Source organism: Drosophila subpulchrella, unplaced genomic scaffold (genome assembly GCF_014743375.2).
Source record: "Drosophila subpulchrella strain 33 F10 #4 breed RU33 unplaced genomic scaffold, RU_Dsub_v1.1 Primary Assembly Seq42, whole genome shotgun sequence".
NCBI lineage: Eukaryota > Metazoa > Arthropoda > Insecta > Diptera > Drosophilidae > Drosophila > Drosophila subpulchrella.
Genome location: NW_023665635.1, coordinates 784,729 through 856,817, shown reverse-complemented (window position 1 = coordinate 856,817; position 72,089 = coordinate 784,729). Strand labels below are relative to the sequence as shown.

At 38.8% G+C, this 72,089-nt stretch overlaps 1 protein-coding gene and 1 pseudogene across 1 annotated transcript; one reads left to right on the top strand and one right to left on the bottom strand.

Annotated features, from left to right (window-relative positions):
* Positions 1-17,261: 17,261 nt before the first annotated feature.
* Positions 17,262-39,026, bottom strand: LOC119562304 (mitochondrial import inner membrane translocase subunit Tim23-like). The gene is given in 4 exon segments (XM_037875460.1): positions 17,262-17,267; positions 17,994-18,304; positions 18,307-18,405; positions 38,963-39,026. Coding segments are annotated over 4 exon segments (480 nt in total).
* A 2,441-nt stretch (positions 39,027-41,467) lies between these two features.
* On the top strand, positions 41,468-64,770 carry LOC119562303 (annotated as a pseudogene).
* The last annotated feature ends 7,319 nt before the right edge of the window (positions 64,771-72,089 follow it).

Here is a 72,089-nt window from a genome sequence, read left to right as displayed (position 1 = left end):
AAATAATAGGAAACAAATGATAGATTCGGTGTATTTCAACATATAACCTCCAACGCTTGGAAATAACATTTTTAATTAGTTCTGAATTTCGAATTTAATTTTATCAAAATCGGACGACTATATCATATAGCTGCCATAGGAACGATCGTAAAATTGGTGGGAAAATAATATGAAACAACTTATAGCTTCTGTGTTCCTTAACATATAACCTCCTACGCTTGGAAATAACATTTTTTTAATAGTTCTGAGTTTCGAATTTAATTTTATCAAGATCGGACGACTATATCATATAGCTGCCATAGGAACGATCGTAAAATCGGTGGGAAAATAATATGAAACAAATTATAACTTCGGTGTTTTTTAACATATAACCTCCTACGCTTGGAAATAACATTTTTATACCCTTGCAGAGGGTATATTGATTTCAGTCAGAAGTTTGCAACGCAGTGAAGGGGACGTTTCCGACCGCATAAAGTATATATATTCTTGATCAGCATGACTAGACGAGTCGATCTAGCCATGTCCGTCTGTCCGTCCGTTTCTACGTAAACTAGTCTCTCAGTTTTTAAGCTATTGGGCTGAAACTTTTCCAAAAGTCTTATATCTTTTGCAGGTAGTATATAAGTCGGAACCAACCGGATCGGACAACTATATCTTATAGCTCCCATAGGAATAATCGGAAAAAAAATTTTAAAAAATTATACCTTTGGTGTTTTTTAGCATATATGTAACCTCCTAAGCTTGGAAATAACATTTTTTAATAAGTTTTGGATTTTGAATTAAATTTGATCGAAATCGGACGACTATATCATATAGCTGCCATAGGAACGATCGGAAAATTGGTGGAAAAGTAATATGAAACAAATTATAGCTTCGGTGTTTTTCAACATATAACCTCCAACGCTTGGAAATAACATTGTTTGTGCCTAACCGAAGTAGACACCTGCAGGACGATCGCGTCGCGGCAATGGTAACTATGGGTACTGCAATGCCGGAGCACAGGCGATGCTGAACTGCGCTGAGGTTGAGCTAACGTGGTTAGCTGCTAGTTGAGATAGTGTAGTGAAAGTGAATCGCTAAACCTAAAATTAGCAAACGATGAATCCGGTCCAGTTGTCGGCAGTGGAAAAGTACTTCTAGAAAATTCGATCGTGACGACAAGCCTAGAAGAAACTCTTTACGTACCACAACTTCGGTCAAATTTAATGTTAGTGTCAAAAATTACAGATCACGGTCTTGAAGTCATTTTTCGTCGCGACGGTGCCGTCATATCTGACCCACAGACCGGTGAAAGGATCGCAACAGCACATCGTAAATCCAATCTGTACTTCATAAATCAATGCCGTGAAAAATGCAACACAGTGAGTACCGTATGCAAGGACAGTGATCTACAGAAATGGCATGAAGTATTGGGACACATAAACGAAGTTGACTTAAAAAGTGATTGGCATAAAACTGAATCTTAACGAGAACATGAAAAACTGTGAAATTTGCATTCAGGGGAAGCAATCGAAAAAACCATTCACGAAGTCGGACTCAAAATCAAGTGATCTACTAGAGTTAGTACACTCAGACGTTTGTGGACCAATGCGGGTCAAGTCGCACGGAAGTTCCAGATACTTCGTAACATTCATCGACGATAAAACCAGGTGGTGCGAAATATATTTTCTAAAACAGAAAAGCGAAGTCATAGAAAAGTTCAAAGAGTATATGCACCTCGTCGAAAATCAAACTGGCAGAAAATACGTAAATAACGAGTTTTCCACTTTTCTCAAAGAAAAGGGCATTAAGCATGAACTTACAAACGACTACACGCCGGAACAAAATGGAGTTGCCGAACGCAAAAACCGAACTTTAGTTGAGATGGGTCGGTGCATGATGCTTCAGAGCGGATTACCTCCAAGTTTCTGGGCAGAATCTATTCTAACTGCGAGCCACGTCAGAAATTAACACTCACATATCTAAAAGTATTTGGAACCGTAGCATATATGTTAGACAAGCAACCTGGAAGAGGTAAATTTTACCCAAAAAGCAAAAAATGTATATTTATAGGGTACGAGCCGCAAACAGAAGGATATCGACTTTGGTGTCCAGCTGAAAGGAAGACTTACAAAAGCCGAGATGTAAGGTTCCTTGACAAATTTGAAGAAGATAACCAATATGAGGATTTTGTTGAGCAAGAATGTGTTGAAAATCAAAAATCTAAATTAATCTTCTTCAAGTTCCACCTACAGCAGAACCAGAAACTCCCGCATCTCGCACGCAGCTTCCAGCACTAGTGACAACCCCAAGGAGAGGTCGAGGTCGCCCCAGGAAACGGCAAATAACTATGGAGGAGAGTGCTTCAGAGGATGTCCTAGGAGAAAACAGGGCATTTCTCAGTGAGCAGAGCGATCCAAAAGATGCAACAGGAGCACTCTCTTGCCCGGATAGTGAGGAATGGAAGGCAGCCATGCTTCAAGAATACCACGCTTTGAACAAGAACGAGATCGACCTACAAACGCGGAAATCATCAAGACGAAGTGGGTTCTGCGAACAAAACGACATGCTAACGGTCAAATCGAAAGGCGAAAGGCAAGACTTGTCGCCAAGGGATTTGCGCAGACACCCGGTGTAAGCTACGGCGAAACTTTCGCGCCCGTGGCACGCATGAGCTCCATTCGAATGCTCATGTCCCTATCAGTTGAGCTCGGAATACAAATCCAACAGTTGGATTTCATCAGTGCATACCTCAACGGCGAAATAACCGAAGATGTCTACGTAGAAATTCCAAAAGAATTGGAAGCGATCCAAAGTAACGACGACCTCAAAAAGTATGCTTTAAATAAAGTCTGCAAAATACGCAAGGCGCTGTATGGTCTCAAACAGTCTGGAAGGCAATGGTATCGAAAGCTTGACGAAAAGCTACAGAGCTTGGGACTACAGCCGCTAAGTTCTGATCCTTGTGTGTACTTCATAAGTAAAAACGACATGCTCGTTATCGTATTAATTTACGTAGATGACTTAATGGTGGCATCGAATGACGAAAGGGCACTTACAGCATTAAAATCAGAACTTGCAGGCATGTTCGATATGAAGGACATGGGATTGCTGAAGTATTGCCTTGGGAATGAGTTCGAACAGAACCTTGAAAAGCACGAAATCAAATTGCATCAGCAGTGTTATACAAAAGAGGTCATCAAACGGTTTGGCATGGACAACTCCAATACAGTGTCAACACCATTGACCGCAAATGAGAAATTATCAAAAGATATGACGTCGAGTGATCAAGAAGGATCTCCGGAAATCAAGGACCTACCGTATCAGAGTCTTATAGGCTCATTGATGTATCTGGCAGTATGCACTAGGCCAGACATTTCCCATGCAGTAAGTTTACTAAGCCAATTTAACTTTACTCAACAGCATTGGACAGCAGCAAAGAGGGTCCTCCGATATCTCAAGGCAAGTAAAAAAAGGGGACTCACATTCAAGAAGACTAGCAAGAATCTTTTTGGCTATGCGGATGCCGATTGGGGATCAAACATCGATGACAGACGATCATTCACAGGCTTTGCATTTATGTTTGCAAACGCAGCAGTAAGCTGGGAGTCCAGGAAACAGCGCACAGTGGCACTCTCAACGACCGAAGCCGAGTACATGGCTATATCCGATGCTGCGAAGGAAGCCGTCAATCTACAGTTGTTCCTGAAGGAAACTTTAGGTACGCAGGACGTTGTCGTGATCCTTAACGATAATCAAGGCGCAGGTGACCTGACCCGAAATCCAGTATTCCACAACCGTACAAAGCATGTGGATATTCGTCACCACTTCATAAGAGAGCTGGTTGAAAACAATGAAGTCATCGTAGAATACATCCCGACTGAGAAGATGCGTGCCGATGTATTGTCAAAAGGTTTATATTCATCAAAACACAACGAATGTAAAATTGGTTTGGGTATGACTACTATTTAAAATATGAAAATTGTTCAACATAAATTTGAGGGGAAGTGTTAAAATATAGCAAATTTAAGTATACATATATCGATAAGAACTCATTGTACTCATCCCTAATCGTGTAGTTCTCTAAGTCTTTGCCACCAGCGGTTGTGTCGCGCGTATTACTGAATAAAGTATATATATATTATATTCTTACTACTCGATTCCTCGTCGGATTTACATCAGTAACCAATATTGCTGAACAAACTTTTGGTCTAAAGTGGCGCTGGACCTTATTAAGTCTAGCTTAACTTAAGCGCTCCAGAGCGGAGCGGAGACTTAGGGGGGAGATGGAGATGAATAGCAGAGGGCAGTGCGAGCTGCTCCAGACTCCTGTGCTACGGATTGTACATTGAACAAAGTTTTAAGGTGACTGACTACCTGCAATCGCTTATTTTTGAAACGCTCAAGTAGGTTTTCCTGGCTGAGCGAAAGCCATCATCTCAAAACTATGGAATGAGCTTCACCACTTGTTATACCCGTTACTCGTAGAGTAAAAGGGTATACTAGATTCGTCGGAAAGTATGTAACAGGCAGAAGGAAGCGTTTTCTACCCCATAAAGTATTTATATTCTTGATCAGCATCACTAGACGAGTCAATTTAGCCATGTCCTTCTGTCCGTCCGTTTCTACGGAAACTAGTCTCTCAGTTTTAAAGCTATCAGGTTGAAACTTTTCCATAAGACTTATTTTTTTTGCAGGTAGTATTTAAGTCGGAACCAGCCGGATCGGACAACTATATATTATAGCTCCCATAGGAATAATCGAAAAAAAAATTTTAAAAAATTATATCTGTGGTGTTTTTTAACATATTACCTCCTTTCCTTGGAAATAACATTTTTTAATTAGTTTTGAATATCGAATTAAATTTTATCAAAATCGGAAGACTATATCATATAGCTGCCATTGGAACGATCGTAAAATTGGTGGGAAAATAATATGAAACAAATTATAGCTTCGGTGTTCCTTAACATATAACCCCTACGCTTGGAAATAACATTTCTTAATTAGTTCTGAATTTCGAATTTAATTTTATCAAAATCGGACGACTATATCATATAGCTGCCATAGGAACGATCGTAAAATCGGTGGGAAAATAATATGAAACAAATTATAACTTCGGTGTTTTTTAACATTAACCTCCTGCGCTTGGAAATAACATTTTTTAATTCATTCTGAATTTCGAATTTAATTTTATCAAAAGCGGACGACTATATCATATAGCTGCCAAAGGAACGATCGGAAAATTGGTGGGAAAATAATATGAAACAAATTGTAGCTTCAGTGTTTTTTTTAACATAAAACCTCTTAAGCTTGGAAATGACAATTTTTTAAATTAGTTTTGAATTTCGAATTAAGTTTTATCAAAATCGGACGACTACATAGTATAGCTGCTATAGGAACGATCGGAAAATTGGTGGGAAAATAATATAAAACAAATTATAGCTTCGGTGTTTTTATACCCTTGCAGAGGGTATAATGATTTAAGTCAGAAGCTTGCAACGCAGTAAAGGAGACGTTTCCGACCCCATAAAGTATATATATTCTTGATCAGCATCACTAGACTAGTCGATCTAGCCATGTCCGTCTGTCGGTCTGTCCGTCCGTTTCTACGCAAACTAGTCTCTCAGTTTTAAAGCTATCGGGCTGAAACTTTCCCAAAAGTCTTATATCTTTTGCAGGTAGTATACAAGTCGGAACCAGCTGGATCGGACAACTATATATTATAGCTCCCATAAGAATAATAGGAAAAAAAAAATGTTAAAAAATTATATCTTTGGTGTTTTTTAACATATTACCTCCTTTCCTTGGAAATAACATTATTTAATTAGTTTTGAATTTCGAATTAAATTTTATCAAAATCGGAAGACTATATCATATAGCTGCCATAGGAACGATCGTTAAATTGGTGGGAAAATAATATGAAACAAATTATAGCTTCGGTGTTCTTTAACATATAACCTCCTACGCTTGGAAATAACATTTTTTAATTAGTTCTGAGTTTCGAATTTAATCTTATCAAAATCGGACGACTATATCATATAGCTGCCATAGGGACGATCGGAAAATTGGTGGGAAAATAATATGAAACAAATTATAGCTTCAGAGTTTTTATACCCTTACAGAGGGTATAATGATTTCAGTCAGAAGTTTGCAACGCAGTGAAGGAGACGTTTCCGACCCTATAAGAATATATATTCTTGATCAGCATCACTAGACGAGTCGATCTAGCCATGTCCGTCTGTCCGTCTGTCCGTCCGTTTCTACGCAAACTAGTCTCTCAGTTTTAAAGCTATCGGGCTGAAACTTTGCCAAAAGTCTTATATCTTTTGCAGGTAGTATATAAGTTGGAACCAGCCGGATCGGACAACTATATATTATAGCTCCAATAGGAATAGTCGGAAAAATAAATGTTAACAAATTATATCTTTGGTGTTTTTAAACATATTACCTCCTTTCCTTGGAAATAACATTTTTTAATTAGTTTTGAATTTTGAATTAAATTTTATCAAAATCGGAAGACTATATCATATAGCTGCCAAAGGAACGATCGTTAAATTGGTGGGAAAATAATATGAAACAAATTATAGCTTCGGTGTTCTTTAACATATAACCTCCTACGCTTGGAAATAACATTTTTTAATTAGTTCTGAATTTCGAATTTAATTTTATCAAAATCGGACGACTATATCATATAGATGCCATAGGAACGATCGTAAAATCGGTGGGAAAATAATATGAAACAAATTATACCTTCGGTGTTTTTTAACATATAACCTCCTACGCTTGGAAATAACATTTTTTAACTCATTCTGAATTTCGAGTTTAATTTTATCAAAATCGGACGACTATATCATATAGCTGCCAAAGGAACGATCGTAAAATCGGTGGGAAAATAATATGAAACAAATTATAACTTCGGTGTTTTTTAACATTAACCTCCTGCGCTTGGAAATAACATTTTTTAATTCATTCTGAATTTCGAATTTAATTTTATCAAAAGCGGACGACTATATCATATAGCTGCCAAAGGAACGATCGGAAAATTGGTGGGAAAATAATATGAAACAAATTGTAGCTTCAGTGTTTTTTTTAACATAAAACCTCTTAAGCTTGGAAATGACAATTTTTTAAATTAGTTTTGAATTTCGAATTAAGTTTTATCAAAATCGGACGACTACATAGTATAGCTGCTATAGGAACGATCGGAAAATTGGTGGGAAAATAATATAAAACAAATTATAGCTTCGGTGTTTTTATACCCTTGCAGAGGGTATAATGATTTTAGTCAGAAGCTTGCAACGCAGTAAAGGAGACGTTTCCGACCCCATAAAGTATATATATTCTTGATCAGCATCACTAGACTAGTCGATCTAGCCATGTCCGTCTGTCGGTCTGTCCGTCCGTTTCTACGCAAACTAGTCTCTCAGTTTTAAAGCTATAGGGCTGAAACTTTCCCAAAAGTCTTATATCTTTTGCAGGTAGTATACAAGTCGGAACCAGCTGGATCGGACAACTATATATTATAGCTCCCATAAGAATAATAGGAAAAAAAAATGTTAAAAAATTATATCTTTGGTGTTTTTTAACATATTACCTCCTTTCCTTGGAAATAACATTTTTTAATTAGTTTTGAATTTCGAATTAAATTTTATCAAAATCGGAAGACTATATCATATAGCTGCCATAGGAACGATCGTTAAATTGGTGGGAAAATAGTATGAAACAAATTATAGCTTCGGTGTTCTTTAATATATAACCTCCTACGCTTGGAAATAACATTTTTTAATTAGTTCTGAGTTTCGAATTTAATCTTATCAAAATCGGACGACTATATCATATAGCTGCCATAGGGACGATCGGAAAATTGGTGGGAAAATAATATGAAACAAATTATAGCTTCGGTGTTTTTATACCCTTACAGAGGGTATAATGATTTCAGTCAGAAGTTTGCAACGCAGTGAAGGAGACGTTTCCGACCCTATAAGAATATATATTCTTGATCAGCATCACTAGACGAGTCGATCTAGCCATGTCCGTCTGTCCGTCTGTCCGTCCGTTTCTACGCAAACTAGTCTCTCAGTTTTAAAGCTATCGGGCTGAAACTTTCCCAAAAGTCTTATATCTTTTGCAGGTAGTATATAAGTTGGAACCAGCCGGATCGGACAACTATATATTATAGCTCCAATAGGAATAGTCGGAAAAATAAATTAATTCTTTAACATATAACCTCCTACGCTTGGAAATAACATTTTTTAATTAGTTCTGAATTTCGAATTTAATTTTATCAAAATCGGACGACTATATCATATAGCTGCCATAGGAACGATCGTAAAATCGGTGGGAAAATAATATGAAACAAATTATACCTTCGGTGTTTTTTAACATATAACCTCCTACGCTTGGAAATAACATTTTTTAACTCATTCTGAATTTCGAGTTTAATTTTATCAAAATCGGACGACTATATCATATAGCTGCCAAAGGAACGATCGTAAAATTGGTGGGAAAATAATATGAAACAAATTATAGCTTCGGTGTTTATTAACATATAACCTCCTACGCTTGGAAATAACATTTTTTAATTCATTCTGAATTTCGAATTTAATTTTATCAAAATCGGACGACTATATCATATAGCTGCCAAAGGAACGATCGTAAAATTGGTGGGAAAATAATATGAAACAAATTATAGCTTCGGTGTTTTTATACCCTTGCAGAGGGTATAATGATTTCCGACACCATAAAGTATATATATTCTTGATCAGCATCACTAGACGAGTCGATCTATCCATGTCCGTCTGTCCGTCCGTTTCTACGCAAACTAGTCTCTCAGTTTTAAAGCTATCGGGCTGAAACTATTCGAAAAGTCTTATATCTTTTGCAGGTAGTATATAAGTCGGAACCAGCCGGATCGGACAACTATATATTATGGCTCCCATAGGAATAATCGGAAAAAAAATGTTAAAAAATTATATCTTTGGTGTTTTTTAACATATTACCTCATTTCCTTGGAAATAACATTTTTTAATTAGTCTTGAATTTCGAATTAAATTTTATCAAAATCGGAAGACTATATCATATAGCTGCCGTAGGAACGATCGTTAAATTGGTGGGAAAATAATATGAAACAAATTATAGCTTCGGTGTTCTTTAACATATAACCTCCTACGCTTGGAAATAACATTTTTTAATTCATTCTGAATTTCGAATTTAATTTTATCAAAATCGGACGACTATATCATATAGCTGCAATGGGAACGATCGGAAAATTGGTGGAAAAATAATAGGAAACAAATTATAGATTCGGTGTTTTTCAACATATAACCTCCAACGCTTGGAAATAACATTTTTAATTAGTTCTGAATTTCGAATTTAATTTTATCAAAATCGGACGACTATATCATATAGCTGCCATAGGAACGATCGTAAAATTGGTGGGAAAATAATATGAAACAACTTATAGCTTCTGTGTTCCTTAACATATAACCTCCTACGCTTGGAAATAACATTTTTTTAATAGTTCTGAGTTTCGAATTTAATTTTATCAAGATCGGACGACTATATCATATAGCTGCCATTGGAACGATCGTAAAATCGGTGGGAAAATAATATGAAACAAATTATAACTTCGGTGTTTTTTAACATATAACCTCCTACGCTTGGAAATAACATTTTTATACCCTTGCAGAGGGTATATTGATTTCAGTCAGAAGTTTGCAACGCAGTGAAGGGGACGTTTCCGACCCCATAAAGTATATATATTCTTGATCAGCATGACTAGACGAGTCGATCTAGCCATGTCCGTCTGTCCGTCCGTTTCTACGTTAACTAGTCTCTCAGTTTTTAAGCTATTGGGCTGAAACTTTTCCAAAAGTCTTATATCTTTTGCAGGTAGTATATAAGTCGGAACCAACCGGATCGGACAACTATATCTTATAGCTCCCATAGGAATATTCGGAAAAAAAATTTTAAAAAATTATACCTTTGGTGTTTTTTAGCATATATGTAACCTCCTAAGCTTGGAAATAACATTTTTTAATAAGTTTTGGATTTTGAATTAAATTTGATCGAAATCGGACGACTATATCATATAGCTGCCATAGGAACGATCGGAAAATTGGTGGAAAAGTAATATGAAACAAATTATAGCTTCGGTGTTTTTCAACATATAACCTCCAACGCTTGGAAATAACATTGTTTGTGCCTAACCGAAGTAGACACCTGCAGGACGATCGCGTCGCGGCAATGGTAACTATGGGTACTGCAATGCCGGAGCACAGGCGATGCTGAACTGCGCTGAGGTTGAGCTAACGTGGTTAGCTGCTAGTTGAGATAGTGTATTACGAGCCCTATTCCTAGAGGTAGGAAGTAGAACCGCGGAGTTATGAGGTGTGTTGATAACTGATTTAATCTTCATTTGATACCTGCTTATATTCTACTTAGAACACGGACGCTTAGTGTAATGGTTAGTGAAAGAAGCTATATTCTAAAGTAGGTCAGGGAATTATGATTACGGTAGCAGTTGCGTAGTTGGCTCGGCTGACACCGCAAATGTGCTGACTGCATTGGCGGGTCAGCGTATCGTTGTAACGGTGAGATGGTGAGTTAGTGAGACATATGATATAATATGCTGATCAGCAATTCTCATCTGCAGTGAGTGCTACTGAGCGCCTGGTACTGTTCCCAATTTGGCTACTGCTTGATTTGTTGGGTGTGGTCATGTTGAGTACCTTTGGGTACGAACAAACATTTTTTAATTAGTTCTGAATTTCGGTTTTAATTTTATCAAAATCGGAAGACTATATCATATAGCTGCCATAGGAACGATCGGAAAATTGGTAGGAAAATAATATGAAACAAATTATAGCTTCGGTGTTTTTTGACATATTATCTTATACTATTGGGAATATCATTTTTTGTGTTTTTAAATTTAATAATTATAGCTGCAAGGGTATATAAGCTTCAGCTTGCCGAAGCTAACTTCCTTTCTTGTTTAATATTTAAAATGGTAAAAACATCTGAGCTGAGCACCAAAATTAGATTCGAAATTGTGAGCAAATATAACTTGGGTGTTTCCATACAAAACATCGCTAAGGAATATAATTTGTCTCGTCAGACCATTTATTATCAAATCAATAAATACAAAAAATGTAATGATGTGATCAATGTTCGTCGTAAAGGCAGAAATCGAAAGACAGGAGCTGAGGAAGATCGTCTTATCGTCCGTGCTTTTAAGAAGGACCCTCTAAAAACACCAAAGGCGGTGTCCTTGGAGTGGAATGAGACTGAACCTACTTCCATAAGTGAAAGAACAATACGCAGGCGTATGATTAAAGCAAATATGAAAACATATATTGCAAGGCCAATACCCTTTATCACCCCAAAAAATAAACTTATGCGTTTGGAGTTTGCAAAAAGGTACATTTCCGAGCCGGCTTCATTTTGGCGTAATGTGCTGTGGACGGATGAGAGTAGTTTTGAATGCATGCGTCTCAAAAGAAAGTTTTTGTACGAGTTAACAAGAATTATCGTAAAAAAATTGCTCCTGTGTGTCAAAGAGTAAGCCATGGGGGTGGAAGCGTTATCTTCTGGGGTTCAGTTTCCTATAATGGTGTGGGAGACTTGGTTCATATCGACGGATTTATGAACCAGATACGATATTTAGACACCTTAAACAATTATGCGTTTCCCTCCGGCGACAGATTATTAGGAAAGGAATTTATTTTCCAACAGGACAACGCTCCTTGCCATAAGGCCAAAATGATTACTGGGTTTTTAATGGATGTTGGGGTGGAAACCCTCGATTGGCCACCACAAAGTCCTGACTTAAACATTATTGAAAATGTGTGGTCGCTAATAAAGCGAAATGGAAGCACTGATCTGACCAGGACAAAATCAGAAACCATTACTGAGGTCACAATGATCTGGAAAGATATTCCTTTAAACTACCTTCAAATCTTGGTCGATTCCGTTCCAAATCGCCTCCAAAAGGTAATAGACACCAAAGGAGCGTATATTTTTTATTAATTTCCAGTTTATAATAAATTTCTAATACATTATAGTTAATTGAAACGAAAAAAAAATGTCAAAATACTTACGCCACCCTTGAAATTACTTTGCTTTAAGTTTTAATAAAATAAAAATCCTAAATCAATGTTAAAAAAGAAAAATTGTTATATATATAATTTAATACACTGTAACTAAATGAACTTTGTACAATCCATAAATATTTTTGTCCTTAAAATAAATACAAATTGAAAAAGAAAGTGAGGCATCGCCATGACAAAATATATATGCCGACCAGTGTACGTATGTATGTACAGTGAACATATGTGGGGCGTTGTCCATTTAGTCCAGGAACGCAGCTCTTGTATGTAGTCGGATGACCACCGACGCCAAAACTCCTTCTTAGCTGCGGTTACGGCATCATATCTTTCCAGTCGATGCGAACGTCGGCGAGTGCAGACGAGCATTTATTTCTCTTGTGGTCCGGAAGACAATCGTTGAAAAAAAACCCGATAAAAAATAAAAAGTCGCAAGTTACTATTATTTTGTGTTTTTAATTTGTGCTTCTAATACTAAAATACAACTAAAAGCAAAAAAAAAGAAGACAAATAAGGTGATGAACCCAAGCGAAGTTCGGGCGCAGCGCCAACGTAAGCAGACGAGCGTCGGCTCTCGCTGCAAAAGTGCAATGCATACTTCTCTTTCGTATCGACAGCCGAAGCAGCAACAACAAAAGCTTCTGCAGTAGTCGATCCACCGCGATCGTTAGCCCCAGCACCTTCCAACGAACTCAAGCCTATTCACAACAAAAGGGCGCGGTCTCTCTCTCCGTCTATGTCAGCGGCGTTGCAAAGCGAGGTAAGCGATAAATGCATTTCCCCTCTTCCTGGCCCTGCCGCACCCCAACTGCCCACATGCCTGGCCACGGTTACCAGCACAGTGACGTCATTAGCAACTGTAAATGCAATGACAACCACAACAACAACAGTTTCGTCTTTATGCCCGATACAGACGATCGATCTTCCTGCTGTGCCAGCGGACTTATCAACTGCAGCTAGCGCAGCACCGACAGATGCTTCAATTAAAAATCAAGGTTCGACCACACAGACTGGCATGGATCGCAACATAAACATTACAAGAAAACTAAGTCTACAGGACACGAAAATGGGTAACGTCGCAAAAATCAATCAGGCTTCCTCAAGCCAAGGAGCTGTGCAAAACTCTAATACTGCAAATAGATTTGATCTTTTGGCTGACACGTCCGACGAAATCCCTTCTGCAGTCTTGGATACGGACAAAAAGAAAGCGAGGCCGCCTCCGCTTTATACTCTTGAGAAAAACTTCAACAACCTTGTTAATATACTAATAATCGATCTGGTTGGTAAAGATAGCTTCCACGTAATCCCCTTGGCCAAGTCAAAAGCGAAGAAAGCTTTAGAAAATTGAAGGAGCTCCTAGACGCCAAGAAAAAGAACTACTATATGTACCTACCAGCTAAAAAGTAGTAAAGGTCAACAAGTTGTCAACCGCAACCTCTCTTTAAAGTGGAACTTGTACCTGACTCTAAGGCGCTCAAGAAAAACGAAGTCCATCTCATCTACAATCTCCAGTTTCTATTGCATCGCAGAATCACGGTTGAAGAGCCGCATAAACGCAATGGCCCAGTCCAGTGCGCAAGTTGCCAGGAATACGGACACACCAAATCTTACTGCACACTCCGCTCTGTATACGTCGCTGGCGGAGGGTTGCATACCTCTGCTAAGTGTGAATAAAAAAATTAGCCAAGTAGCAAAAAGTGTAGTAACTGCGGAGGAGACCACACAGCAAACTACAGAGGCTGTCCAGTATACAAGGAGTTAAAAAATCGGATCAACCAAAGAGTGTCAACAGCACGATCTCAACACACACCATTGATACCCTCCAAATCCACAACTGAAGTTTTCTTTTCGTCAGCAGCCCGATCTTCACTCGGCAGTTCCACTATAAACAAGCAAGCGTTATAAAATCGGGTCATGCGAGCCCTGCGTACAATGTGCAATCACCACCTACAGTCTCTTACCAACCTGCAGAGCACACAGAAAATAAAATGAAAACGATGATACTCAGATTGCAACACAGTATGGATGAATTAATTTCTTTAATGCGAACGACCATGCAAAGTATGTTGACAAATCAAAATATTTTGATTCAGATGCACCAAAACACCTTATCAAAATAATCAATGGTTCCCCTGCGCTTTGCACTCTGGAATGTCAACGTCGTTTCACGGCACAAACTTGAGCTAGCACAATTTATGAATGAGAATGAAATCGACGTAATGTTGCTTGCAGAAACCCACCTTACCAACAAATACAATTTCCAAATCCGAGGGTATATGTTTTACAATACCAATCATCCTGATGGAAAGGCCCATGAAGGCAATGGAATCCTGATTAAAAACCGCATCAAGCACCACTTCCACAACATGTTTGCTACTAACTACCTGCAAGCCACTTCTATCAATATACCGTTGGGTTGTCACAATCTAGCTCTATCAGCGGTATACTGCCCTCCTCGATTTACGATATCCGAAGCCCAGTTTATCGACAACTTCAACTCACTAGGCAAGTACTTTTTAGCAGCAGGAGACTATAACGCCAAGCATACTTACTGGGGATCTTGCCTCGTGACGCCGAGAGGTAGTCAACTGTATTACGCAATTATAAAACCTAGCAAAACACTTGACTGCGTTTCCCCTGGATCACCTACACACTGGCTTAGTGACCCCAGAAAACTGCCGGACTTGATTGACTTCGCAGTTACAAACAAGGAAGAACGCTATAGTCGAGTGGGAAATGTATTTTTGGTTCAATCGATAGGTATTGACGAGACCAATACATTTCAGTTAAAATTTTGTATCTAGCATGAAAGTTGTGGGCGCCACAGGCTTGGACGTCTTGTGGGCGTTAGAGTGGGCGTGGCATATTCGCGTAACAAACTTGCGCTGCGTACAAGGCTACGGAATCTAAATCTGAGAACCCAATTCTCTATATTTAATAGTTCCTGAGATATCCACGTTCATATTTACGATTTTTTGAAGTTTGTGGGAGGTTTTTGGGCGTTAAACTGGGCGAGGCAAAGTTTTTTTGGGGCAATTGTATTGATAAGAACAATACATTTCAGTTAAAATTTTTATTCTAGCATCAAAGCTGTATAAGCCACAGTTTTGGGCGGTTTTAGGGCGTTAGATTGAGCGTGGCAAATGCCGAAACAAACTTGCGCTGCGTAAGAAGTTCAGGAATCTACATGCCAAATCCCAATAGCGTAGCTCTTATAGTTTTCGAGATCTCAGCGTTCATCTGGATGGAAGAACAAAGGGACAGACGGACAGACGGACATGGCTAGATGGACTCGGCTAGTGATCCTGATCAAGAATGTATATACTTTATGGGGTCGGGAACGCTTCCTTCTAGATCTTACATACTTTCCGACGAATCTAGTATACCCTTACTCTACGAGTAACGGGTATAACAAAGAAGAGCGCTATATTCGAGGACCTCAACTATCAGATACCCGTTACTCAGCTAAAGGGACCAAAGGGAAATGGAGATATGCAAGCAGAAAAGCGAGATTGAAATACGCCACGATCTCAATATATGGATATGTGGGCGGTAGACAGATTTAAGCGTTATGGGCGTTATGTGTCTCAGGGACACATTTTCCCTTTATTGAGCAGAATATGCCTGCATGATCGTTAACCTCAAACCTGCAAATGTGAGGTTAATGATGAAAGTTGTGCCGGCCTTGGAGAGTATCGGATTATTTCTGGAGTTCAGCAGCACTAGGTGAAGTGCACCGTATCCCCATTAGTTTGGAGAGATCCCCAATTCGTGGCACAGGCAATTTCCGTTTGTCTCTTTTTAAATGAAAGCCTGTAGAAGGCAATCTAACAAAGTTATTGTCTCGCATATCAATAAAATTACGTACAATCTCTAGAACGTATTTTAAATCTAAACAATAAATGTTGTTATTTTTCTCAAACCGCTATTTCACAAATACCACACCTTAGGATCAAAAACTAAGTATGCTGATATGCTTATATACGTCTATAATACCAAAATTAAGGCCTGCAAAAAAACACTGTCGAGAAGTGAAATCAAAACCAAATGGCGTTTACACTTTTACAAAATGTGGGCGCTTGACAGATTTAGCTTAGCGTTATGATCGTTTGTTGGCATAAGAGTGGACGTGGAACTTTGCTGACAAAAAATTTCTGCTGTCTGAGAACCTAAAGAATCTGGATGCCAAATCCCAACTTTTTAGTTGAGATCTCAACGTTCATACGGACCGACAGACAGACGGACCGACAAACAGACGGACAGAAGGACAGACGGACACGGATAGATTGACTTGGCTAGTAATTCTGATCAATAATATATATTCTTCATAGGATCGGACGAATCTATTATACCCTTTTAAACTAGGGGTAATGGGTATAAATATTAGCAAAAGGCTTGGTCTGAGAAAATAAGAGTACCAATGCCAGCACGAGCACGGCCTCATCGGCCTCTTTCCCCGAAATAACCGAAGGCTGAGTCCTAATTAATTTTTTGAAAAAAACGTGTTTGAGGGTCTGAGAAATGGTTTCAAAGTTTATAACTCATACGCACTGTTGCCCTTGATCAAATATATTATTTTCATATGGATGGCCTTGACTTGGTTTTATTTCTCAAAATCGTTTGTCACCTTTCCGAACTATTTTGAAAGCTTTTAGAATTGAAAAAGTTTACTAGTTGCCAAGACCAGAATTTACATGGTCGTACAAGATCGAATTGGATTTAATTTTTGAAAATATTGACAATAAGATATTAAAATCCTCGATTTGCATAATAAGTCATTTAAAACATTTCGCAAATAATTGTATTTATTTTAAAAAATAACCGTTTCATAAATGGACCTTTTTTAAACACTTATATACCGAAATGAGGAAGGACAAAGAAGGCAATACTTAATTATATATGCTTATTTATTATTCAAAAACTGCCACCATGCCATGGCATGGTTGATATTAAAGCGTTCATTTAACATGATTCTATAACGGCTTTCCCTGTTTCGGTGAAGCTCTCCTTTTTAGTTAACTTTTTTTTTTAAGCAAAAAAAACTCTTTGTGAAGCCTCGATATGGATTTAATAATATGATGGTGAGGCCGGACTAGAATTCCCCTTTGAATCCAAATGGTAGCTCGCATATGTATGTGTTAGATCTTTGGCGCTTTGTAAGAATTTTTTCCGGAAAATCTAGTCCTATAGAGGACACTAGATAATACGGATCTCTTAGATGGTAAATCCGTTGTGTCAAATTCGGATTTTAGATGTCCAACCAAAAACATTTCGGAATTGTCAATTTTGTACTAATATTGACTGAGTTTAGAATGTTGACAAAGTTGGGGGACTTTTTGAGGACGATTCGCAAGGTCTAAGCCTCAACAAAATTTTTTTTTACTTTTGATTAAATTTTTTACAGACATTAATCTACCATGTAAAATGGTGAGAACTAGTTTTCATTTTTTGGACCACCCTAATGCACATATATTGAATATCTACTGTACCAAGAGTACTTGAAGCAAACACACTGTAACACTTTGTTGCAGTGTTTACATAAACAAAGGTCCGGTCAAAAACCTAAGTGGCCGAAACATGAGTCGATCGGCGCGCTCACAGAAAGTGCAAGTGTCAGCATTCTGTTACACACGCCGGTCGCTCAGCCAAACTCAAGTACATACATATACCCTCGCGCTCCAGCTAAAGAGAGCATAATTAAATACACTAATATATATAAGATATACATAGCCGTCTCTCTGCCGTCCAACTGTGGGCAGCGCAGCTACGAGACTTAGGCTTACTTAGAACCTAAGGAAAATTGTTAAATCAGAAACAACTTGACGTTGGAAGCGTCACTAATGCTGCTCCTGATTACAAATAAAGAATATTCAAAATATAAAAGGATCTGGACCTGGATCTGGAGCTCACACAGTATAAGCAATAGAGCGACGATATGCCTAACACAATAGCGCCGCCAAATGTACACCTCCGTAGGCCAGCTGTTGATTTGTATAGCAGTCCTGTGGCAGATCCTGCAATAACTGTGTTTATATAGTCATCCTCCCCACGGATGAACTGTAACAACACCCCACACGCCGAATAAAGTACCGCAAGTGTACCCAACGTGTTCGCCGTGCACGAACCTTGCTTCATAACGTGATTAATTAACTGCGTTCGTCGAAGTTTTCCAGTCTGTTTGGGCGCCTTGGTGACTTTGATACCAGTATAGACACCTGCCATCCGCCGATTCCGCCTCCAATCATCACAGAAGTGCCTATTTGTGAGAAGGCAAGCTCGAAACGCCCACGCTGTTTATTGGCACCCTCGGGAAATATGAATTCTTCCGGAGCCCCCACCAAAGAAGTAACAACCTGTGCAGCCAGCACCGGTGCCCCACCACAGAAGTACAGCCTGTGCAGCCAGCACCGGGCACACCAAGCCAGACCAAGGAAGAGTGAACCGACAGCGCTACCAAGAGCGCTGCACTGCGTTGCAAAATTTTTTTAATTGCACTGCGATGCATATTTTTTCATTTATTTCATAAAAACAAATGTTAAAATTGAGCGAATTGAAAACCATACACAAAATAGGCAGGAAATTATATGTCAAATATAATAATAAAAAAACAGTCAAATCAAAATTATTCAAATCAAACTAATTGTTAATGAATAACATTAACAAAATTTACGAATTAATTCAAAAATCTAAAATATTTGACAGACCAAGATATATATTAAGAATACCAACCCCAAAGATGGGTTTAATAGATACAAAAACAGTGGATTCCACTGCAAATGTTATTAATAAAGCAGAGTCAAATAACATTGACTTAGAATTAGTTCATACATTGTTAATAATAATTGTTGTTATAATGTGCGCAAATTGTTTCTATAAACTTTATAAATTGATAATAAATGTCTTAAGAAGAAATATATGAGCCAGGCAAATAATCTGGACAAAATTTAAAAAAACAAGAAAGGAAGTTAGCTTCGGCAAGCTGAAGCTTATATACCCTTGCAGCTATAGTAATTAAATTTAAAAACACAAAAAATGATATTCCCAATAGTTACTCTACGAGTAACGGGTATAATAAACTAGTCATTAGGTTATTATACCCGTTACTCGTAGAGTAAAAGGGTATACTAGATTCGTCGGAAAGTATGTAACAGGCAGAAGGAAGCGTTTCCGACCCCATAAAGTATATATATTCTTGATCAGGATCACTAGCCGAGTCGATCTAGCCATGTCCGTCTGTCCGTCTGTCCGTCTCTCCGGATGAACGCTGAGATCTTGGAAACTATGAGAGCTAGGCTATTGAGATTTGGCGTGCAGGTTCCTGAGCTTCTTACGCAGCGCAAGTTTGTTTCAGTAAAGTGCCACGCCCACTTTTACGCCCACAAGCCGCCCAAAACTGTGGCTCCTACAGTTTTGATGCTAGAATAAAAATTTAAACTGAAATGTATTGTTCTCATCAATACCTATCGATTGACCTAAAAAAAAGTTTGCCACACCCACTTTATCGCCCACAAACCGCACTCAAACTTCAAAAAATCGTAAATATGAACGTGGATATCTCGGAAACTATCAAAGATAGAGAATCAGGATTTCAGATTTAGATTCCGTAGCTTTGTACGCAGCGCAATTTTGTATCGCGAATATGCCACGCCCACTATAACGCCCACAAACCGCCCAAGCCTGTGGCGCCCACAACTTTCATGCTAGATACAAAATTTTAACTGAACTGTATCGGTCTCGTCAATACCTATCGATTGACCCAAAAAAAAAATTTGCCACGCCCACCCTAACGCCCATAACGCTTAAATCTGTCTACCGCCGGTAGGTGGCGCATTTCAGTCTTGCTTTGCTGCTTGCTTATTTCCATTTCCCTTTGGTCCCTTTAGCTGAGTAACGGGTATCTGATAGTCGAGGCACTCGACTATAGCGTTCTTTCTTGTTTGTGGTTCCTTTTATTTGCAAGATTGCTGAGAGCGTGGACTGAGAACGAGAGAGAGTGTCGACTCAGCCGAGTGTGGCGCGGTCATGGTCTAGGTCAAGGACTCTGAGAGAGAGAGAGAGAAGGACCAAAAAGGAATTGCAAATGAGAGAGAGAGAAAAGAAAGGAATTTGCAATTGGATGAGGCAATACCTTTTGACGTGTGTCAGAAGAAGCCGGCAGAAAGAAGCCGACTTCACTTTGCTTTTGATATCTAAACGGAGAAGACGTTGACTGCGACTCACTACGCAACTGCAGCAAAAATGCAAGAAGGAGACCAGCAAATGTCTCAGTCCCTGACATATACTTTATGGGGTCGGAAACGTCTCCTTCACTGCGTTGCAAACTTCTGACTGAAATCATTATACCCTCTGCAAGGGTATAAAAGCACCGAAGCTATAATTTGTTTCATATTATTTTCCCACCAATTTACCGATCGTCCCTATGGCAGCTATATGATACATATAGTCGTCCGATTTTGATAAAATTAAATTCGAAATTCAAAACTAATTAAAAATGTTATTTCCAAGCTTAGGAGGTTATATGTTAAACAAGGAAGAACGCTATAGTCGAGTACCTCGACTATCAGATACCCGTTACTCAGCTAAAGGGACCAAAGGAAAATGGAGATATGCAAGCAGCAAATGCGCCACCTACCGGCGGTAGACAGATTTAAGCGTTGTGGGCGTTAGAGTGGGCGTGGCAAAGTTTTTTTTAAATCAATCGATAGGTATTGACGAGACCAATACATTTCAGTTTAAATTTTTTATCTACCATGAAAATTGTGGGCGCCACAGACTTGGGCGGTTTGTGGGCGTTGGAGTGGGCGTGGCATATTCGCGTAATAAACTTGCGCTGCGCTCAAGCCTACGGAATCTAAATCTGAAATCTCGTTTCTCTATCTTTGATATTTTCCGAGATATCCGCGTTCATATTTACGATTTTTTGAAGTTTGTGGGCGGTTTGTGGGCGTTAAAGTGGGCGTGGCAAACTTTTTTTAGGTCAGTCGGTAGGTATTGATGAGAACAATACATTTCAGTTAAAATTTTTGTTCTAGCATCAAAACTGTAGGAGCCACAGCTTTGGGCGGTTTGTGGGCGTTAGAGTGGGCGTGGCACTCTTTTGAAACAAACTTGCGCTGCGCAGGAATCTCAGGAATCTGCATGCCTAATCTCAGTATTGTAGCTCTTATAGTTTCCAAGATCTCAGCGTTCATACGGACAGACGGACAGACGGACAGACGGACAGACGGACAGACGGACATGGCTAGATCGACTCGGCTAGTGATCCTGATCAAGAATATATATACTTTATGGGGTCGGAAACGCTTCCTTCTGCCTGTTACATACTTTCCGACGAATCTAGTATACCCTTTTACTCTACGAGTAACGGGTATAAAAACACCGAAGCTATAATTTATTTCATATTATTTCCCCACCAATTTTACGATCGTTCCTTTGGCAGCTATATGATATAGTCGTCCGATTTTGATAAGATTAAATTCGAAATTCAGAATGAATTAAAAAATGTTATTTCCATTATTTATAACCGAAGTTATAATTTGTTTCATATTATTTTCCCACCGATTTTACGATCGTTCCTGTGGCAGCTATATGATACAATACAAAAACACTTCTTAACGAGGTAAAAAGTAGTGGCGAACGCGCCTTTATTAAAAATTTCTGATATCAACAATTGTGACGAAAAATGATATTACATTCGATAAAATAAATAAACTATATTAAATTTATGATTTCGGTCCGCAACAGTAAATATTTATTTACCTACTAGTAAATTTTCTGTTTTAGCGTTCCGAATACATAAATTTAATAAAGTTTATTTATTTTATCGAATGTAATATCATTTTTCGTCACAATTGTTGATATCAGACATTTTTGTTAATGGCGCGTTCGCCACTACTTTTTACCTCGTTAAGAGGTTTTTTTGTATGATATCAGAAGTTTTTTTTGCTCAAGAGTTTAAGTACCCCAATATCATGACTAGGAGTCGTTCCCATCTGCTTGGCTATTGAAAAACCAAACACACAGATTCGACCCCTAATCTTAGCTGAACGCCACCTTGAATTAGGCACAACAAGTTTTATCGCTTCAATTAACTATTTTAATAGCTCCAATCATCACAGAAGTGCCTATTTGTGAGAAGGCAAGCTCGAAACGCCCACGCTGTTTATTGGCACCCTCGGGAAATATGAATTCTTCCGGAGCCCCCACCAAAGAAGTAACAACCTGTGCAGCCAGCACCGGTGCCCCACCACAGAAGTACAGCCTGTGCAGCCAGCACCGGGCACACCAAGCCAGACCAAGGAAGAGTGAACCGACAGCGCTACCAAGAGCGCTGCACTGCGTTGCAAAATTTTTTTAATTGCACTGCGATGCATATTTTTTCATTTATTTCATAAAAACAAATGTTAAAATTGAGCGAATTGAAAACCATACACAAAATAGGCAGGAAATTATATGTCAAATATAATAATAAAAAAACAGTCAAATCAAAATTATTCAAATCAAACTAATTGTTAATGAATAACATTAACAAAATTTACGAATTAATTCAAAAATCTAAAATATTTGACAGACCAAGATATATATTAAGAATACCAACCCCAAAGATGGGTTTAATAGATACAAAAACAGTGGATTCCACTGCAAATGTTATTAATAAAGCAGAGTCAAATAACATTGACTTAGAATTAGTTCATACATTGTTAATAATAATTGTTGTTATAATGTGCGCAAATTGTTTCTATAAACTTTATAAATTGATAATAAATGTCTTAAGAAGAAATATATGAGCCAGGCAAATAATCTGGACAAAATTTAAAAAAACAAGAAAGGAAGTTAGCTTCGGCAAGCTGAAGCTTATATACCCTTGCAGCTATAGTAATTAAATTTAAAAACACAAAAAATGATATTCCCAATAGTTACTCTACGAGTAACGGGTATAATAAACTAGTCATTAGGTTATTATACCCGTTACTCGTAGAGTAAAAGGGTATACTAGATTCGTCGGAAAGTATGTAACAGGCAGAAGGAAGCGTTTCCGACCCCATAAAGTATATATATTCTTGATCAGGATCACTAGCCGAGTCGATCTAGCCATGTCCGTCTGTCCGTCTGTCCGTCTCTCCGGATGAACGCTGAGATCTTGGAAACTATGAGAGCTAGGCTATTGAGATTTGGCGTGCAGGTTCCTGAGCTTCTTACGCAGCGCAAGTTTGTTTCAGTAAAGTGCCACGCCCACTTTTACGCCCACAAGCCGCCCAAAACTGTGGCTCCTACAGTTTTGATGCTAGAATAAAAATTTAAACTGAAATGTATTGTTCTCATCAATACCTATCGATTGACCTAAAAAAAAGTTTGCCACACCCACTTTATCGCCCACAAACCGCACTCAAACTTCAAAAAATCGTAAATATGAACGTGGATATCTCGGAAACTATCAAAGATAGAGAATCAGGATTTCAGATTTAGATTCCGTAGCTTTGTACGCAGCGCAATTTTGTATCGCGAATATGCCACGCCCACTATAACGCCCACAAACCGCCCAAGCCTGTGGCGCCCACAACTTTCATGCTAGATACAAAATTTTAACTGAACTGTATCGGTCTCGTCAATACCTATCGATTGACCCAAAAAAAAAATTTGCCACGCCCACCCTAACGCCCATAACGCTTAAATCTGTCTACCGCCGGTAGGTGGCGCATTTCAGTCTTGCTTTGCTGCTTGCTTATTTCCATTTCCCTTTGGTCCCTTTAGCTGAGTAACGGGTATCTGATAGTCGAGGCACTCGACTATAGCGTTCTTTCTTGTTTGTGGTTCCTTTTATTTGCACAATTGCTGAGAGCGTGGACTGAGAACGAGAGAGAGTGTCGACTCAGCCGAGTGTGGCGCGGTCATGGTCTAGGTCAAGGACTCTGAGAGAGAGAGAGAGAAGGACTAAAAAGGAATTGCAAATGAGAGAGAGAGAAAAGAAAGGAATTTGCAATTGGATGAGGCAATACCTTTTGACGTGTGTCAGAAGAAGCCGGCAGAAAGAAGCCGACTTCACTTTGCTTTTGATATCTAAACGGAGAAGACGTTGACTGCGACTCACTACGCAACTGCAGCAAAAATGCAAGAAGGAGACCAGCAAATGTCTCAGTCCCTGACATATACTTTATGGGGTCGGAAACGTCTCCTTCACTGCGTTGCAAACTTCTGACTGAAATATACCCTCTGCAAGGGTATAAAAGCACCGAAGCTATAATTTGTTTCATATTATTTTCCCACCAATTTACCGATCGTCCCTATGGCGCTATATGATACATATAGTCGTCCGATTTTGATAAAATTAAATTCGAAATTCAAAACTAATTAAAAATGTTATTTCCAAGCTTAGGAGGTTATATGTTAAACAAGGAAGAACGCTATAGTCGAGTACCTCGACTATCAGATACCCGTTACTCAGCTTAAGGGACCAAAGGAAAGTGGAGATATGCAAGCAGCAAATGCGCCACCTACCGGCGGTATACAGACTTAAGCGTTGTGGGCGTTAGAGTGGGCGTGGCAAACTTTTTTTTTTATCAATCGATAGGTATTGACGAGACCAATACACTTCAGTTAAAATTTTTTATCTAGCATGAAAATTGTGGGCGCCACAGATTTGGGCGGTTTGTGGGCGTTGGAGTGGGCGTGGCATATTCGCGTAACATACTTGCGCTGCGCTCAAGCCCACGGAATCTAAATCTGAAATCCCGTTTCTCTATCTTTGATATTTTCCGAGATATCCGCGTTCATATTTACGATTTTTTGAAGTTTGTGGGCGGTTTGTGGGCGTTACAGTGGGCGTGGCAAACTTTTTTTTTGGGTCAATCGGTAGGTATTGATGAGAACAATACATTTCAGTTAAAATTTTTGTTCTAGCATCAAAACTGTAGGAGCCACAGTTTTGGGCGGTTTGTGGGCGTTAGAGTGGGCGTGGCACTCTTCTGAAACAAACTTGCGCTGCGCAGGAATCTCAGGAATCTGCATGCCTAATCTCAGTATTGTAGCTCTTATAGTTTCCGAGATCTCAGCGTTCATACGGACAGACGGACAGACGGACATGGCTAGATCGACTCGGCTAGTGATCCTGATCAAGAATATATATACTTTATGGGGTCGGAAACGCTTCCTTCTGCCTGTTACATACTTTCCGACGAATCTAGTATACCCTTTTACTCTACGAGTAACGGGTATAAAAACACCGAAGCTATAATTTATTTCATATTATTTCCCCACCAATTTTACGATCGTTCCTTTGGCAGCTATATGATATAGTCGTCCGATTTTGATAAGATTAAATTCGAAATTCAGAATGAATTAAAAAATGTTATTTCCATTATTTATAACCGAAGTTATAATTTGTTTCATATTATTTTCCCACCGATTTTACGATCGTTCCTGTGGCAGCTATATGATACAATACAAAAACACTTCTTAACGAGGTAAAAAGTAGTGGCGAACGCGCCTTTATCAAAAATTTCTGATATCAACAATTGTGACGAAAAATGATATTACATTCGATAAAATAAATAAACTATATTAAATTTATGATTTCGGTCCGCAACAGTAAATATTTATTTACCTACTAGTAAATTTTCTGTTTTAGCGTTCCGAATACATAAATTTAATAAAGTTTATTTATTTTATCGAATGTAATATCATTTTTCGTCACAATTGTTGATATCAGACATTTTTGTTAAAGGCGCGTTCGCCACTACTTTTTACCTCGTTAATAGGTTTTTTTGTATGATATCAGAAGTTTTTTTTGCTCAAGAGTTTAAGTACCCCAATATCATGACTAGGAGTCGTCCCCATCTGCTTGGCTATTGAAAAACCAAACACACAGATTCGACCCCTAATCTTAGCTGAACGCCACCTTGAATTAGGCACAACAAGTTTTATCGCTTCAATTAACTATTTTAATAGCACAAGTTTGGAATCTCAAGGGCTGTATAGTTTCAGATTCCAAGAGAAATCTGTCGTTTCTTACATTTCCCGCCGAACTAGCGGGTTTTTCCAAAGTGGTAGAACAAATAGTTCAAGTTATCTATTTCGTTTAGCTTCATGCAAGTGAAGGACCCTAAAACCATAACAGATTTTCCGTTTGAAAAAATCTAATAAGAATATTTTTCATCAAATAGGTTTTTTTCTTGTTTATTCCAATAAGTTTGAAATATTTCGTATACGGAGCTGAAACGAGTTACACTTTTTATTGCTTAATATCTTACAAACGGTAATTTTTAGGGCAAAAAGTGTTATAGGTTAAAAGTCGAGGAATCTTAAGGGCTAAATGATTTAAAATTTAAAAAGAAATCGTTCGACTCAATTTTGAGAAAATGGTCAAAAAGTGGTTTTAAAAAATAGCTTTTTGTCATAACTCTAAATCTATTATATTCAGAAAATTTTACTTTATGAAGCGTATTTAGCAAATTAAATTATCTTTTCAGAGATATATAGCACGTTTCTGTAGCATTAGTTGTTTAGATGCTATAAGCATTTTAAATCTGCTTTTTTTTTGATTTCCGCTAAACTAGCGGGTTTTTCGTAGAACAAACGTTTTCTATTTCAAGCAAAACCCTAAAACTAAGATGGGATGCATACAAACCCACAAAAAAAGAGACAAACATTTTCATTTTGGGAAGAGGAATCTTGTTTTTTGAATTACTTTTGAACAGGACATCGGATTTCAAAAAATGAGGTGTCATTCGACGCGTATTCTCAGTAAGAATAAAGCTGGCTAAACAGCCGGGGGTTTTTATCCCCACAGTATCCAGTAGCTCCAATTTTCTAAATTTTTACTTTTACTATTTTGCTCCCAAACAAATCTATATTTCGAAGGTCTAAGTATGTTACCTTCTTAGTTTTTGCGATACCTTTCGATTGGTGTACCACTCGTTACGATCGGACCATAATGGCAGATTTTCAATTCTGCGGCTATATATGTATAGTAGTTGTCTTCGCACGCTCTCTTCGCGATCCGCCATTACGTGTATTGCCGTCCACAGAGATATGTAATTCTAAACAAGAAAGGAAGTTAGCTAGGCAAGCCGAAGCTTATATACCCTTGCAGCTATAATTATTAAATTTAAAAACACAAAAAATAATATTCCCAATAGTATAAGATAATATGTCAAAAAACACCGAAGCTATAATTTGTTTCATATTATTTTCCTACCAATTTTCCGATCGTTCCTATGGCAGCCATATGATATAGTCTTCCGATATTGATAAAATTAAATTCGAAATTCAGAACTAATTAAAAACTGTTATTTCCATGCGTTTGAGGTTATATGTTGAAAAACACCGAAGCTATAATTTGTTTCATATTATTTTTCCACCAATTTTCCGATCGTTCCTATGGCAGCTATATGATATAGTCGTCCGATTTCGATAAAATTTAATTCAAAATTCAAAACTAATTAAAAAATGTTATTTCCAAGCTTAGGAGGTTATATGCCAAAAAACACCAAAGATACAGTGGTCGGCATAAGTATTTTGACAAAACATAAGTGGAATATACTCATAATTTGAACTTACTTCTTGTAAACTTTGGCATCAATAGAAAGGTAATTTGAATGCCGTTTGAATGATACAATACATTTCTTAACCCATTCAGTACTTATTGAAAAGGACGAATTTGTGTAAACATCTACTTTTAAACTTTTTCCTCGACTTGAAAACTTAAATTTTTTGATGCAAAAAGTTTCTTCAAACAAAAATAATAGTAACTGCAAAAAGAATTTTTCAAAAATCATTTTATTTATTTTTTTTATGATTTTTTGAAGGTGACAATGTCCGAAAAAATTTGTATGAAAAATAAAAATAAAAATATGGCTGTTTTTAAGCATTTTCAAAAAATCATAAAAAATATAAGAAAAAGGATTTTTGAAAAATTCTTTTTGCAGTTACTATTATTTTTGTTTGAAAAAACTTTTTGCATCAAAAAAATTAAATTTTCAAGTCGAGGAAAAAAGTTTTAAAAAAAAATTTAAAAGTTCATTTACACAAATTTTTCTTTTCAATAAATACTGAATGGGTTAAGAAATGTATTGCATTATTCAAACGGCATTTAAATTACCTTTCCATTGATGCCTATAGTTTACAAGAAGTAAATTCAAGTTATGAGTATATTTAACTTTTGTTTTGTCAAAATACATATGCCGACCAGTGTATAATTAAAAAAAATTTTTTTTCCGATTATTCCTATGGGAGCTATAAGATATAGTTGTCCGATCCGGCTGGTTCCAACTTATATACTACCTGCAAAAGATATAAGACTTTTGGGAAAGTTTCAGCCCGATAGCTTTAAAACTGAGAGACTAGTTTGCGTAGAAACGGACGGACAGACGGACAGACGGACAGACGGACATGGCTAGATCGACTCGTCTAGTCATGCTGATCAAGAATATATATACTTTATGGGGTCGGAAACGTCTCCTTCACTGCGTTGCAAACTTCTGACTGAAATCAATATACCCTCTGCAAGGGTATAAAAATGTTATTTCCAAAGAAGGGAGGTAACATGTTAAAAAACACCAAAGAAATAATTTTCTAACATTTTTTTTCCGATTATTCCTATGGGAGCTATAATATATAGTTGTCCGATCCTGCTGGTTCCGACTTATATACTACCTGCAAAAAAAATAAGACTTTTGGAAAAGTTTCAGCCCGATAGCTTTAAAACTGAGAGACTAGTTTGCGTAGAAACGGACGGACAGACGGACATGGCTAGATCGACTTGTCTAGTGATGCTAATCAAGAATATATATACTTTATGGGGTCGGAAACGTCTCCTTCACTGCGTTGCAAACTTCTGACTGAAATCATTATACCCTCTGCAAGGGTATAAATATATAGCACAAACAACATTAAAAGAAAAATAATTCTGTAATCAAATTTTAAAATTTAAGAAAATGGAATAAAACAAAAATAAATAAATAAAAATATATTAACTAAAAATGGCTACACTTAAGGCAATTAGAGACACATATGATAGGAACGCTCATTTTAAAGAAAGAATTCTGCAATTAGTTTGAGCAACTTCAGTAAGCATTTATGAATTAGAAAATTTATATATTGAAACATTTAATTTAGATACTTCTCCACTAATTCATTGCACAAGCACCCAAAAGGGAATTGTATTATCTACCATTCCAGGTGTACAAGTTAGATCAGCAGTAGACGAAACCCCAATACTAGGTAGAGCAATAGTAATGATGGTTTTTAAGAAATAATTCATCTCCGCAATATAATAGAATGGAATGAATTATATAAGCAAATAAATAACATAAAAGTTGACTTTAATAAATCATATAAGTCACTTACTCAAAACAGGCCAATTCAAAAAAATACCTTTATAAAACATGTGGAAATTCTAGTAAAATGCTTTAATGAAGCACGAATACTAATACATGGCCAGAGGGAAAAATTAAATCAAGATCATTGGTCCCAAGTATCAAAATTCTTGATCAGACTACGATCTAATTTAATATCAATTAAACAAAAGTTCGGTTTAGACATATCAGTACCGACTATAACACTTCCCTAACAGTTGAAACTGGTGATGAACCGGAATCAACAAAATAAACTGACTGACCAAATAGAATCAGAAGACCTTACAGAAACAAATCCTAGAATAGAAAAGCAAGATTTAAATAATCTTACTATTCCAGCTGTTTTAATGTCAGATCTGGATAATTCTACAGATTCTGATGATAGTTCAAGCATAATAGAAAATAAATTAAGAAACAATATCACAATGGCACAATCTAATATTAATTTTATTAATACAGCATCCAAGCTTATACCAGTTTTCGATGGTAAAGCTGAAAACTTAACAAGTTTTATTGATGCATTACAAATAATAGAATCAATAAAAGGTGAGCACGAACAATTAGCAGTTTCCATAATAAAAACAAAGCTAAAAGGTGTCGCCAGAAATCTAATCGGAAATTAAACAACAATAACTGAAGTCATTTCCAGATTAAAAAGCAAAGTCAAAGGCGAAACTGTAGAAGTGTTGTCAACAAAACTGATGAACCTACAGCAACGCAATAAAACTGCTAACCAGTACGCACAAGAGGTTGAGCAGATGACAAAATCGTTAGAAGGTTCATATATAACAGATGGCTTACCCCTAGAGTTAGCCAGAAGTTATTCCACTCAGCATGCAGTCAAAGCAATGACTAAAAATTGTACAATCGATAAGGTTAAACTTATCATGCAAGCTGGTACCTTCAATACTATGAATGATGCCATATCAAAAGTTAAGCGTTATGGTCGTTAGAGTGAAGTAGAGACGAGACCAATACATTTCAGCTAAAATTTCTTGTTTAGCTGTTCAACGCGATGACAAGACTGGGCTGCTTCCCAAAGAGGTGGAAAAGTTAATCATCATAATGATACCAAAACCAGGAAAAGACCACACGCTCACCTCCTTATACAGACCGATAAGTTTACTTTCTTGTCTATCAAAACTCTTTGAAAATTGCCTGAATCATACCCTACTTCAGAAGACATAATAGTATCCCAGCACATCATTCGGCTTTCGCGAAAATCATGGAACTATCGAACAAGTGAACCGCATAACATCAGAAATTCGAAGTGCATTTGAAAATAGGGAATAATGCACTGCGGTATTTTTGGACGTCTCTCAAGCATTCGACAGAGTATGGCTTGACGGTCTAATGCATAAAATCAAAATAATACTCCCTAATAACACGCATAAACTCTTGAAGTCATGTCTTTACAACAGGATATTTGTTGTGAGATGCAATACTTCCATGTCAGCTGAACATAAAATCGAAGCTGGAGTTCCTCAAGGCAGCGTTCTCGGGCCAACTTTATACCTACTCAACACTTCTGATATTCCTACGAGCAGACAACTGACTATGTCTACGTTTGCCGACGACACCGCGATCCTCAGCCGATCTAAATGTCCACAACAAGCATCAGCGCAACTTGCGGCCCATCTAGGTGTAGTAGAGAAATGGCTCTCAGAATGGCGTAAAGTAAATTAGCAAAAATGTAAACAAGTAACCTTTACCTTAAATAGACGAAATTGCCCAAACTTTACACTAAACAACACCGTGCTTCCTCAGTCAGATGAAGTAACATATCTTGGCGTACATCTCGACAGACGGCTTACCTGGCGCATGCATGTTGAACTCACCTAAGGCTGAAGGCAAACAGTCTGCATTGGCTTATAAACTCCCGCTCTCCCCTTAGTCTGGACTACTAGGTCCTTCCTTACAACTCCGTTTTGAAACCAATCAGGACTTATGGCTCCCAGTTGTGGGGGAGCGCCAGCAACAGCAACGTAGAAATCGTGCAAAGAGCCCAAGGAAAAATCCTGAGAACTATCACCGGGGCACCGTGGTACGTTCGGAGTGGAAATATTAAGAGAGATTTAAGATTTTAACACATTTTGTTACTCTCGTAAGAGAAGATTCAAAATAAACAACCAAAGTAAAAACAAAAAAAAAAAACACTATAGTCGAGTACCTCGACTATCAGATACCCGTTACTCAGCTAAAGGGACCAAAGAGAAATGGAGATATGCACGCAGCAAAGCGAGATTGAAATGCGCCACCTACCGGCGGTAGACAGATTTAAACGTTATGGGCGTTAGAGTGGGCGTTTTTTGGATCAATCGATAGGTATTGACGAGACCAAAATATTTCAGTTACAATTTTTTATCTAGCATGAAAATTGTGGGCGCCACAGGTTTGGGCGGTTTGTTTGCGTTAGAGTGGGCGTGGCATATTCGCGTAACAAACTTGCGCTGCGCACAAAGCTACGGAATCTAAATCTGAGATCCCAATTCTCTATCTTTGATAGTTTTCGAGATATCCACGTTCATACTTACGATTTTTTGAAGTTTGTGGGCGGTTTGTGGGGCTTAAAGTGGGCGTGGCAAACTTTTTTTGGGTCAATAGGTATTAATGAGGACAATACATTTCAGTTAAAACTTTTATTCTAGCATCAAAACTGGAGGAGCCACAGTTTTGGGCGGCTTGTGGGCGTTAGAGTGGGCGTGGCACTCTGCTGAAACAAACTCGCGCTGCATAAGAAGCTCAGGAATCTGCACGCGAAATCTCAATAGCCTAGCTCTTATAGTTTCCGAGATCTCAGCGTTCATCCGGACGGACAGACGGAAATGTCTAGATCGACTCGGCTAGTGATCCTGATCAAGAATATATATACTTTATGGGGTCGGAAACGCTTCCTTCTGCCTGTTACATACTTTCCGACGAACATAGTATACCCTTTTACTCTATGAGTAACGGGTATAAAAATATCTTTCTGGGTTGGAGACATTTGTGGATGAGATGATTTTTTCTGGAAGCGCGCGAAGAGACGGAGTATGTGCTCCAAGGTCGTTGGGATCCGGAGATAACAGAGACAGCGGGCGCGAATTCAGCATCGCCTCGACTTCCGCAGTGATGGTACAAAGCTCTTGAAATGTGAGTCTTGAGTTCATTAGCGTTCTGTAAAGCAGACTCTTCGCGTTCTTTACCGGGGCCTCCCAAAGGCCTCCAACGTGCGCAGCTCTAGGAGGGATGAAATGGAATGTTATGAGATTGGTTGACGAATATGATGAAATAGCTTTTTGCGTAGCTTTGTCTTCCAAGAATTATTGTAGTTCACGGAGATGACTGGCAGCTCCGACAAAATTAGTTCCATTGTCGCATTACATATCCGACGGACTTGGTTTAAGTGCTGCGAGAAATGCCTTGGTTGACAAATCGGAGACGACTTCTATGTGCTCTGCCCTGGAGGCCAAAGAAATGAAGACGGCTAGATAGGACTTTGTGGGACCCCTTCCTCTGATGCGGAGGTACGTGTGGAACGGCCCGCAGAAGTCGACTCCACATTTCTGGAACGGTTGCTGTGGTTGCACTCGTTCTAGTGGCAGCGATCCCGTGAGTTGGTTCTCCAGTTTAGACTTAAACCGAACGCACGCCACAGAGGAACGCACCACTCGACTAGCGAGCTCTCTGGCATTAACGATCCGGTATTCCAGACGGATTAGCGCGACTAGAGCTGCCTGCATGACAATTCCGTAGACGCAAGTGCCGATGTTAGATCCAAGTGAAGTGCGCCTTGCTAGGAAGCAGAAGCAGGTGCCGTTCAGATTCAGGGATGTCGGCGTTCTGGAGTCGTCCTCCAACCCTGATGAGGGCATATCCTGCGGAGCTGTCGAGAAATGGAGTACAATATTTTAAATGACTTGTAAGCGGTTTAGCTTTCTGTAGCGAGCGAAAGTCTTCCAGAAACGATTGTTGCTGAATGTTGTAAACGATGCTGTACGGAGTTTGTCTGGGGTAAGCGATGCTTCGACAATTTTACCTCCCCGTGATATTGTTGCAAAGCAAAAGACGATGGTGCGGAGGCAACGAATGCAGGAACTAATGCGGGTGAAATGCTGGTGAACGTGATTGTTGTTCATAGTTTCACAGAATGCGCTCCTTCTTTGCTCTGCCTTGACAACTTCTAAGTTTATATCGATAGTTTCTGGAGACTTTGGTGGCCCAGTTGTGGTAGTCCCACGTGAGACAACGTCCGCCGGGTTGTTTCCACCGGGAACAAAGTTCCACTGGCCATCTGCAGTCCAATCTTGAATTTCTGATATGCGGTTACCGACGAAGAGTTACTGAGTGTTGATTTAGTCAATGGAGAACTATTTGTAAGTCCGTCCAAAAATATGCAGTGTACTTCATGTCCCCTAATAAGAGCTTTATATTTGCATACAGTAGGAGCTACTCTGGATTTGCCAGTCAGCAAATGAACTGCAATGTTTCTTGTCGATGTCTCCGATCGTAGATATAGTTGCAGAAACCATAAAGTTGAAGAGATCGAGGCTTGTGTTGGAGACAATCGACAAGGCCGACGCGATGGATAAAATTGTTCTTTTGGTAATAATCGTTGACTGGTTCCTTGGGGTGAATTTAACGAACAGTGTATTTTCATGTTGGTTCCAGTTAACATCGAGAGCGCTAGCTAATCCCTCACCACACGAACTGAGCTCCTTATAAGTGTGTACTTCCATGAATCCAGCGTTATTTGAGTGCCAGTTTGTAAGAGGCAAGTGCCCCCGACCTGGAGTGTTGGGCCAACGCATTGCAAGTCGTTCAGCGATGTTGAATTTGAAGTCCGACAAGAAGCGTCAAACACCACCCTGAGCTTGGTAAACCCACTAGTGGGTTTGAAAATGAAGTGGTATCCAACGAACTTCCCAGACGGCTTGGGTCATCCTTGAAGGGGAGTTTGACAATAATCCTACCGGCGCTGTCGAGACGCGTACCCATCCTGTACTGTTCCTCACAAATAGAATGCTCCGGCTTCTGAATATGCGGCGAATCGACAGCTTCCAGTTCCCAAAGACGTTTGAGATTGCGATCAATTGAACTTGCGTTGAGAGTTAAGCAAGTGGATAGTTCGTGACTTAGTCCAGTGATTCGATCCATTTTATTTTGGTCTGATGGTCGCACTTTTCCATGATCACGCAGATGAGCATTGCTTGTGATATTTGTGCATTAGATCCTAATGATAAGATTGAACTTTATGAGGCCGATGGAGGAGATGGTTAAATTTGTCTATGTTAGAGAGTTGCTCACGATTCACAAGTTGAAGAAAAGATTTGATAAAGTTCTTGTAATTCGTGTGATTTCTATCGAAGCGGGGGAATGCCAATGTTGGCAGTCGAGACGGCGTGCTGAAACTTGGTGCTGGGGTGTGGTCGAAGACCGTGCTGTGCAATTCCTCTCCGAGAAGGGTTTGAATTGTCAGCTTGGTGGTTACGTAACTGTCCTCCAAGTCTGCACGTCCATTCAATCTCCGACTGCACTAAAAGTTCTTGCTTAAAATATGACTCTAATATTCCCAAACGGCACTGAAGTTCATCTGTCGATTTTTTTTCGTCCTCTTCCTGGGTATTGACCATTCCTGTAATGCGAGTAATATTTCGCTTAATGCTTAATGTTTGCGAGCTGGCGCTTAAGAGTTTCCAATATATACGTTTACACTGTTGCGATGACGGTTTGCGAATGCGGAAACGAGTGCAAGTTGTGGTAAAAACGACGAACGAAGACGACGCGGTGAATGTGGCAAAGTGGCAACTCAGATCGGTAACTCCAAAGCGAAACGACGAAAGCTTAAAACTGTACCAGCAGCGGTAATTGGCGATGTGCAGGCAAACGAAGACAACAAATCGTTCGCAAAAGAGAGTGGCGAATAGGTCCCTTACTTTTGCGATTGGGTCGTTTGCCGTTAAGAAATTTGAGAATCGACTATTAATTTTTCGAATAGTTAATAACTTTTATGTTAAGGTATTTAACTTGCGATGTGCGTGACTGTGGAGTTGAAGTTCGATGGCGGTTATGACGACGTTGAGTTGTGATCGAGCGAATGATTTATCGGAGATGACTAGTTGCAATTGTTTATTAATTAATAATTTGTTAATTCATTGTTAATACAGTGTCCCACGTTGGGCGCCAAAAGGTTAAGTGCACAAAGCGATTTTTGTGCTGCATAAGATGATCAGGTTGGGGGCGCATAAACTAATACTCAAATATTAACCACAAGCGAAAAGAGAACCGTATTACTTTGATCTGGAACTGTAACTGAACCTTTATTAGCAGAAGAGTGATTACAGGGGTTGCTAACAGGGGACTACCAGAGTGCAAATATGTGGTCGATTATTAAATGAGATTATGTTTATATTATTGGGTACAAGAGAGACCAGCTGAGGTTAAGCTCGAGTTTGACCGAACAGTGAATACTTCGCTTATGTTTGTTTGTCGGTACGCTTGTTTGTCACCTTAACAATTTAATTTTAGACGATTTGCTAGAATAAATTTGTGGATATTGTAACGTTGCTTTTAATTTAGAAATATTCTAGCTGTAATTGTAGGTCGAGAAAAGAAGTTTAAATGGACTGTGAACTGTCTAAGAACGCTATAGTCGAGTACCTCGACTATCAGATACCTGTTACTCAGCTAAAGGGACCAAAGGGAAACGTAGATATATGCAAGCAGCAAAGCGAGATTAAAATGCGCCACCTACCCGTGATCTCAATATATGGTTATGTGGGCGTTTAAGTCAATCGATAGGTATTGACGAGGCCAACACATTTCAGTTAAAATGTATATTTAGCATCAAAATTGTGGGGGCCACAGGCCTGATGGGTTTGTGGGCGTTATAGTGGGCGTGGCATATTTCCGTAATAAACTTGCGCTGCTTACAAGGCTACGAAATCTAGATCTGAAATCCCAATTCTCTATCTTTGATAGTTTTCGAGATATCCGCGTTCATATTTATGATTTTTTTATGTTTGTAGACTGTTTAATTGTCACCATTTTACGCTTTGAGGTTGAATTCATAGTCAACTTTCTTGTGTTGTCGAAATCACGCTGGGTGGCACTCTGCTGAAACAAACTTGCGCTGCGTAAGAAGCTCAGGAATCTGCACGCCAAGTCTCAATAGCCTAGCTCTTATAGTTTCCGAGATCTCAGCGTTCATCCGGACGGGCAGACAGACGGACAGACGAACAGACGGAAAGACGGACATGGCTAGATCTACTCGGCTAGTGATCCTGATCAAGAATATGTATACTTTATGGGATCGGAAACGCTTCCTTCTGCCTGTTACATACTTTCCGACGAATATAGTATACCCTTTCACTCTACGAGTAACAGGTATAAAAAGTGATATGTGAAAATTGAGGAGACAATATCAAACGGGTATTGTTCCGTTTTTTTCTCTGCATGGGTAAAGGAAACTGGAATTAAATGCCGTTGCGTCGGAGTAGACTGTATTGGAAAGAGTAGTCAATGTGGACTGTATTAGAATCAAACAAAAACACTTCTTAACTAGGTAAAAAGGAGTGGTGAACGCACCTTTAACAAAAATTTGTGATATCAACAATTTTGACGAGAAATTATATTACATTCGATAAAATAAATACACTCGCAACAGTAAATATTTAGTTACCTACACGAAAATTTTCTGTTGTAGCTTGCCGAATACATAAATTTAATATAGTTTATTTATTTTATCGAATGTAATATCATTTTTCGTCACAATTGTTGATATCAGAAATTTTTGTTAAAGGCGCGTTCGCCACTACTTTTTACCTCGATAAGAGGTGTTTTTGTTTGATATCATAAGTTTATTTTTGCACAAGAGTTTAAGTACCCCAATACCATGACTAGGAGTCGTCCCCATGAATATTAAACTTTTTAATAACAAGTTTTATCGCTTCAATTACCTATTTTAATAGCACAAGTTTGGAATCTCAAGGGCTGTATAGTTTCAGATTCCAAGAAAAACCTGTCGTTTCTTATATTTCCCGCCGAACTAGCGGGTTTTTCCAAAGTGGTAGAACAAATAGATCATTCTTGTTTATTCCAATAAGTATGAAATATTTCGTATACTGAGCTGAAACGAGTGCACTTTTTATCCCTTTATATCTTCCAAACGGTAATTTTTAGGTCAAAAAGTGCTACAGATCAAAAGTTGAGGAATCTTAAGGGCTATATGATTTGAAATTTAAAAAGAAATCGTTGGACTCAATTTTTAGAAAATAGTCAAAAAGCGGTTTTAAGAAATATATTTTTGTCATAACTCTAAATCTATTAAATTCAGACAATTTTACTACATAAAGAGTATTTAGCAAATTAAATTATCTTTTCAGAGATATATAGCACGTTTCTTTAGTATTAGTTTTTTAGATACTATAAGCATTTTAAATCTGGCTTTTTTTTTTTGGATTTTCCGCTAAACTAGCGGGGTTTTTCAAAAGTCGTAGAACAAACGTTTTCTATTTCAAGCTACTTTATACACCCTTAGGGTTTCCAAAACCCTAAAACTAAGATAGGATGCATACAAACCCACAATTAAAGGGACAAACATTTTCATTTTGGGATGAAGAAGATAATCTTGTTTTTTGAATTACTTTTGAACGGGACATCGGATTTCAACAAATGAGGTGTCATTCGACGCGAATTCTCAGTAAGAATAAAACAAGCTAAACAGCTGGGGGCTTTTATCCCCACCGTATTCAGCACCTCCAATTTTCTAAATTTTTACTTTTACACTTTCACCGCTTTTTCTCAAAACAAATCTATATTTCGAAAGACTTGGTATGCAATCTTCTTCGCCACTACGTGTACTGCCGTCCATAGTGATATTTATGTAAAAATAAATACGCAGTTGGAACCCAGTAAAATTTAATAGTGCAGTCCTTAAGGAAAACTGTGGCTGAGTTATATATTACACACGATTAGAATTTAAAATGTATTTTAGAAATATATGACTTCAATAGTAGCACTGGAATATCTACTAGAATTTTTTAAAGTGTACAATTGTGGACAAAGGAAACTGGAATATTGTCGGGCATAAATAACGAAATTGAAAGTCATATATTAAATGCCCTTGGTCGGATTATTCACCTTTGGATTTAGACAGAATGTCAGGCGAAATAGGGTTCGGAAAACTGGCTGATGACCGGCAAATAGAAGTAAGCTTAACTTATCTGAAGCGGTTCAAGCTTGCTAGAAAAATCCAAAGAAACTCCAGGAATGGAAAATCCAGATTTTGAAATCCCGCTTCGACTAGACAAAAATGATCCCAAGAAAAATGATACGGGCTTTTTACGCGATGTGCGTGGGTGTTTATTGTGACACTTGGAAAATAGAACTGCTTAAGGCTAGCTTTACTCAAGCGCTCCAGAGCGGAGCAGTGAATTAGGGTTGAGATGGAGAGGAATATCGAAATGCAGTGCGAGCGCGCGAGATGTAGACATATGAAGAAAACTGCAGCTCGACACTGCCTCCAGAAAGACTACGTTCCTCCTATACCTCTTCTCAAATCGACCAGCCCAATCCTGTTCGGATACGATAGCCCAGAGAGTGAATGCGGCATGTGACGCAGTAATGGAAAAAGCCACCAAAGGTGCCACCATGATGAAAGGACGAAGTAGTCAGGGCGTGGAGAGACTACCTGTCGACCAGACGTAGATGTCAAAGAAGCCGAAGTCGTGGAAATCAGAAGCTACGGATATCAGCCTACAGAGCAAAAAAGAAAGCTAAAAAACAAACAAGGCATGCAGAAGAGCTGTGCGATGCGGCGTATGTACGGGATGGTCATGGGTTAGCTTAATAGGCAACCGACCCCAAATTGCCACTGGCACCTTGGCCACACTGCTCCCCAGGCAGCCCCACTTATTTGGCGATCTATTGGGGAAAAGCAACAATAACGAGGCTGAAGTACTGACAGCAATAAGGAAAAACAAAATAGCAAAATACCCTGGCTCTGATGATATCCCCAATGCTGTACTACCAACCATAGTGGCAGCTTACCATAGTATTTTGAAGGAGATGTACTGACTGGTTCTGGTTCCCGCGCCGGAAAAATTTAACGATGATTCATCTTCCTACAGACCCTATGTAAAAACATGGAAACATTTTTTGAGCAAATAATCGCAACCATCTCGAAAAGACTTCGACGAATACCTTTAATTTTGCCAACTGGAACATTGTCTTGCAAGCATGGGCGCACGGGCAACCTAGTAGCGGATTACTTCAAGGATAGATTGCTAACCTACCACTCAGACAGACTTCAAGGCCCAGTCTAGGGCCCGATACTATGGAACGCAATGTGCGAAGGGATACTAAGGCAAGCATTACCCGAAGGTAATGGTTTTAGGTACTAGGAAAGGTGCAGCGTGTCGATAGACATCCTCATGTACTGGCTCGCAGACAACGGTCTATCACTAGCCAAACACAAAACCGAGGCAGTGCTAATAAGCAAAAGAAGGACAGTGGAGAAGAAAACTATACAAGTATGTTCAACCACTATTGTATCAAGTCAATCAATACCTGGGGGTGCTGATCGACTACCATACCGATAGACCTCCTGGCCGCAGAGCGAAGGACTGAAAGCACAGACAGCAGGACTCAGCCAAGAAGCACAATCGAGGTATGGTAAAGGAGACGAGAAAACCGGATCAAAGGGCAGTGGACGAACAGGCTAATCCCTAGCCTAACCCCTTGGTTGCAGCGATGCCACGGACGGGTCGCCTTTTACCTTACGCAGATGATAACCGGTCACGCATGTTTCAAGAAATACTTCAATAGGCTTAAGCCTGAACCCCTGCTGCGACCACTGCGGCACAGAAACAATCGAAGACGCGGAGCTAGCTTTTTTTATCTGCCCGCAATACGCTGCCGCAATGTATTCTGACAGCTGATAATTTAATCAGCTGAATTCCGGACAAGCAAACCAAATAGGATGCGGTAGTCAACGTGGCCACGTATAGCCTGAAGAATCTAAGATGTCAGGATCGAAATCGACGAATCGAGTCATAAGGACAAGCGGCAACCTAACCATAAGCACTGACGATAACATCGCGATTTATCTCTTGTCAGTTTAGTGATCTTTGTATCAGAGACTTATTGCCACTGAAAGGGGTCACACTGACATTTGATGATATTGACATCCTACTAACATATTGATGACGGTTTTTTTTGGGTACACATACAACCAACATACACGCAGAGACCACAGACTCTTTAAGGACTCGTAATCTTTCACGAATCTTGCATGCTAAGTGGCCCTTGGGAAAGCAGCCACGTTCTGCCTGCCTTGCCACTAACGTACGCTAGATGTTCTTTGAAGGATAGCCTGTGGTCAATCATGACACCCAAGCAGTTTATGCTTGGGCCAGATTTAATTGTGACTTCTCCAATTGTGATTGCAGCCATCTTTACCTTCTTCCTGCTACTGATCACGACTGCTTTTGTGCTGTCCGCTGGCAGTGCGAGGCCCTTGGAATCGGGGCATGCTCTTCCACGTTCGTTCTGCACCTGTTAGATGCATGGCGAGCACAACTATGGCAACATCATCCGGGAGGCCAATAAGTTGTGCCCCTTAAAGCATCGTGATCTTCAGAATACCAAAACAATGGTCCTGGCTGGTTGACTTGTGGCTTGTGAACGCGGATTGCCAGACCGTTGGATGAAGCTGACAATGCGTTTCGAGGACACTGAAAAAAGGTCTGAGATGTCTGTTAAGAAAAATGAGCCAAGGTATCGCAATCTCCGGGCACTTAGAGCTGGACAGTGACAGAAGAGCTATCGTCTCCTCTTCGGGCTGCGTGAGCACCAGCAGTCCAGTGACCCGTAGGGCCCTAATGGCCATAGCGCATTCTGTTCCTTGGAGGGTGAAAGGTTCTCTGAAGCACTTTGGCATCCATTGTGGCCAGAACTATCGCGATATTTATTTTGCAAGAAGCGAGATTTATCCACTTCGTAGGTGCTGCGAGAATAAAGAAGTCTCTGTTTAGCCTGCGCGTGGCAATAGGAATGTCCACACCCTCCCGCTCGCTGGATCAAGCGAAGGTAGTACCCAGTCCTGCCCTCGGTTGCACAGTTCCCTATCTCGTTAAGAGATTTGAGGAAATTTTTTTTAGGATTAGTTCAGTTTGGAGGGACTTAACCAAATCCCATTTTGTATGATAGCTATCTTAGGCTATCGGTCATTCGTTCACAGAGGATGGCAACTGGGAGAATATTGATGAAGGCTCCCTCTATATCTGAGGTGGCTGCAATGGATTGCTCCTTTTCGTGGACTAAATTTCCTAAGATGTCGATGACGATATCTTAGGCTATCGGTCATTCGTTCACAGAGGATGGCAACTGGGAGAATATTGTTGAAGGCTCCCTCTATATCTGAGGTGGCTGCAATGGTAAGCTCCTTTTCGTGGTCTAAATTTCCTATGATCGTGACGTCCCTATGTAGGGCTGTTTCGATAAATTTACGCTTCCTGTAGTCGTGATGGGCGTCGGAGAAAGTGGATGGTGGGATGCGGTTTCGTATATGAAGATTGGTTAGTTTTTCCAACGTTTTCAGCATAATAGATGAGAGACTGATCGGTCTGAAGTCTTTAAAGGGGGCAGTGCGAGGGCTTTTCCGCTATTAGGATGAAGACCACCTTACTGTGTAGTTACAGTTTTAAAAATCAGGTGGCTTAACGAAAACTTTTCTGCGATGGAGAGCTGGCCGGGAACGATTCCATCTTGACCCGCTACTCCTCGCTAGCGGTATTTTATGAGTTGTCAGAGTCAGTAGCGGTTTTAGAATTTGGTTGTGAAAGGAGAGGAAATAAAAAAAAAGTGTTGAGCAGAAATCAAAATTTTTTAAACCCATATATTCTTAGCCCCCACTAATTTAAATTTTGGAGTTTCTGGTAAGAGTCTGCCAAGGTTGATCATATAGTTCCAGTTCGTTTGTCAGGCACCCAGATAAGGTTGATTCTTAGATGTGTGGCCATCACGTTTGTTGTGTAGGAGTCGAGGGGTCCTGAGGGCTGCTTGACTGTCCGAAAATATGTAGATGTCTGAGTCAAAGTTATCTCTGTTACCCAGCCTTCGGCCAGCAGGTCCAGACGTTCAAGGGGGAGGATCGTGTAAAGGGCGTTAGTGGCGGTGGTGCGGAGTGTTCCCCTGATGCATAGCTCTGTACTTTTCAGGATCTTGTATAGACTCGTAAGCTTGAACTTCTGATCAGGGGAGTACCACCAGACGATTTTCCCAGAAGAATGGGTCTGACTTTTGCAGTGTTAAGCCAGTGAGCTATTGCGGGGGAGAAGCCCCTACTTCTCCTTATTGCTTATTTGCATGTTAGTAGTGCTAATGCCGTCTGTGATATTGTCCGTCCAATCTATCCAATTCAATCAATCTCTATTATGAGGTCCTCAACTGTTTGCGTGCTTTTCGGTAAGTGGGTGCAGGAGCTCCAAAGTTTCCTGGTTGGCTTCCGTCCAGGTGTTATCCTTGATTTTTGGGCAGCCAATGGTTGGCGGAGACATTGCTAAGATTTTTTGGAGTCGTGATGAGTCGGTGGTAGACACAAAGCTACGTGTAGTGTAAACGCATCTTTTATATTTGTAATATTCTTTATTTGTAATCAGGAGCAGCATTAGTGCCGCTTCCAACGTCAAGTTGTTTCTGATTTAACAATTTTCCTTAGGTTCTAAGTAAGCCTAAGTCTCGTAGCTGCGCTGCCCACAGTTGGACGGCAGAGAGACGGCTATGTATATCTTATATATATTAGTGTATTTAATTATGCTCTCTTTAGCTGGAGCGCGAGGGTATATGTATGTACTTGAGTTTGGCTGAGCAGCCGGCGTGTGTAACAGAATGCTGACACTTGCACTTTCTGTGAGCGCGCCGATCGACTCATGTTTCGGCCACTTAGGTTTTTGACCGGACCTTTGTTTATGTAAACACTGCAACAAAGTGTTACAGTGTGTTTGCTTCAAGTACTCTTGGTACAGTAGATATTCAATATATGTGCAATATATGTGCATACTACATCTCCCTCCTTTTGAAAAATAACGTAATATTATGTAGATTCATATTTATCATTTATTAGTATTTTTTACTTAAAGAAATAATTATTTATTTTTTTAAATCTTTTTTTTTTTTAATTTTTTTAGATACAAAGAGAATGGAATTGGGAATAATGTGCGTATTTAAAGAAGAAGTATTTCTAAGCATGGCTATGCTAAATGCAATTATGAAATATACGTTTTTAATCTATCCTTATGAACTGTTTTTTTTTGTTCTTATTATTCGTTATTATAATGTTATTTCTTTCTCCTATTTCCGTTACTTTATACGGACCGGTATATTGATAATCTAACTTATGACCTGTTTCATTTCTTAAAAGGACTTGATCACCTACTGATATATATATGTTTTTTATTTTCTGATCATATAGTATCTTATTATTTTCCCTATTTCTTCTATCATTATTCTAGCTCTTTTGTATGCTACTTCTAATCTATATTTACTTTCCTTAGCATAGTCATCTATATAATATATGGGTTCTATATTTTCTATACTTTTAAATTGTTTTGGTAAATTATTTGTTTTACCAAATACTAGCTCTTATGGACAATATTTATGTGCCATTGAAGGGGTCGTGTTGAAACAAAAAACGAAATATTGAAGCCATACGTCCCAATCAGTTTTATCAACCGATATATATGAGCGTATGTATTTATTGAAAGTTCTATGACTTCGTTCTATTGTTCCTACTGTCTGGTGGTGGTGAGCCGTAGATGTTACATTTTCAATTTTTAAGTATTTGCCCAAGTCATTTATAATTGAATTCTTATATTCTGTACCCATGTCCGTAATGAACGTCTTCATTGGACCGTACTTCAGAATAAAGGATTCGAAAATTGCTTTAGCGACAGTGTTTGCGTTTTTATTTGGAACTGGTATGGCAACTAAATATTTAGTCAGGTCACATATTAGAGTGACTGCATACTCATTGCCATTTTCTGATTTTGGTAGTGGACCAATAGTGTCCACTATCACTCTGTCGAAAGTATTTATAGGCGTATCAGTTATTATTAACGGAGTCTTATTGTGCTTAGTTATTTTAGCTTCTTTGCATTTCTGACATTTTCGTATATATTCAGTAATATCTCGAGTCATACCTTTCCAAAAATAATGTCTTTTGACCTTGGCCAAGGTTTTTGTAATGCCAGTATGACCTCCTTGTATTGGATCATCATGTAATTTAGACAGTATTGCTTCTTTCTCGTCTTGTTTTGGGTTTTGAGTTGGCTGATTTTGTTTATACCGGCTTGCATTTCAAGCCTTTGGAAAAATGACTTCATGTACGTTGGGCTTAGAAGCTTTCTCTATAGATTGCGTAGGCAATTCTATTTGTTTGTTTTCCGCGCGGAATTTCTGTCTTTTTCTTTCTTTCTTTATATTTCCAGTAATGTTTTGTAGATCTTTAATGGGTATTCTTAATAACGCATCAGCTACATAATTGTCTTTTCCCTTTAGGTATTCAACTGTGAAATCATACTCTTCTAACTCTAGCCTCATACGTGTCAGTTTGGAACTCGGACTTATCATTGAAAATATATATATTAATGGTCTGTGATATGTTTTGATTGTAAAGTGATTTCCATAAATATATGGTCGAAAATGTAGTATTCCCCAGTGAATTGCAGCTAATTCCTGCTCTGTTGTACACTTATTACTTTCTCCCTTAGTGAAAGCTCTTGAGTTGGGGAGTTGGAGTCCGTTATGGTTTTGAGTTAAAGCCGCTCCACACGCCTGTTTACTTGCATCAGTAATTATACAAAATTCTTTGCTGAAATCGGGATATTGTAGCAAAGTAGGTTCCATGAGTTTCGTTTTTAAATATTGGAATGCGTTTTGGCATTCATCTGTCCATTCAAAAGGAACATTCCTTTAACATAATCTTGTTATGTGAATATTCGGCGAAATTTTTTATGAAGCGTCTATAATAATTGCAAAATGCTACAAATCGTCTAGCGCTGTCCGCATTGTGCGGCGCAGGGTAATTCATAATGACGTCATATTTCTTGTCGTCTGGAAGTATTCCTTTATCTGTGCATTTATGACCGAGAAAAGTCACTTCATGCATAAAAAATTAACATTTTCCTGCATTTCTCAAAAACGTCTGTTAAGTTTTTAAGCATATGTTTCTCGGAACGACCTATAACTATTAAGTCATCCATATAAAGGAATGCTTGTGAAGGTTCTAGTTCAGAGAATGCAATAGTCATCATTCTTTGAAATGAATTAGGCGCTATTTTTAATCCGAAAGGTAATCGCGTGAAGCGATATGAGCCATTGCTCGTTGAAAATGACGTTATATCCCTTGAATTTTTTTCGAGTTCAATTTGATGAAATCCTGACATTAAGTCAAGGCATGAAAAATATTTTGCTCGTCCCAGTTGATCCTAAATATCATCAATTCTTGGGAGTGGGAATTTATCGGACAGTAATTTTGTATTAATTTGATGATAGTCAATCACTAATAGCCATTTCTTTTGTTCTGAACCTGGGGATGGTTTTTTAGGAACAAGTAACAATGGGCTATTATATTCAGATACAGATGGTTCAACAATCCCGTCGGTGATCAATTTTCCGACTTCTATCTGTATTTCGTTCACCTGACTGTGTGGGCTTCTGTAATTTCTTATATATACTGGTTCATCATCCTTTAATCTCAGTTTTTATTTATAAAAATTATTCGTGCTTATTAGTTCGGTTTCCAATCCGATTATATCATTATATTGTGTGTATAGACTTGAAAGCTGTGATTTGAATTGTAGAGGAAAGTTTTTTGAAAGTTGAGATAATACAGATTTTTCTCTATTTTCTAGATTAGTTTTGACTACATCGTAGTTCGATTCATAAGCTAAATTATTTGTACTGACTACTTGATCTTTATTTGTGGTATTGAGTAGTCTTATTTAAGCGTTTTTAGATGTTGCTATGGTACTTGCTATATAAATACCATGCTTAATTTCTTGATTTGGAATCAATACACTTTTGAATTTAGTTGAATTTTTCTAATAACTTGGGATCTTGCTGGCAGAAATTTTGAGTTGTTGCCAGAACTGTATGTTATTGGAACATAAATTGGAAATTTTAAGTTATTAGGTCTAATTATAAGCCAATCTTCAGATGACTTGGAGTCTAATTGACAGTTGTATTTTTAAATAAAATCGATTCCTAAAATGCCATCACAAGGAATAGAGAAATGTAAATCCACGATATGAAAATCGTGTTGGATTATGTACTTAGTGGTCTGTATCTCAATAGAAGTTAATCCGTTGGATTTGGATACCTCTTGACTTATTCCTCTTATGTCTATAATATAATTATCTTGTATGTCATGAAATGCATCAGAATTTTCTTTAACTACTGAAATGTCTGCACCTGTGTCTACTAAAAAGACAAGTTCCTTTCCTGTAGCCACATGATTGAATGATACAAATATGTTCTGACTGAGATAAACGGTAGGAACTCTTGCATTTTCTACTGTTGAATATCTAAAGGGGTTTGTGAGTTTCCCCATGTACTATTGGTTACTCGGATATTATTTTGGTTATTATTGTTGTGGCCTCGACCAGAGTTGCCACGGCCTCTATAGTTTCCTCTATATTGGCCTCGTCCAGTATTGTTTTGGGTACTATTGTTGTTTTAATTATTATTACGACCACGAAAGTTACCTCTGTAACTTTCTCGTCCGCGGTTTCCGCCGCGCTACGGGTAATTTTTGTAATATAGGACAGTGTTTGGCTGTCCGGTTGCTTCTGTGCAACTGTTTACAAATTTTGATATGGCATCATTCATAGTATTGAAGGTACCAGCTTGCATGATAAGTTTAACCTTATCGATTGTACAATTTTTAGTCATTGCTTTGACTGCATGCTGAGTGGAATAACTTCTGGCTAACTCTAGGGGTAAGCCATCTGTTATATATGCACCTTCCAAAGATTTTGTCATCTGCTCAACCTCTTGTGTGTACTGGTTGGCAGTTTTATTGCGTTGCTGAAGGTTCATCAGTTTTGCTGACAACACTTCTACAGTTTCGCCTTTGACGTTGCTTTTTAATCTGGAAATGACTTCAGTTATTGTTGTTTAATTTCCGATTAGATTTCTGGCGACACCTTTTAGCTTTGTTTTTATTATGGAAACTGCTAATTGTTCGTGCTCGCCTTTTATTGATTCTATTATTTGTAATGCATCAATAAAACTTGTTAAGTTTTCAGCTTTACCATCGAAAACTGGTATAAGCTTGGATGCTGTATTAATAAAATCAATATTAGATTGTGCCATTGTGATATTGTTTCTTATTTTATTTTTTATTATGCTTGAACTATCATCAGAATCTGTAGAATTATCCAGATCTGACATTAAAACATCTGAAATAGTAAGATTATTTAAATCTCGCTCTTCTATTTTAGGAGTTGTTTCTGTAAGGTCTTCTGATTCTATTTGGTGAATGTCAGTTTGTTTTGTTGATTCCGGTTCATCGCCAGTTTCAACTGCTAGGGAAGTGTTAAGTATAGTCGGTACTGATATGTCCAACTTAAACTTTTGTTTAATTGATATTAAATTAGATCGTAGTCTGATCAAAACTGTAGGTACTTGGGACCAATGATCTTGATTTAATTTTTCCCTCTGGCCATGTATTTGTATTCGTGCTTCATTAAAGCATTTTACTAGAATTTCCACATGCTTTATAATGGTATTTTTTTGAATTGGCCTGTTTTGAGTAAGTGACTTATATGATTTATTAAAGTCAACTTTTATGTTATTTATTTGCTTATATAATTCATTCCATTATATTGTGGAGATGAATTATTTCTTAAAGACCATCATTACTATAGCTCTACCTAATATTGGGTGTTCGTCTACTACTGATCTAACTTGTACACCTGGAATGGTGGATAGTACAATTCCCTTTTGGGTGCTTGTGCAATGAATTAGTGGAAAAGTATCTAAATTAAATGTTTCAATATATAAATTTTCTAATTCATAAATGCTTACTGAAGTTGCTGAAACTAATTGCAGAATTCTCTCTTTAAGATGAGCGTTCCTATCATATGTGTCTCTAATTGCCTTTAGTGTAGCCATTTTTAGTTAATATATTTTTATTTATTTATTTTTGTTTTACTCCATTTTCTTAAATTTTAAAATTTGATTACAGAATTATTATTTTTTTAATGTTGTTTGTGCTATATATTTTTTTTAAAATTTTGTCCAGATCATTTGCCTGGCTTATATATTTCTTCTTAAGACATTTATTATCAATTTATAAAGTTTATAGAAACAATTTGCGCACATTATAACAACAATTATTATTAACAATGTATGAATTAATTTTAAGTCAATGTTATTTGACTCTACTTTATTAATAACATTTGCAGTGGAATCCACTGTTTTTGTATCTATTAAGCCCATCTTTGGGGTTGGTATTCTTAATATATATCTTGGTCTGTCAAATATTTTAGATTTTTGAATTAATTCGTAGATTTTGTTAATGTTATTCATTAACAATTAGTTTGATTTTAATAATTTTGATTTGACTGTTTTGGCCAATTATTATTATATTTGACATATAATTTCCTGCCTATTTTGTGTATGGTTTTCAATTCGCTCAATTTTAACATTTGTTTTTATGAAATAAATGAAAAAATATGCATCGCAGTGCAATTAAAAAAATTTTGCAACGCAGTGCAGCGCTCTTGGTAGCGCTGTCGGTTCACTCTTCCTTGGTCTGGCTTGGTGTGCCCGGTGCTGGCTGCACAGGCTGTACTTCTGTGGTGGGGCACCGGTGCTGGCTGCACAGGTTGTTACTTCTTTGGTGGGGGCTCCGGAAGAATTCATATTTCCCGAGGGTGCCAATAAACAGCGTGGGCGTTTCGAGCTTGCCTTCTCACAAATAGGCACTTCTGTGATGATTGGAGGCGGAATCGGCGGATGGCAGGTGTCTATACTGGTATCAAAGTCACCAAGGCGCTCAAACAGACTGGAAAACTTCGACGAACGCAGTTAATTAATCACGTTATGAAGCAAGGTTCGTGCACGGCGAACACGTTGGGTACACTTGCGGTACTTTATTCGGCGTGTGGGGTGTTGTTACAGTTCATCCGTGGGGAGGATGACTATATAAACACAGTTATTGCAGGATCTGCCACAGGACTGCTATACAAATCAACAGCTGACCTACGGAGGTGTACATTTGGCGGCGCTATTGTGTTAGGCATATCGTCGCTCTATTGCTTATACTGTGTGAGCTCCAGATCCAGGTCCAGATCCTTTTATATTTTGAATATTCTTTATTTGTAATCAGGAGCAGCATTAGTGACGCTTCCAACGTCAAGTTGTTTCTGATTTAACAATTTTCCTTAGGTTCTAAGTAAGCCTAAGTCTCGTAGCTGCGCTGCCCACAGTTGGACGACAGAGAGACGGCTATGTATATCTTATATATATTAGTGTATTTAATTATGCTCTCTTTAGCTGGAGCGCGAGGGTATATGTATGTACTTGAGTTTGGCTGAGCGACCGGCGTGTGTAACAGAATGCTGACACTTGCACTTTCTGTGAGCGCGCCGATCGACTCATGTTTCGGCCACTTAGGTTTTTGACCGGACCTTTGTTTATGTAAACACTGCAACAAAGTGTTACAGTGTGTTTGCTTCAAGTACTCTTGGTACAGTAGATATTCAATGTATGTGCATTAGGGTGGTCCAAAAAATGAAAACTAGTTCTCACCATTTTGCATGGTAGATTAATGTCTGTAAAAAATTTAATCAAAAGTAAAAAAAAATTTTGTTGAGGCTTAGACCTTGCGAATCGTCCTCAAAAAGTCCCCCAACTTTGTCAACATTCTAAACTCAGTCAATATTAGTACAAAATTGACAATTCCGAAATGTTTTTGGTTGGACATCTAAAATCCGAATTTGAGACAACGGATTTACCAACCATTTCCGGAAAAAATTGTTACAAAGCGCCAAAGATATAACACATACATATGCGAGTTACCATTTGGAGTCAAAGGGGAATTCTAGTCCGGCCTCACCATCATATTATTAAATCCATATCGCGGCTTCACAAAGAGTTTTTTTTGCTTAAAAAAAAAAGTTAATTAAAAAGGAGAGCTTCACCGAAACAGGGAAAGCCGTTTTAGAATCATGTTAAATGAACGCTTTAATATCAACCATGCCATGGCATCTTTATTTGCTTTGTCGGAAGAAAGTGATGGCAATGTAACTGATGGCAGTTTTTGAATAATAAATAAGCATATATAATTAAGTATTGCCTTCTTTGTCCTTCCTCATTTGGGTATATAAGTGTTTAAAAAAGGTCCATTTATGAAACGGTTATTTTTTTAAATAAATACAAATATTTGCGAAATGTTTTAAATGACTTATTATGCAAATCGATGATTTTAATATCTTATTGTCAATATTTTCAAAAATTAAATCCAATTCGATCTTGTACGACCATGTAAATTCTGGTCTTGGCAACTAGTAAACTTTTTCAATTCTAAAAGCTTTCAAAATAGTTCGGAAAGGTGACAAACGATTTTGAGAAATAAAACCAAGTCAAGGCCATCCATATGAAAATAATATATTTGATCAAGGGCAACAGTGCGTATGAGTTATAAACTTTGAAACCAATTCTCAGACCCTTGATACCGTTTTTTTCAAAAAATTAATTAGGACTCAGCCTTTGGTTATTTCGGGGAAAGAGGCCGATGGCTGGACCTTTGATCTTTTCGCCGACAGTCCAGGTAGCTCGATCGAGCGCTGCCATTTTGACTGCACACCATCTTGCATGGGATTTTCCTGCCCATAGTTTAGGAGCACCGTCCTTTCCCGTTCTTAAGCCATTTGGCAGTAGGTGTGACAATGTTGCTCCTGGAGTGAGAGTAAGAGTCTGTGTGGCAGTTCGCCCTTACGCGTATGTAAGTATACTTGTGCCGGTGGCCGATAGCCTTAATTACGCTAGCCGCTGGATTTAACACTGTCGCGCACGAAACGGAGGCGCTGATATCCCTAACTTAGGATGGCGTGCCTTCCTTCACCCCCGTGCTCGTGCTGGCATTGGTTCTCTTATTTTCTCAGACCAAGCCTTTTGCTAATATTTATACCCATTACTCGTAGTTTAAAAGGGTATAATAGATTCGTTCGATCCTATAAAGAATATATATTATTGATCAGAATTACTAGCCAAGTCAATCTATCCGTGTCCGTCTGTCCTTCTGTCCGTCTGTTTGTCGGTCCGTCTGTCTGTCGGTCCGTATGAACGTTGAGATCTCAACTAAAAAGTTGGGATTTGGCATCCAGATTCTTTAGGTTCTCAGACAGCAGAAATTTTTTGTCAGCAGGGTTCCACGTCCACTCTTATGCCAACAAACAATCATAACGCTAAGCTAAATCTGTCAAGCGCCCACATTTTGTAAAAGTGTAAACGCCATTTGGTTTTGATTTCACTTCTCGACAGTGTTTTTTTGCAGGCCTTAATTTTGGTATTATAGACGTATATAAGCATATCAGCATACTTAGTTTTTGATCCTAAGGTGTGGTATTTGTGAAATAGCGGTTTGAGAAAAATAACAACATTTATTGTTTAGATTTAAAATACGTTCTAGAGATTGTACGTAATTTTATTGATATGCGAGACAATAACTTTGTTAGATTGCCTTCTACAGGCTTTCATTTAAAAAGAGACAAACGGAAATTGCCTGTGCCACGAATTGGGGATCTCTCCAAACTAATGGGGATACGGTGCACTTCACCTAGTGCTGCTGAACTCCAGAAATAATCCGATACTCTCCAAGGCCGGCACAACTTTCATCATTAACCTCACATTTGCAGGTTTGAGGTTAACGATCATGCAGCCATATTCTGCTCAATAAAGGGAAAATGTGTCCCTGAGACACATAACGTCCATAACGCTTAAATCTGTCTACCGCCTACATATCCATATATTGAGATCGTGGTTTATTTCAATCTCGCTTTTCTGCTTGCATATCTCCATTTCCCTTTGGTCCCTTTAGCTGAGTAACGGGTATCTGATAGTTGAGGTCCTCGAATATAGCGCTCTTCTTTGTTATACCCGTTACTCGTAGAGTAAGGGTATACTAGATTCGTCGGAAAGTATGTAAGATCTAGAAGGAAGCGTTTCCGACCCCATAAAGTATATACATTCTTGATCAGGATCACTAGCCGAGTCCATCTAGCCATGTCCGTCTGTCCCTTTGTTCTTCCATCCAGATGAACGCTGAGATCTCGAAAACTATAAGAGCTACGCTATTGGGATTTGGCATGTAGATTCCTGAACTTCTTACGCAGCGCAAGTTTGTTTCGGCATTTGCCACGCTCAATCTAACGCCCTAAAACCGCCCAAAACTGTGGCTTGTACAGCTTTGATGCTAGAATAAAAATTTTAACTGAAATGTATTGTTCTTATCAATACGATTGCCCCAAAAAAACTTTGTCTCGCCCAGTTTAACGCCCAAAAACCTCCCACAAACTTTAAAAAATCGTATGTATGAACGCGAATATCTCTGAAACTATCAAAGATAGAGAATTGGGATCTAAGACATAGATTCCGTAGCATTGTACGCAGCGCAAGTTTGTCACGCAAATATGCCGCGCCCACAAACCGGCCCAACCTGTGGTACCCCAACGCCCCAACGCTTTAGTCAGTCTACCGCCCACATAACCATATATTGAGATCACGGGTAGGTGGCACATTTCAATCTCGCTTTGCTGCTTGCATATCTCTATTTCTCTTTGGTCCCTTTACCTGAGTAACGGGTATCTGATAGTCGAGGTACTCAACTATAGCGTTCTTCCTTGTTGTTGCTGTATTTGCTTGTGTTTTTGACCCAGATATTTTTTGCCAGGCAAAGCATTTGAGATAGAGAGAACAACGACTTTTTTCAAGCCTTTACGATAACAAGAGATGTAACGAATTGGTGAAAAATTTCACATATTCGAAGTTTGTCGAGTTTTAGCTTACAATATACTCATGTAGCATATTCCTTTATGCGGCATACTTAAAGGGTGTCTATATATATTTATAATAATATATATCACCTAAGTTGGTAAGGCGCAAATCGAGATACAATAAAAATTTTTTTCTGTGATATAGGGGTCCTAGAAACTATAAAAGCTACAAAGTTGGGATTAAGCATATTGATCTTAGAGCATCTTGCGCAGTGCAAGCAGGGTTCTACGCCCACTCTAACGCCCAAAAACGCCCATAGCGCTTGAACTTGTCTAGCCCCCACATTTAAATGGATTTTATTGATAAAAAACCCCTATTTATAAAAACCTCTATACTAATTGGATCGTTATTTTAAAAGTTATGACTAAGTAAGTTAAACTTTGATATGGTCATTAGTACCGACACCGTCGCTAGGTGTAAGAGGGTGTAAAAACTTGCGGCGAGGTTTGCTATCACATGCGCACTGTCGCTGGAAGGAAGTACCATGAATCTTTTTTTTATTCTGGTCAGCAGCATCTAAAGCAAAACTTTCGAAAACTTAAAAGCTAGTAATACTCTAGTTTACGGACCTCACCCCCAAAGTTCGCGAAAAAATTATCCTCGACGGACCGCGAATTCTTAAGAAATTACATGAAGACATTAAGGCGCGTTCTGCCATGGTTCTCTTGTAATAGATTTTCAAAGTTACGTGTTTTGCTCTAAAAATTAAGTAGCCTTTTTACGACTTGCTTTACAAAATATATTGGCTTTTAAATGATTTTTTATAAAAATCATGAAGGCTTTTGAATTTTTGTAACGAAACTACAACATGTCTGTGCGAGTCGTGCAACGTTACTTTCGGGATTTTCCTTCCTGAAGAAACACAAACCCCACACCACAATTATTCACGGCATCTTCACAGCGATGGCCAATTTATACAATCCAAAGATTAAATGATTTGATGTATGTAAAAATAAGGCAAAAAGTGTTAAAAAAATCGCAGCCTAATTTGTTTTGGACGATTTTTATTAATTTTTATTTTTACGAAATTTTATACCCTTGCAGAGGGTATATTGATTTCAGTCAGAAGTTTGCAGCGCAGTGAAGGAGAAGTTTCCGACCCCATAAAGTATATATATTCTTGATCAGCATGACTAGACGATTTGATCTAGCCATGTCCGTCTGTCCGTCCGTTTCTACGCAAACTAGTCTCTCAGTTTTAAAGCTATCGGGCTGAAACTTTCCAAAAAGTGGTGGTACAGGGGTGGTCAAAAGTATTTTCACAAAAAAAAAGGTAAGTATACTCATAATTTGAACTTACATCTTGTTAACTTTGGCATCAATGGAAAGGTAATTTAAATGCCGTTTGAATGATACAATACATTTCTTAACCCATTCAGTACTTATTGAAAAGGACGAATTTGTGTGAAAATGTCCTTTTTGAACTTTGTTCCTCGACTTGAAAACTTAAATTTTTTGATGCAAAAAGTTTCTTCAAACAAAAATAATAGTAACTGCAAAAAGAATTGTTCAAAGATCATGTTGCTTATATTTTTTATGATTTTTTGAAAATGCTTAGTAACATGCATTTGAGCCATAGTTTTCTCTTTTTCATACAAATTTTTTCCGACATTGTCACCTTCAAAAAATCAAAAAATATAAGCAAAATGATTTTTGAACGGCACGCTACAACAGAAAATTTACGTGTAGGTAAATAAATATTTACTGTTGCGGGCCGAAATCATAAATTTAATATAGTTTATTTATTTTATCGAATGTAATATCATTTTTCGTCACAATTGTTGATATCAGACATTTTTGTTAAAGGCGCGTTCGCCACTACTTTTTACCTCGTTAAGAGGTGTTTTTGTTTGATTCTTGATCAGGATCACTAGCCGAGTCGATCTAGCCATGTCCGTCCGGATGAACGCTGAGATCTCGGAAACTATAAGAGCTAGGCTATTGAAATTTGGCGTGCAGATTCCTGAGCTTCTTACGCAGCGAAAGTTTGTTTCAGCAGAGTGCCACGCCTACTCTAACGGCCACAAGCCGCCCAAAACAGTGGCTCCTACAGTTTTGATGCTAGAATAAAAATTTAAACTGAAATGTATTCTTCTCATCAATACCTATCGGTTGACCCAAAAAAAGTTTGCCACGCCCACTTTAACGCCCACAAACTTCAAAAAATCGTAAATATGAACGCGGATATCTCGGAAAATATCAAAGATAGAGAAATGGTATTTCAGATTTAGATTCCGTAGCCTTGAGCGCAGCGCAAGTTTGTTACGCGAATATGCCACGCCCACTCTAACGCCTACAAACCGCCTAAGCCTGTGGCGCCCACAATTTTTATGCTAGATAAAAAATTATTGATTGATCCAAAAAAAACTTTGCCACGCCCACTCTAACGCCCACAACGCTTAAATCTGTCTACCGCCGGTAGGTGGCGCATTTCAATTTCACTTTGCTGCTTGCATATCTCCATTTTCCTTTGGTCCCTTTAGCTGAGTAACGGGTATCTGATAGTCGAGGTTCTCGTTTATAGCGTTCTTCCTTGTTTTTTTGAAATTTATGCCTAATTTGTCTTTGATGATTTTTATTAATTTTTACTTTTACGAATTTTTAGTTTTCTTTTTTTAAACATATATCAAATATATTCTCATAAATATTTATTTATTTAGGGTCCAGCCGATGCAGACAGTAATTAGTTCAATTCCTTGATTCCCGATTTGCTATGGAGGTGCGGAAAAATGTTAATGATTAAATAAAAAACAAGGCAGAACGCTATAGTCGAGTACCTAGACTATCAGATACCCTTTACTCAGCTAAAGGGACCAAAGAGAAATGGAGATATGCAATCAGCAAAGCGAGATTGAAATGCGCCACCTACCGGCGGTAGACAAATTTAAGCGTTATGGGCGTTAGAGTAGGCGTGGTAAATTTTTTTTTGGATCAATCGATAGGTATTGACGAGACCAATACATTTCAGCATTTCAGCATAAATTTGAACTTTTTATCTATCATGGAAATTGTAGGCGCCACAGAAGGTTTGTGGGCGTTAGAGTCGGCGTGGCACTCTGGTGAAACAAACTTGCGCTGCGCAGAAATCTCAGGAGTCTGCAGGCCAAATCCCATTACTGTAGCTCTGATAGTTTCCGAGATCTCAGCGTTCATACGGACAGACGGTCAGACGGACAGACGGAAAGACAGACATGGCTAGATCGACTCGGCTAGTAATCCTGATCAAGAATGTACATACTTTATGGGGTCGGAAACGCTTCCTTCTGCCTGTTACATACTTTCCGACGAATCTAGTATACCCTTTTACTCTACGAGTAACGGGTATAAAAATCATACAAATTAGATAGTGTATTATTTAATGCTTTACAGATTTAGATTAAATTTGTCTGCAATCACGACTTTTTCGTAGATCGCGGTCCATGGACAACTATGTTGGCTCCTGTAAGTCAACAACCGCGATTGCTTCAGACTCGCTTGAAAAGTTGGTCATCGATGGTCACGCAAATTCTTAAGGAATCGCGGTCCATCGAGGATATTTAATTCGCGGCTGTGGGGCCTGGTCTGCTACAAAAACAATTACACATTTTTGTCACATTATTTAGAATGCTTATTATTTTGACAAGAGGTAAAAAGCCCTTTTGTTTTTTATAGCAAAACACTCAAAATCATAGAAAAGGCAACTTTATTTTTATAGCAAAACTCGTAACTTTGAAATTCGATTTCAAGAGAACATTGCACTAATCAATACCTATCGATTGACTCAAAAAAAAAGTTTGACACACCCACTTTAACGCCCACAAACCACCCACAAACTTTAAAAATCGTAAGTATGAACGCGGGTATCTCAGAAACGATCAAAGATAGAGAATTGGGTTTTCAGATTTAGATTCCGTAGCTTTGTACGCAGAGCAAGTTTGTTACGCGAATATGCCGCGCCCAATCTAACGCGCAAAAATCGCCCAAGACTGTGGCGGCCACAATTTCAATTTTCAAAAAATTTTAAATGAAATGTATTAGTCCTGTCAATACCTATCGATTGACGCCAAAAAAAGGATGCCACGCCCACTTTCACGTTCACAAACGCGCCTTTAACAAAAATGTCTGATATCAACAATTGTGACGAAAAATGATATTATATTCGATAAAATAAATAAACTATATTAAATTTATGATTTCGGCCGGCAACAGTAAATATTTATTTACCTACATGTAAATTTTCTGTTGTAGAGTGCCGAATACATAAATGTAATATAGTTTATTTATTTTATCGAATGTAATATCATTTTTCGTCACAATTGTTGATATCAGACATTTTTGTTAAAGGCGCGTTCGCCACTACTTTTTACCTCGTTAAGAGGTGTTTTTGTTTGATATCAGAAGTTTTTTTTGCACAAGAGTTTAAGTACCCCAATACCATGACTAGGAGTCGTCCCCATGAATATTAAACTTTTTAATAACAAGTTTTATCGCTTCAATTACCTATTTTAATAGCACAAGTTTGGAAATCTGTCGTTTCTTAAATTTTTCCAAAGTGGTGGAACAAATAGATCAAGTTTCCTATTTCGATTAGCTTCATGCAAGTAAAGGACCCTAAAATCATAACAGATTTTCCGTTTGAAAAAATCTAATAAGAATATTTTTCATCAAATTGGTTTTTTCCAATAAGTATGAAATATTTCGTATACGGAGCTGAAACGAGTTGCACTTTTTGTCGCTTAATATCTTCCAAACGGTAATTTTTAGGGCAAAAAGTATTATAAATCAAAAGTTGAGGAATCTCAAGGGTTAGGTTAGGTTAGGTTAGAGCGGCTGCCAAATCATTGACACACTTAGTCCTTAAAAGGTCCATTGTGGTACCGCGTGGATCTGTATCCCCTTTCTTAAAAATCTGCTGCCATTATTGCAGCTGGCTTAGCATAATTCCCATCCGGTTGCTTTAATGAATTTTATTATTCGTTTTAGGCTTATGTTCGCCAGTTCAGATAGACTGCTCATGAAGGGATTCCCTAAGTCGTACAGTCTAGATCTGCTCAGGGCCGGGCAGGAAAGGAATAGGTGTTCCACCGTTTCCTCTTCCTCCTCGTCCCTGCAGCTTCTGCAGAAATCGATTCGGGGCGCGCCCAATCTGCTTGCGTGTGTGCCAACCAACCAGTGGCCTGTTAACACTCGTATTACCATTCCGCACTCGGTACGGTTTAGTCTTAATAGTTCCGAAGTTCTCTTCGCGTCGATGATTGGCCATGTCTGGCGAGAGATGCGACAGTGCTTAACATGTGTCCATGCTAGGCTCGCAAGTTTCTTATATTGATTTCTAGTGTTAAGCTTGCAGGTGGCCATTGGCATACCAATGTTCTCCTTGTCCGGAAGGAGAGGAACGGTAGTGCCATGCCTGGCCAGCTCATCTGCAATACAATTGCCTGTAATGTTCCGGTGACCCGGGACCCATATCAGGTAAATTTTAAACTGCAGAGCCATCTCGTGCAGAGATTTGCGGCAGTTTGATATGGTGTGGGAGTTTGTATTGGTCGAGATAATCGACCTGATAGGCGCCTGACTATCACTATAGATGTTCATCAGTTTATTCTGACAGTTTGCATCGTTCAGAAGCATCAAAGCTTCAATTATGGCAAATACTTCCGCCTGGAAGACGCTACAGTGATCCGGAAGTCTGAAGGATTTCCTGATATTAAGTTGTTCGGAGTATATACCTCCTCCGACTTGATTATTTAATTTTGAGCCGTCAGTGTAGAAATTGACTGCCTCTGTAGGGCCCGGCTGGCCTTGTTCCCAGTATTCTATGGTTGGGAGCAATGCTTCAAAGGGGGTGTGGATGTATTCAATAGGTTTACATAGATCTGTACTGGGTGGGATCATTGTGTCTTGCTGGAGTATCCTGGCATGACCGTATATTTGGGGTTTCCACTGCCCTAAGTCCCTCATCCGAACCGCAGCTATCTTAGCTCGTTCCATGCCGGCTAAGTCCAGACTTGGAAGGTTCAGAATAGCATTTAGCGCCTCGTTGGGGGTGGTGCGAAGGGCTCCGCTTATGCATAAGGATGCCATTCATTGTACCTTGTTTAGGTTTGTTGTGGTTGTCTGCTTCATTAGCGCGGGCCACCATATTGACACTCCGTAGAGCAGAATAGGCTTAACTATCGCTGTGTGTATCCAGTTGACGATTTTTGGGGACATGCCCCATTTCGTTCCGATGGCCTTTTTGCAGGAGTAGAGGGCAATTGTTGCCTTCCTCGTTCTCTCTTGGCTGTTTAGTCTCCATGTCAGACGCTTATCTAATATTAACCCCAAATACCTGACGTTGTCACTGAAGGAGAGAGAGCAGTTCTTTAATATTGGTGGGCTTAGTTGAGGAATCTTGTATCTGTTTGTAAACAGCACCAGTTCCGTTTTCGAGGGGTTTACCCCTAGACCTCTTTCTGTTGTCCAGTCAGAGAGTATTTTAAGTTTGGCGGTCATAAGATCGCATAGTGTCTGAGGAAATTTTCCTGAGAAAATAATGGCTACATCGTCCGCATATGCCACAACCTTGCATCCAGCCCCTTCCATGTAGCACAACAGCTTATTTACTGCGATGTTCCATAGCAGGGGGGAGAATACACCACCCTGAGGGGTTCCCCTGTTTACGAACCTTGTTTGTGTTGAGATTCCTAGCGTGGCGGTTACCATTCTGCTCATCAGCAATTTATGGATTAACTCCACGATTTGGATCTCAACACCCAGGTCGGTGAGGGATTCGGTTATGGCTGTAGGGAGAACATTGTTGAAAGCGCCCTCTATGTCCAGGAATGCAGCAAGTGCGTATTCCTTGTGATTGAGTGACTTTTCGATTTGGCTGACTACCGCGTGTAGAGCTGATTCGGTGGACTTGCCTTTTGAATATGCATGCTGCGCTGCTGATAACTGTTTCGAGTCCATGACTGACCTGATGTTCTGTCCAATCAGTCGCTCGAAGCTCTTAAGGAGAAAGGATGTCAGACTTATGGGCCTAAAATCTTTCGTCATCGTGTGCGAGGCTTTGCCCGCTTTGGGTATAAAGACTACCTTTGTTTCCCTCCATGTTGATGGCAACGTTCCTATCCTAAGAATGGTACGGAAAATTGTCTTTAGCCAGTTGATGGCAAGTTGACCTGCGTGTTGGATGTGCGCAGGTGAGAGATGATCGGGTCCTGGTGATTTGAAGGGTTTGAAGCTGTTTATGGCCCAACTTATGTTGCGTTCGGAAAGAAGCGTTTCCAAGTCAATGCTTAGACCTGCATGATTTTCTGGGAGACGTTCTACCGGGAGACTACCCGGAAAGTGGGTGTCTAGTAGTAGGCTTAGGGACTCCTCACTAGAGTCTGTCCACGAGCCATCTGGTTTTTGAAGGTACCCCAAGGAGGGGGTTGTTTTGGAGAGGATCTTCCTAAGCTGAGCTGCATCGGCTGTTTCCTCTATGTTTGAGCAGAAGGTCTGCCAAGCTGATCTTTTTTCTTTCCTTATGGCCTTCTTGTAGGAGGCTAGTTCTAACTTGTACTGTTGCCATTTTAGATCCTCATTTCCTGCTTTTGCCCTGTTAAAAAGGGTTCTGCAACTGGATCTGAGTTCTGTAAGTTTCTGTGTCCACCAAGGAGGCTTTCTGGTTCCTCTCGGTTTGCGTTTAGGGTGGGCTGCTTCGAAAGCCGAGTTGCAGGCATTCGTGAACATCCCTACTATGTTATCAAGACTGAGTATATCACTGTTGTCATTTGGGGGTTCTATTGGAAGAATGTTTAGTAGGGCTTCCCTATAAGCGCGCCAGTTGGTACGTCTAAGGTTGACGAATTCAGCTGGAGTAGGAGGGTCTAGTGATAAAGTGGTTTCTATAAATCTATGGTCAGAGAAAGAGTGTTCGTTTGAGACTTCCCAGTTTCTGACTGCTTCTAGCAGATTACCTGACACCATGGTAAGGTCAATGACTGTTTGGCTATTTTTTGTGATAAAGGTGGGGGTATTACCCCTGTTGCATAGAAATAGATTTGAGCCAAGGATGAAGTTAAAAAGAGACTCACCCCTGTTGTTGCTTGTTGGGCTTCCCCACTGAGTGTGGTGAGCGTTTGCGTCGCAGCCGATTACCAGTCCTATTTTGAGCGCCTCGCTATCTTTGACCAGTGTCCGGACAAGCTCGTCTGGGGGTCTTCCTTCTCGAAGGCCATGTAAGCTGAAGCCACCCTGATTGTAGCCGCTGGAAGTTCCAGACTTGCTACGGTGTTGTCTCCGTTGCTGTAAGTATGAAGCAGCAATATGCTAAGGTGCCTTTTGGCTAGAATGCAGGTTCGAATTTTACCTGCTTTTGGATTAAGCAGCAGCTTGAAATCTTTGGTACCCAGTCCAGCAACCTTGCCTCCTACCACCCAAGGCTCCTGTATGAGTACTAGGTCTGCCCCGCTGTCAGCCAGTCGGAGCAGGAGGGCAGCCGACGCTGCTTTACTGTGATGGAGGTTCACTTGCAGTAGTCTTAGCGACATCTGCCGAGTTCCCCTCCACCACTGTGACGTCCGCTTCCTCGCTGCCGCTGAGGTCGCCGTCGTCTTCGTCCGCCGGGTTCATCGCCTGCATCCCTCTGCTTAGCGACGCGTCGGTTGAGTATCCATCTTCCGGTTCATCATCTCCAGGAGCCTCTATCTCCTCGGGAAAGACCTGCTCGGCTGGGTTGCCGGTCGGGTCCTCCTTCGAGTTAGAGTCTCCCTTGTAGACTTTGATGCGGATGGCACTGAATCCGAAGTTCAGCTCCCCGTGACCGGCCTCTATTGGGGATACTGACTCCTTATTCAGTACCACGATGGCCTGGCTGATCGGCCCCTCGTGAGGATCCACCTTTACGACTTTCCAGTCGTGCGTGGGCAAATTTGGGTTGCATCTTTGCAACATAAAGAGGATGTCCTCCGGTGCTTTGATGGACGACGGCAGCCATATCCTCGCTCGTGGTCTGCTGGGAGCGTCGCACCAATCTAGTGCAACGATTTTCGCCCCAGGATACACCTCTCCGAGCTTCTCCGTCGCCTTCTTGTAGAGGTCAGCTGATCTCTGACTGTCGCAAGACACCACCTTGACGCTGCCCTGGAACCAGCCTGCGTCCTTGCAACATGGCGTCGGTTGGGGGAAGTCCCGGAGCAAAGCCATGCAGATGACCGCTAGCTGCTCCTCGAACGCCTTCCACTGGTTTCTTGGGATCCGGCCTCCGGGGTTTCCCTTGTCAACCAGTCCAATCAGAACCTTGTCCCGCGCTATCTCCGCAAATGACAGGTTCTGTTGGACCCTAGATCTCTTTGCCGCAGGTCCAGGCAACTCTAGAGATCGTTGTCTCTTTGGCTGTGTACTTACAGCATTAGGCTTCTCTTGCCCGTAGTTGGGGAGCACCGTCTTCGCCCATTCCACCTTCTTCAGCCATTCAGCTGAGGGGTTGGCAATCTTGCTCCTGTTATGTGAGCGGAGTGTCTGCGCGGCAGTCCGCTTCTCCGCATAGGTGTATTTATTTTGCTCGGTGGTTGGAGCGACCGTCTTAGTCATACCTCCTGCAGTTTTTGGCGCCGGCGCGCACTTTGCAGAGGTGCTGGCGGCCGACTGTCTTCCACCTATCACCCCCAGTTTGGGGTGGGGCCCTTTTGGGATAGCCCCCGAGCTGGTGCCAGCACAGGCGGAGCCAACGCTCGCAGATCCTGTCGCACCCACCTTCTCCTCCGTCACGGGTTTCTTAGGAGTGCCCGGCTCCATTGTGTTTTTATTTTTATTCTTGTTGGCATTCATAATTGATTCCCACGAGTTGCGGAGAAAGGGAAGGCCCACCCGGGCAGAGATCCGCGATGCCCGGGTAAGGCGATAAATAGAGCAGGGGGCCGCCATCTCCCTGAGCCCACCGTTAGAGACTGAGCTAGTTTTTAACCCGGGCCCTCAGCCAGGCTGACTCTCGGCACGGTCCGATTTACACCTTAGTCCGGCCCGAGGTGAGATGTTGTGTGGGATAGGAAGGAGGTAGGTTGTGCGTTTGGGGAAAAAGGGTTGTGTAGAGCAACTATTTAAATGCGGCTGAACAATTCGCATCGACGGTACTGCCGCTAAACAATCTCAAGGTTTTATGATTTGAAATTTAAAAAGAAATCGTTCGACTCAATTTTGAGAAAATAGTCAAAAAGTGGTCTTAAAAAAAAACTTTTTGTCATAATTCTAAATCTATTTTATTCAGACACTTTTACTATATGAATAGTATTTAGCAAATTAAATTATCTTTTCAGAAATATATAGCACTTTTCTGTAGCATTAGTTGTTTAGATACTATAAGTATTTTAAATCTGACTTTTTTTTTGATTTTCCGCTAAACTAGCGGGTTTTTCCAAAAGTCGTAGAACAAACGTTTTCTACTTCAAGCTACTTTATACACCCATAGAGTTTCCAAAACCCTAAAACTAAGATGGGAGGCATACAAACCCACAAACAAAGGGACAAACATTTTCATTTTGGGAAGAAGAAGAAACTCTTTTTTTTTGAATTACTTTTGAACGGGACATCGGATTTCAACAAATGAGGTGTCATTCGACGCGTATTGTCAGTAAGAATAAAACTAGCTAAACAGCCGGGGGCGTTTATCCCCACCGTATCCAGCAGCTCCAATTTTCTAAATTTTTACTTTTACACTTTCACCGCCTTTTCTCCCAAACAAATCTATATTTCGACAGTCTTGGTGTATCACTCGTTACGATCGGACCATAATAGCAGATTTTAAATTCTGCGGCTATATATAGTAGTTGTCTTCGCACGCTCTCTTGCGCGCTTCGCCACTACGTGTACTGCCGTCCACAGTGATACTTTACGGCAGAGAGGGGTAGTCTTAGTTTAACTTTTGCGTGTCAGATGCATTGTTCAGCGCCGCCAACGTGGTTCAAATTTCCATGACGTTTCAAGAAATAAAAGCTTGAGAGTCTGAAAATTTTCGGTACACAAGTATAAACGCCCACGCGGGTGCAATCTTCCTGGAAAAACCTCTTGGATCACAGGTATGGGCCACCTCTGATGGATACCCGTACCCTGAACTAAATCAGCTTTCGTGGCAGTTCGAGGGCTGCCCCAAGCTCCAATACGCCAGCGGCCTGTTAACGCTGGAAGGCCGAAGCCAACCATCTGATGTGCCAGTATTAGTCGTCCGGCGAAGGGGTCTGGGAGGTCTTATCTGTCCCCACCAAATACCGGCAGTCACGTCAGTCCCATCTATTAACGCCCCGGAGGAACAAAGTAGCAGATTCGAAGCAGAACAGCGAGTCGATTGACTACCCACCTAGGAATCGTGACTGACCCCTGAAGATTTGGAACTCTTCTAACTCTACGTAGCCTTCTAAAGAGTAGTGGTTGCGGAAGTTAATACTTTGTGGAACCCGACCATCACTGAACAAAATTATCGTAGCCCACATAATCCTTATTAGTGTAGATGCCAAAACAGAATCCACAGCTAACAACAAAACCGTCTCATTACTATCGCGCTGGAAGGCCTTTCAAGTCTGTAAGTTTAACCATGTGAGTCATACTTATGCGCCCTTGCACACCTATTTTGTGATCTATTTGTAAGCCGATCCGATCTCTCGTGTGTTTTCCCACAGAGCGTGGTGTTAGCCCCGATCGGGAGGCCTATTAGTTTTCTCTTTTGCGTATATATACTGAGAGCTTGGTGACCGCTTGCAAGCTTATAAAGATTATTACTTAGAAATTATTCTACCCCTAAGGAAAAAAAAAACTCAAGTAAATGTATTATAAATCTCGCACGAATTAAAAACGATATTCCCTCGGTTCCACAATATTAATAACTCCGAGCCACCCATAAAAAAAAAATAATGACCAAAAAGAAAAACAAATCATAATGCTGTCTAGCCACCATATCACCCAAATCTTCAACCCTTGTTTTGAAAGCGCACGAACAAATAAAGTTATTGAAAGAAATACTTAGTTATAAAACCCAAGAATGTTGCCGATAAACAATTAAAGAAATTTAATGCGGCGAACAAATACTTTGTAGATACGTAAGAAAACTTGTACAATTTTCTGGTGTCTGTAGACACTAATTAAACAGACTCAACTAAAGATAACAGAATCTTAGCTACTTGAAAAAAATGTTAAGTCAACAAACGCCCCTTTGTAAATAAATATGGATAATACTTTAAAGAAAATCATGAACGGCTAAAGGTGTTTTTTTTCCTGAATTGACATGGCAACTTAAATTATGAATCGGAAGTATATCTAGGGTATCTTCGTCAAATAGTCAAGAAGATTATGGTTGGGTGGATAAAGTAGGAAGTGTCGAATATCAGCTCAGACCTCGTGAAACGTTAGCCTGTCAGTAGTATATTTAAATTTTGTTCTCTTTTTTCTTCTTTTCTTTTCAATGTTAATTTATATAAAGTAGTTTCTTTAGAAATCCTGTAAGCTAAGGTACGTATGGACAGTTAGAGACGGCACACAGACCCCCCCATTGCCGAAAGAGCTAACTAGAGGATTCCACCCGCCGTTCTCATAACTGGGTAGAAGGAAGAAGCGCTACTAACAACTTATCTTGTGTATCGCGCGAGTTACGTATAACCCCACTTCACTTCCCACATATGTCCAAAACCCAATTTCTTCTTTACCACCTCTTAATAATAAAGTACAAGAATTGCTTAACTCATTAAATGTTAAATAAACAATATATTAAAGTAATACAGCGAACAGGAAATGCACAGGTTAACGATCTGGCACATGCCAACCAAAATAGTTCTAAGAAAATATAAAATCCAAATAAGCAATATAACACAGTAAACAGGAAATGCATAGTTCATCGATCGTTATTAAATTCAGGCTAACTAGAGGCCAACGATCTTACACATGTCGACCAGAATAATTCGTAAGAAAACCTAATAAGCACTTCTGTAAACCTAAATTAAGTTTTCTTTAAAACATTATCAACAAAGAATATTCAGTTGATTTTTGCCCACCAAACCCGCTTGACGTGTTTTACTTACAAATAATTTATTTTTTTAAAACTTCGCAACTCCTTAAACAAAATTGGCGCAGCCGGTAGGATCCTTTTTAATTAAAGAGGGTCCAGTGATTATTCAAATCGAACTTAACGTGAAGAAAAAAAAAATATAACAAAAATTTTTTGTGATAAATAAAAAATACAAAAAGTCAGCGAACAGAAGCGAACTAAAAATCAGTCCGCTAAGTGAACGTGGTGCAGTGCATAGAAAAGTGCATTGATCAAAGCAAAACCAGACCAAGCAGCGCAACAGCATTAAATCCAACTAAAAACAAGGAAGAACGCTATAGTCGAGTACCTCGACTATTAGATACCCGTTACTCAGCTTAAGGGACCAAAGGGAAATGGAGATATGCAAGCAGCAAAGCGAGATTGAAATGCGCCACCTATCGGAGGTAGACAGATTTAAGCGTTATGGGCGTTAGAGTGGGCGTGGCAAATTTTTTTTTGGGTCAATCGATAGGTATTGACGAGGCCAATACAGTTCAGTTAAAATTTTGTATCTAGCATAAAAATTGTGGGCGCCACAGGCTTGGGCGGTTTGTGGGCGTTAGAGTGGGCGTGGCATATTTTCGTAACAAACTTGCGCTGCGCACAAGGCTACGGAATCTAAATCTGAGATCCCAGTTCTCTATCCTTGATAGTTTCCAAGATATCCACGTTCATACTTACGATTTTTTGAAGTTTGTGGGCATAAAAGTGGGCGTGGCAAACTTTTTTTTAAGTCAATCGATAGGTATTGATGAGAACAATACATTTCAGTTAAAATTTTTATTCTAGCATCAAAACTGTAGGAGCCACAGTTTCGGGCGGTTTGTGGGCGTTAGAGTGGGCGTGTCACTCTACTGAAACAAACTTGCGCTGCGTTAGAAGCTCAGGAATCTGCACGCCAAATCTCAATAGCCTAGCTCTCATAGTTTCCGAGATCTCAGCGTTCATCCGGACAGACAGACGGACAGACGGACAGACGGACATGGCTAGATCGACTCGGCTAGTGATCCTGATCAAGAATATATATACTTTATGGGGTCGGAAACGCTTCCTTCTGCCTGTTACATACTTTCCGACGAATCTAGTATACCCTTTTACTCTACGAGTAACGGGTATAAAAATGCGTCGTGTATCTAGACGATATACTTATTTTCAGCACCTCATTAAAAGAACATATTCAAGCTATTAACGAAATATTCCAAATATTAGAAAAGAAAAATTTAAAAATACAGATTGACAAGTGTAACTTCATGAAAAAGGAAACTGAATTTCTAGGACATATCCTTACAAAAGAGGGCATTAAGCCAAATCCAAATAAGATCGCAATCATAGAAAAATTACTGTTACCACGAACAGAGAAGCAAATAAAAAGCTTCTTAGGTATAACAGGTTATTACAGAAAATTTATGAAAGATTATGCTAAAGTAGCACAGCCAATAACCAAGTATTTGAAAAAAAATGTTAAAATAAATCTAAAAGACCCCACCTATGTCGAAGCATTTGAAAAATTAAAACATTTAATCAGTTCTCACCCAATTTTAAGATATAAAAAATTTACATTAACTGCAGATGCATCAAATTATGCAATTGGATCTGTCCTGTCTCAAGACTGTCATCCAATCTGCTTTGCATCAAGAACGCTAAACAATCATGAAAAAAATTACTCAGCAACAGACAAAGAATTCCTAGCAATACTATGGAGCGTCAATTATTTCAGACCATACCTTTACGGGAATAAATTCAAAATATTAACTGACCACCAGCCAATAAAATTCTTACACTCAAAACATAAAGGTAAAGATATTTCACCCAGACACCAGAAATGGTTATTAAAATTAGGAGAATATCAATTTGAGATAGATTACTTGAAAGGAAAAGAGAACAGAGTGGCAGATTTTCTTAGCAGACTGGAAGACAGCGACCTCACGAACAAAACCGAAAACGAAAGAGACAATGAATACAAAGATAATATTTCAGACATAAGCATGATAGCAAACATTGAAGATAATCTCTCAACATCAACAGTACACTCAGCCGAAGAAAATTTACACAATCAATTTTATATAAAAGAGGAAATAGTTAACAAATATAAAACACAAATAATTATTACAGACAGTAAAACAGACGAGTATAAAACAATACATGGAAAATCAATAATATTTATAGCAAAACATGACTTTCCAACAATGGGAGATATTTTCAGGAAATATATACACAAAGGAAAAGTCGGAATCTATTCAGAATTATCGTATCAAGAGTATAACATAGTACAAGAAAAACTAATAGAAATGTTTTCAGACAACAAACAATTAGAATTCATAAAATGCACACTCAGAGCTCAAGATATTGAACATGAAACAGAAGCAGTAAGACAAATTTCGTTTTATCATGTAAGAGAAAGTATGCACTCAGGAATTCAGGAAACATATAACCAATTGAAAAACAAGATTTACTTTCCAAAATTGTTAGAGTTGGTGCAAATGGTTATAAATCAATGCGATTTTTGCTAAGAAATAAAATATGATAGAAATCCTATTAAAAATAAATTCAGTAAAACGGAAACCCCATCAGATAAAAATCAGATAATACACTTGGATACATATGTAATAAAAAATACACATTTTTTAACGACCATAGATAAATTTTCAAAGTTCGCAGCAGTATACCCATTAAATGATAGAAATCATATCACTATAGTAGAACAATTGGAGGAACATTTTACGAAAATAGGCAAACCATGTAAAATAATAGCTGATAACGAATTTGATTCATTCAGGATTAAAGAACTACTAAGACAAGAAGGGATAGAATTACACTTAACAAAACCGAATAGTCACACTGGCAATTCAGATGTAGAAAGACTACACAATTCACTAGCAGAAAAGTTTAGAATAACATATAAAACGGAAGCGTCGAATATGTCAGTAAAACAAATTATGCAGAGAGCAGTGAGAAATTACAATGAAAGATATCACTCCACAATCAAATGTACCCCCAGCGAAGCCCACAACAATAAGATAGAATTGACAAAAATAAAAGAAAATATAGATAGCGCTAAACAAAAAATGTTAGAAAAGCACAACGGCAACAGGGAGCATTATGAAGAAAAACGAGAAGAGGGTTTTATAAAGAACTACAAGGCAGTCAGACACAAAGAAGCTCCGAAATTCAAAAAAGCAAATCTCGGTAATATTGACCCAATAAATATTAAACGCCCTTATAAATTTACAGAAAATACTAACGACGACTATGTTGCTGACGACAATACTAATGACAATGGCAATAACAACAACAGCGGGAACACTAACGATTCAAGAAATACCTGATCAGGACGGGTATGCGCAAATAGAGATGAAAAATCAAGATATAATTATCACAACAGATATAGTAGCACATATAATAAACTTAAAAGATATTGACAATATTTTGAACAAAATAGGAAAAAACATAGAAATGACAAGCAAAGACAACAAACACATATTACAATCGGAACTAACTGAAACAAAAAACAAATTGTATACCCTATATGGAAACCACAATCGCGAAAGAAGAGGATTAATTAGTGTAGTAGGTAGTTCAGCAAAATGGTTCATTGGAACAATGGACGATGAAGACAGGAAAGAAGTTGAGAATCATATCTCTACATTTAAAGAAAACATGCAGGAAACAGATGAAGCATTAAACAAGCAAATTTACATAAATACGTATTTCAATGATACAATAAAATACATTGAACAAATAGTTAAATCAGATAGAGAGGCAATAGAGAGACAATTGAATGCAATTAGCAAATTCGAAAATAACAGATACCAGGAGAACTTATATTACGACCAACAGATAAAAATTCAGTTAATAAATCAGATAATACACTTGGATACATATGTAATAAAAAATACACATTTTTTAACGACCATAGATAAATTTTCAAAGTTCGCAGCAGTATACCCATTAAATGATAGAAATCATATCACTATAGTAGAACAATTGGAGGAACATTTTACGAAAATAGGCAAACCATGTAAAATAATAGCTGATAACGAATTTGATTCATTCAGGATTAAAGAACTACTAAGACAAGAAGGGATAGAATTACACTTAACAAAACCGAATAGTCACACTGGCAATTCAGATGTAGAAAGACTACACAATTCACTAGCAGAAAAGTTTAGAATAACATATAAAACGGAAGCGTCGAATATGTCAGTAAAACAAATTATGCAGAGAGCAGTGAGAAATTACAATGAAAGATATCACTCCACAATCAAATGTACCCCCAGCGAAGCCCACAACAATAAGATAGAATTGACAAAAATAAAAGAAAATATAGATAGCGCTAAACAAAAAATGTTAGAAAAGCACAACGGCAACAGGGAGCATTATGAAGAAAAACGAGAAGAGGGTTTTATAAAGAACTACAAGGCAGTCAGACACAAAGAAGCTCCGAAATTCAAAAAAGCAAATCTCGGTAATATTGACCCAATAAATATTAAACGCCCTTATAAATTTACAGAAAATACTAACGACGACTATGTTGCTGACGACAATACTAATGACAATGGCAATAACAACAACAGCGGGAACACTAACGATTCAAGAAATACCTGATCAGGACGGGTATGCGCAAATAGAGATGAAAAATCAAGATATAATTATCACAACAGATATAGTAGCACATATAATAAACTTAAAAGATATTGACAATATTTTGAACAAAATAGGAAAAAACATAGAAATGACAAGCAAAGACAACAAACACATATTACAATCGGAACTAACTGAAACAAAAAACAAATTGTATACCCTATATGGAAACCACAATCGCGAAAGAAGAGGATTAATTAGTGTAGTAGGTAGTTCAGCAAAATGGTTCATTGGAACAATGGACGATGAAGACAGGAAAGAAGTTGAGAATCATATCTCTACATTTAAAGAAAACATGCAGGAAACAGATGAAGCATTAAACCAGCAAATTTACATAAATACGTATTTCTATGATACAATAAAATACATTGAACAAATAGTTAAATCAGATAGAGAGGCAATAGAGAGACAATTGAATGCAATTAGCAAATTCGAAAATAACAGATACCAGGAGAACTTATATTACGACCAACAGATAAAAATTCAGTTAATAAAATATAAGATTGAACATTTGCAGGATAACGTTGCTTCTGCTAGATACAATATATTACATCCCAGCATATTAATAGATCACGAAATAAAAAAATACAATATCGATTTCAACAAACTAAACCATATAAAGTTAGCTACGGCTATGTTCAGAAATAATCTTTTAGTATTCGCAATAGAAATACCAAAAAACTTTATAACAGTAAAAATACAACAGATAATACCGATGCCTAATGAAGAAAACTTTGAAATAGATCAGGAATCAGAACTGATATTTAACTATAAAAATTCAACATACACCTATAAAACAAATACAAAATTAAAAGAAATGCGAAAAAGTAAACATTGTGTATTTAAGAAAAATTGCAAACTGATACAAAGAAATGAAATGCAAATATTAGAACTAGACGAAGAAACCGTAGTAATTAAGAATGCTAAAAATGAAACATTATATCAAAATTG